At 40.6% G+C, this 71,604-nt stretch overlaps 3 protein-coding genes across 4 annotated transcripts; 1 reads left to right on the forward strand and 2 right to left on the reverse strand.

The window, feature by feature from the left end:
* Positions 1–1,586: 1,586 nt before the first annotated feature.
* Positions 1,587–13,454, reverse strand: CSTF1 (cleavage stimulation factor subunit 1). 2 transcript variants are annotated; one of them, XM_081322167.1, is made up of 6 exons: positions 12,959–13,454; positions 10,084–10,279; positions 8,697–8,974; positions 7,389–7,586; positions 6,074–6,464; positions 1,587–2,270 (listed from the first exon to the last, which is right to left on the reverse strand). In XM_081322167.1, the coding sequence occupies exons 1-6, from the start codon at positions 13,151–13,153 to the stop codon at positions 2,011–2,013; spliced, it is 1,518 nt and encodes a 505-aa protein (XP_081178293.1). In that variant the 5' UTR covers positions 13,154–13,454; the 3' UTR covers positions 1,587–2,010. The 2 variants fall into 2 exon arrangements, with proteins under 2 accessions (XP_081178293.1, XP_081178294.1); XM_081322168.1 differs by lacking the exon at positions 12,959–13,454 and adding an exon at positions 11,152–11,733 and having other exon boundaries at positions 10,084–10,321.
* Positions 13,455–17,599: 4,145 nt separating this feature from the next.
* On the forward strand, positions 17,600–29,582 carry AURKA (aurora kinase A). Its single transcript, XM_081325664.1, has 9 exons — positions 17,600–17,604; positions 18,892–18,944; positions 19,607–19,862; positions 23,794–23,899; positions 24,384–24,575; positions 25,351–25,489; positions 27,036–27,184; positions 28,247–28,421; positions 28,772–29,582. Exons 2-9 carry the CDS (start codon positions 18,894–18,896, stop codon positions 28,955–28,957), a joined length of 1,254 nt encoding a protein of 417 aa, XP_081181790.1. The 5' UTR covers positions 17,600–17,604; positions 18,892–18,893; the 3' UTR covers positions 28,958–29,582.
* Positions 29,583–29,631: 49 nt separating this feature from the next.
* Positions 29,632–43,240, reverse strand: FAM210B (family with sequence similarity 210 member B). Its single transcript, XM_081325665.1, has 3 exons — positions 42,762–43,240; positions 33,902–34,074; positions 29,632–31,992 (listed from the first exon to the last, which is right to left on the reverse strand). Exons 1-3 carry the CDS (start codon positions 43,209–43,211, stop codon positions 31,776–31,778), a joined length of 840 nt encoding a protein of 279 aa, XP_081181791.1. The 5' UTR covers positions 43,212–43,240; the 3' UTR covers positions 29,632–31,775.
* Positions 43,241–71,604: the final 28,364 nt, after the last annotated feature.

Consider the following 71,604-nt stretch of genomic DNA (forward strand, 5'->3'; position numbering starts at 1 on the left):
AAATGGCTGTCCAGTCTCTTCTTAAAAACCTCCAGTGTTGGAGCATTCACCACCTCTGGAGGCAGGTTGTTCCACTGGTTTATTGTTCTAACTGTCAGGAAGTTTCTCCTTAGTTCTAGGTTGCTTCTCTCCTTGAATAAGATGCCCCTAAACGGGCCTCAGTTTGGACACTATTGCCATTGCTCGGTCCCTTGCTTCAACTATGTCCAATTTAGAATGCTCTCCAGTGGGGGGGGGGGGAAAAGCATCTACAGGATTATTGCTTCTTCTTGTTGCAGTGTTTGTACATTAGCTTAATCCTGGTTTACTCAACACTTTTCCTGGTTTTCAGGAAATGATGAAATACAGGTAGTCCTTGACTTACAATCACAATTGAGTCCAACATTTCTGTTGTTAAATGAGTTTTGCCCCATTTTATGACCTTTCTTGCCACAGCTGTTAAGAGAATCGCTGCAGTTTAGTAGCATGCTTGCTAAGTGAATCTGGGTTTCACATGACTGTGGGACACAGCAACGGTCGTAACTACAAACCCGTTGCCAAGCATCTGATCACGATTATGGGGGATGCTGCAAAGGTGGTAAACATGAAAAATGGTCACAAGTCACATTTTTCAGTGCTGTTGCATCTTTGAATGGTCATTAAATGAACTGTTGTAAGTCGAGGACAACCTGCGTTTGAATAGCCCAAGCTAAAATATGGCTGGCTTGTGGTTCAAATTCATGTGAACACAACCATCTGAAGGTAGACAACCTCCAACTCCCATTAGAACAAGACAGCAATCATTAATGTGACAGTTCTAATCCCAAGTGTGAGAACTGTAACCCCAAGTATCCGTAGATCTGACAGTCCCTTCCTCTTTTTGAATTGTTTACACAACATTCAGCAGGCTTACTTCCTGTTAGAAATAAGTCTATTTTAATGCGTCTCAGGAATAAAATTACTTTTGTCAAGACCGTTTTAAAAACAAGGCTTTGGGAAGTCGAGAGGAGTATTGGTGCAGCATCACTGCTCATTTTCAAATTTTCTATTTTGCACTAAGCCAACTGTATAATTTAGCACCTTGTGTGAACTTAGCCATTGTGGTTTATAAAATGTTTATTGTTCAACTGTATTATTTGCAGCTTACTAAACTATGTCCTAAGGTACTCTTGAGCAAAATTTCATCCCATACAAACATTATTTATCAGTTGACACAAGGAAAATTCCTTGACTCTAAATGTTCCTATGTGAAAATTCAGTCTGGAAAATAAACTATATTGGCTGAGTATTTAAGAGTATGATTGAACAGCTGATCTGTAAATGGGGATGAGGATGAACTTATTTTAATACATTTTTAATAATCTGTATTATTTTTCCTAGCATATTATCCATTTCAAGTCGTAGAACAGATTAAATTACAATTTGCAGTTTGTCTGTTATGTATAGCTTAGTGATGAAATTTCACCTTCAAACCAAACTTAGTTCAGAGAAGGCACGTGATTAACCAAAACTTCTTAGATGTATTTTGTAGTCATAACATGTGTTCCTTATTTGGGATTATGATGCAGAAACAGGAAATGGTTAATACTAAGAAAACAAAGACACACTGCTGTAAAAATCAGTTTTAATAAGAGAACTGTAGGCTAGCAGAGGTTAAATCATCTAAAGAATAACAAAACATTAAAGTACAGTACAAAATTACAAGTCAGAACTAGGCAATTACTTGTATATCCAAGGAAATCAAGAATATGAAATGTTTTGTTAAAAACATAAAATCAAAAGACCAATTTTAAGTAGTAAAAATGGGCAGACTTGTACACTTAAGAAAAAAATTAAACCTTATGGGGTTTTTTTTAAAAAAAATATATAAAAAAAATAAGACCCTAACTTTAAAAATACCCTTAAGGTATTGGGCTTGTTTCTTTCTTACAGGTGATTCATTTTCAAACTTAAATAAATCATAATAAAAACAGACTTATTTGTAAAAAGAAAATGGAATAAAATTGGCGCAAATGTTTCAGAACTGCTGTTTTAATCTGTGGTTGATCTTCGGTACCAAAATCGAGCTCTATAGTCATCACTGCAAGTCATAAACCCAGGATTTGTAGGTGAATGGACAATGCAGCGAACAATGCTGTTATGCCCCAAGGAAAGGAGGTTTCTTCGTTCTGCTGTTCGTGAATCCCAGCAGCAAAGGCTAATGGTTCTTTCATCTGGAAGGAGGACATAGTCTTCAGTGTGATTAAAAACAGCCTGTGTCCTATGAACCTGGCGTCCACTCAGGCCAGCTCCTGTAGGTTTAACAGCATATTGTATATAATTAATTATATGGCATTCACTCACATATTCCATCCTTTGCTGGGTGGATTCAATATTTTTAAGTATTAAAGCCCAACAATAAGAATGTCAAATCTCCTATCATGGGCAACATATTCATTAGTAAGGTCAGCAAGAATATTCACAGAAAAGAAAATCCTCAGCATTTCCCAAAGTCCAGACTAGTTCACATTGTTTAGTGTAGTGTATTTGCTCCTCCAAATTCACAGGACTTGAAAATAGGACTTTATTTCTCACATGACCATCTCTGACTCCAGAAGCTTAACAGAATCAGGCCTGGATGGTATCTGATTGGAAGAATTTACTAAATACTAAAGTCAGTGGTGGGATTCAGCCAGTTTGCACCACTTCAGCAGAACCAGTAGCTAATTTTGTTGTTGCCCAGGTCCAGAACAGACTTCCAGAAGCAGAATCCACACAGAGAACCGGTTGTTCACATATTTGAATCCCACCACTGACTAAAGAGCCTCGTGTTGCGGGTAAAGAAGGAGAGTGCAAAAGTTGGGTTGAAACTTAACATTAAGAAAACCAAGATCATGGCATCCGGCCCTCTCAATTCCTGGCAAATAGATGGGGAAGAAATGGAGGTAGTGACAGATTTTATTTTCCTGGGCTCCAAGATCACTGCAGATGGGGACTGTAGCCCAGAAATTAAAAGACGCTTGCTCCTGGGGAGGAAAAGCCATGGCAAATCTAGACAGCACATTAAAAAGCAGAGACATCACCCTGTCAACAAAAGTGCGTATAGTCAAGGCTATGGTCTTCCCAGTTGCAATGTATGGCTGTGAAAGTTGGACCATAAAAAAGGCTGAGCGCCAAAGAATTGAGGCCTTTGAACTCTGGTGCTGGAGAAGACTCCTGCGAGTCCCTTGGACTGCAAGACGATCAAACCGATCAGTCCTAGAGGAGATCAACCCTGACTGCTCTTTAGAAGGCCAGATCCTGAAGCTAAAACTCAAATAGTTTGGCCACCTAATGAGAAGGAAGGCCTCACTGGAGAAGAGCCTAATGCTGGGAAAGATTGAGGGCAATAGAAGAAAGGGACAACAGAGAAAGAGGTGGCTGGATGGAGTCACTGAAGCAGTAGGTGTGAGCTTAAATGGACTCCAGAAGATGGTAGAGGACAGGAAGGCCTGGAGGAACGTTGTCCATAGGGTTGCGATGGGCCGGACATGACTTCGCAGCTAACAACAACAACACTGACTAAAGTTGTAGGCCAGACTGGGAGACTGACATAATAATCAAGAAAGCAATGGTAAGCAACTTATCTATTGCTGCCATGAAAACTACCTTGACATATCAAATGAAGTTATCAGCAGTCAAGCTCAACTTACCTTTCAAACTTTCTCCCGAGTGTAAAAGGATGTGAATTTCCTCTACTATAATCATTTATCACAAACAATGAAGAACTGCTATAATTTCAAGCCAGCTATTATTTCAAGAGTAGAATGAAGCTCGGCCATTGAAGGTATAGCTTAACTCCCCAAAGATTAATATAAGGGTGTAAGAGAGATAACATATTGACTTACCGGTAGTTTTTTTTAATAATAGCCAGAATCTGGGTTTTCTTTTTACTGATTAAGGAAATTGGTATTGTTAAGGAAAGACTATATGCTATCTTTCATCTATATCTGATTTTTAAAAAAGAAAAAAAAAATAGATTGCTATGGTTATTTGTAAAAAAAACACCTGTGAAATCCATGAATATATATACCGGTAATATGAGATCGGAAAGAGAGAGAGCAGTATATATTCCCCAAACGTACAATACTAATGCCTACAAATACTTTTTAAGGATTGGGGGGACAGTGGTTTCCACTCAATTCATGCCAATGTGTACTGTGGTGGCCTTAGACCCAGTTTAGCCCTAGTGAGAGTGGATTTAGAATGGGGTAGTGTAGTTTTTGTTATGCATCTTGTGTTAGGCAGCTGGCTTTTCTGCATCAGTTGTAATTACAGCATGTGTGGTAATGAAAGTTCTCCACGTTTATTTGTTAAAGAAGTACAATACACACAGCAATTCAGCACGTTAAGTTTTGGCTGCACCCTGCTGGCTTGATATATTATAAACTGAAACATGAAACAGGATCATTTCAGAAGATGGATCTGTTTAAATGTTTTGTGATTACTCTTTTAGGAGTTTTACACTGCTTAAAAATATTTCACACTGAAGGTGAAGGGGGAAACAAAACACGGAGAGAAATGCCAAGTTTACATTTTGTGCTGCATTTGATGACAGACTCTATGAAGAAGCAACCTCATTTTAATACCAAGTATTACTTGAAACACATGTGTTAATGCAGGACCCTGCTCAGGAATTTCTCTTAAAAACATCTCCTATCTACAGAAATAGCAATTCAGAAGTACAAAGTATGCTCCTAGCAGGTAGCAAATTATACTCTGATTTTTCCTAATCTCCTAATTAAGTTATGATTTACTTAATTATTGTACATATACATATATGTACATATATCCGGGTGAGATTCAAGGTGCTGGTGATGACCTATAAAGCCCTAAATGGCTTGGGTCTGGATTATTTGAGGGAACACCTGCTGCCGGCATCAACTTCCCATTGTCCTGTGCGCTCCCGCAGGGAGGGCCTTCTTAGGGTACCGCCGGTGAAGGACTGCTGGCGGGTGACTCCCAGAGAGAGGGCCTTCTCTGTGGGTGCGCCTGCCCTTTGGAACCAACTTCCTATGGAACTTAGGACTGCCCCCAACCTCCGTTCGTTCCGCTGGGACCTTAAAACTTGGCTCTTTGAGCTGTCTGGCCTAGACTGAGGGGTTTTTAATTGGGTTTTAAAGTTTTAATTTTTGGGCTTAAATTTAATTACTTGTTTTAAATTTATTTTAACTTTTGTATTGTATGGTTTTAATTGTCCTGTAAACCGCCCTGAGTCCTACGGGAATAGGGCAGTATAGAAGTCAAAATTTCAAGGTTGACTTAGCCTTCCATCCTTCTGAGGTAGGTAAAATGAGGACCCAGATTGTTGGGGGCAATAAGCTGACTTTGTAATAATGCCGCTTGGGGCCCCTCGAAAGCCCTAATAAGCAGGCATATACATAGAATGAAGGCTATTGCTAAGCACATTGATTTGTGCTTCTTAGATTGTAAGCCGCCCTGAGTCTTCGGAGAAGGGCGGGATATAAATGGGATTAAAATAATATATATATATACATATATATATATATATATATATATATATATATATATATATATATATATATATATATATATATATATACACACACACACACACACACACACACACACACACACACACACACATACTACACACACACACACACATAACAGTACTAACTCACACAATTATAGAACAGGAAAACTGTATGAAGTCAGTTATAAAATACTTTTTAGACTTTAGGTCATTCAGTTACTTAGGATAAACAAAGAAAATACATACTTTCTTCTGAGGTAAAACAAAGTGTTCCAGATTCACAGAGTAATTTACACCAGGAGTGTCAGATGCATCACGCACAGGCAACACTCACCCCGGCGCCGCAAAGGAAAAAACCGTCGCGATATGTCACATGATGTGATCAAATTTGACACCTGTGACTTACACTTATCAGGCAAGTGAAAAACTGTGATTACCTAACAGGTTTTGTATTGTGCATTGCTGAAACCCATGTATGCCCATGAATACACGTAGCTTAACGCAGCTACCTACAGGATTCACTACAAAAGCCAAAGCAGAGAAAGTCAGATTATATTGTTCAGATTAGTTTTCACCCACCTGTATATTTGACTAGTGTCCTTCCTGTGGATATCTCCCACAGTTTAGCCACAGAATCCTTTCCACTTGAGAGTATGTACTTGGAGTTCTTAGAGAAAATGGCAGAACAGACTTCAGCGCCATCATGTGCCTTCTCAAAAGTGGTGATACAACGATTTGAAACTCCATCCCACAATTTGATGCATCCATCTTTGCTGCCTGTTACATACATGTTAGCACTTGCATTGTAATTAACTGAGCATATAGCATCTGTATGTTGATCTTGAGGATTGCAAGATACAAAGCACTGGAAAGTATTAACATCATAGAGCCTCAGGGTAGGATGCTGTGTCCCAACAAGTATGAAATCCCCAGAAGGATGGAAAGATATAGAGCGCAGCATTTCTGCTTCCTGTTTAATTGGAAATCAAACAATTAGCATTAGAGTGTACTATCCTGTAACTGTAACGTATCTAGATATCAACCACTATTTGGTATTTTTTTTTAATCCCATTTATATCCCGCCCTTCTCCAAAGACTCAGGGCGGCTTACAATCTAAGAAGCACAAATCAACATGCTTAGCAATAGCCTTCATTCTATGTATATGCCTGCTTATTAGGGCTTTCGCCCCCCCCCCCAGCGGCATTTTTACAAAGTCAGCTTATTGCCCCCAACAATCTGGGTCCTCATTTTTACAAAGTCAGCTTATTGCCCCCAACAATCTGGGTCCTCATTTTTACAAAGTCAGCTTATTGCCCCCAACAATCTGGGTCCTCATTTTATATCAAATATAAAATGAATTCATATCCAGAGGACATTGCTATCTGAACAAGTCAGGCAAAATATAAGGCAGAGTGTGAACAAGTACAAGTATACATTTGATAAGAGATTTGGGGGGGGGAAGGAGGGAGGGGGGAGAGAAACTTATTTTTCTTCCCTAAAAATGCACTATTATTTTTTTTTAAAAATGTAAGATTTTAAATAAAAGGGTATGATTATAGAAAACACACATTTTCCCACCAGGCAGCTTGGGATGATAATGATGAGCTTTCAATAGAAAAAAAAGTTTGAGAGAAAAACATTAATACAGTCTTTGCCAACTATCTCATTGTTTTGTACTCATTCATTTTCAATGTTCCAAGTATTTAAAATAAACTACAGAGAAAAATAACTTACTATGCTTGACCCATAATTTAAGAACTAAAAAACTGTCTGAAAAGCTACATCAAGTATGATTTAAATCCTTCTACCTAAAAGTTATATTCAGTAACACCAGCAAGACAAATCTTTTCTTCTGATGATATTTCTTAGAAATGTGTGATAAGAGAACCTGACCTGAATATATTTGAAAGCTCTCTTGGCAGATGGTTTTGAATAGTCAAATAATTTCAGAGTGTAGTCTCTTGATCCAGATGCAAGGATTTGTTCATTTGGATGAAAAGCTAAACAGGTGACCTCATCTACATGATCGTAAAGAGTCCTAATAACTGGATGGTTCTCCATGTTCTGCTGAGCTGTTTCATTCATCATAACCTGTAAAAATTAAAAGTACAGCATTTAAATATATATAAAATAAAAATACATGTAAATACACAGCTAATTTCCTTTGCAGAGTTTAAAGAACAAACAACACAGTGGATCACCACCTTTTCACAACTGTTAATTCTCTTTCAGACAGACCCTATTATTTAAAGTAAGCTAATACAAACCCGTTGAGAGAAAAAAAAATTGAAATATACAAACTCTCACATGGCAGATTGTGGCCATGCAAGCATTTTTCAAAATCTTGGCAGCCCACTTGGCTTATATGGTAAATAGTATAAAATATGATTTTTTCGCATGTTCAGAAATGTACTTTGTCTAGAACGTTTTTCAATAATACACATAGATTTTTTTTTCTAAAGAAATTATTTTGGGCAAAATTTTCTGCTATTCCCAGAGCATAAACCATAATATTTATCAAATTAATCACGGCTCATCCATTCTTTTTTGAAAGTGTTATTGAAGCATTTTACTATTGCCTTCTTCCAGAGTACCTTTCAATTTTCCAGTCAAGCCAACATTCCTGGAATTTCCAGATCTAAATACCATGAAGGCCAATCCTGCTTCGATTCTGAAATCAGCCAAGAACCATTAGATGCTACCATTTGTATAAGTTCAGAGCATATTTTTAACTAATTTGAAAACCAGTTTTGTAGATAAAAGATCTCCAAAAAAATTTGTACAAAGAATTTTCTGTGAAGAACAAAATTGGATGGCAGTAAGGTAAAATGAACAGGGGAATGGATAGGGAAAAATAAGAAATAAAGCTCTGTTTAGACATTACAAAAAGGATTTAAATTCAGAAAATGAACGACGGGAGCTTAATCCTTCCCACAACCCCAGCAAAAGTGAATATCCAAAGACCATCCACAACCACATCTGCAATTATTTGTACTTCCTGCTAGTTTTTCTATAAACTTATAGACCTTCATTGAAATCTAAGGAAAATATATGTATTTTTAAATTTTTAAATAACTAGAGCCTGAATTCTGAAGGTTGCCGAACAGTCTTTCCATGTAGCATTCAGTATCTCTTTATGAGAACAGCTGATCAAAAAAGAGCTGAAGCAACAATATGGACTCATATTACTTCAATATTTACCTCAATGGGCATAGCACTTTTTGCTAACATTCTTTCGGTATCAAGTATTTTTATTGATGCATCAGCTGATCCTGTAGCAATTAACTGTCCATCTCTGCTATATGTAGCTACACGACATGGTCCTTTGTGAGATGTGACATAACATGTCTCATATTCAGATGCTTCTGGGGACATAGTCTGTACATCTGCATCAAACTCCAAGTCAATTCCTGTTCCAGGAGCTACTGTATCAGAGCGTCCAATTGCATACTGAACTGCACTATCATCATTTTCCATTCCTGGAAGAGAGAATGCACCGAATTTTATTTTTAAATATAAACCAAAGTTGGTTCAATAATGTACCACGTGGCTGTACAAGAAGCAAATGCAATTTTAGACTGCATCAAAATAACTGTAGATTACAAATTACAGGAAGCTTATAAAATGTATAGTAAGTGTAAAGTTAATGCATAGAATTTTAATATCTATAGATAAGCTGAACAGAGAATGCTTATCAAATAAAAATGATTATTTCTTCTAGCACTGATTTGATTCAAACATAAAACTAAGTATTGCTTTAGAATATATGAGCACAACTTGCTTTGTGTGCTCTTTCCTTCCCACAATTCAATTACTTCCTTCTCTTTATTGTGTAAATCATAGTACATTATTCATTTCCATGCAAATCAAAATTTTAAACCAACAAAAAAAAAGTCTGGGAATCTGCAAAACAGTGGGGAAAAGGAAGGTAAAGGAGGGACCTTTATAGTGATACCAATGTATAGTTTGACATTACAGCTAGACTGGCAACCATTTAAAGTCAGAAGGCTAGAAATACTTCAGAAAAAGTTCTAAAAGTCAATTAGAATTACATCATTACTGGACAATGGGCTGGAATATTGCTCAACGTTGTTTTAGAAGACAGAACCAAAGTCTGGTGGCCTGAGTGACAGTCTCTTGCTTAAATTAATAGTGGGTTTTATGATTCCTAGCTGCTATGGGTTTTCACTTTTTGCATTGCTTTATCTATTTTATTGTAAGCTGTCCAGAATCACATGAGATGGTTGGTTCAATCGATCAATCAATCAATGAATCAATCAAATAAGCAAGCTAGCGGTGCAGAGATTTAGATTCATGTGAATTCAAAGTGTATATGTAGAACCATTGGGAAGTATCTTAAGTAGCTGCATCTTTTTCTGGACTTTTATAGTTGTCACCTACAGCCGAATTACATTTTGCCCTTTGATTCCGAATTTCTGCACAGCTATAATATTTAATTAATGGTATGTGGGAGAGGTCATATTAAAATAATGGTTTTAGTGTGGAAAGAACTATAATCAAGTTTAGCATCACATAAAATGATATTACTGTAACAGCTTATTTTTTGTTTACTGATGTTTCAACTTACCTAGTTTAATAAGATGCAACAGTTGTTCAGAGGGTGCACAGACAGACTGTGGCTTTACTTCATTTATCAGACCATTAGCAATATTGATATATCCATCATATAACAGCTGACTAATAATAAGCCTGTAAAGTTGTTGCCGGTCTTTAAGGCTTACTTTTGGTCTATACATTGTGAACAAGGGTTGCCTTCCAGGTATCTAAAACAAAAATAATATTGTTTACATGTATGACAATTTTTTCTAAAAAAAATATGTACTTTTCTGTTTTTCAGAAAAAAATCCCCAAACAGAATGATAAAATACTGGTGACAAACGAACTAGGTGACAAAAAAACCCATAATATCATAAAAATATTTTTATATGAACAAGTCCTGGTATAAAATATATGGGTAGTAGATAGTGACAGAATATTAGGAAGGAGTAGGAAAGACTGATTTTTCTAACCACAGAGAAGGCAAGACTGCAACCACAGAGAAACTCCCCCCACCTTTTACCCCACATTTCCCCAGATGATTTAAGCAGGGAATCTCACCTACTGTAGGAAATGTAGTAGGCCTTTAGACCTTACCTGCAAGCTATTTGCACTCAAGTCTAATAATAAACTGCTATTTGGTGTGCTGTGCTATTGCCTGAATAGAAAGGCTGCAGAGTTTTCATGAGGGAACACCTGCTGCCGGCATCAAATGCCCTTCGCCCAGTGCGCTCCCACAGGGAGGGTCTGCTCAGGGTCCCACCGGTAAGAGATTGCCGGCGGGTGACACCCAGGGATAGGGCCTTCTCAGTGGGGGCGCCTGCCCTCTGGAACCAGCTGCCAGTGGAGCTGAGGACTGCCCCCGACCTCCGATCATTCCGCCGGGGCCTGAAGACCTGGCTCTTTGAGCTCTCGGGCCCAGGCTGAGGGGAAATTTATTTTAATTGGGGTTTTTAATTTGTACAGGGTTGGTTTAATCTTTTTTAAATTGGTTTTTTAACTTTTGTATGGTTGATTTTTAACTCCCTGTAAACCGCCCTGAGTCCTCAGGGAAAGGGCGGTATATAAATGCAATAAATAATAATAATAATAACTGTACAGGTAGTTCTTGACTTACGATCATAAATGAGCCCCAAATTTCTGTTGTTAAGTGAGGCATTTGTTAAGTGATTTTCACACCATTTTAAGACCTTTCTTGCCATAGTTGTGTTGGAAGAAAAGTCTTCATCATGGTTCCATCCAAGCCGGGGATAAACAACATAGAGACTGCTTTAGGAAGAAGGTTACAGTTTATTACAGAGGAAAGCCAGACAGAAAGATGGATCCAGCAGAAAAGGAGGGCTGACCACATGTAAGGGGTAGGTTTTTATACCATCTGGATCCTTTTGTTTAGAGTTGCTTCCTGTTCCTGTTTGAGGCTATTTCCTGTGTCATGAACTTTTGGCCTTTGTCTGAGTGTGCCCTTCTGGCATTCTGATGGTGATGGGTTAATCCTATTATGTCCAAAGGTCATGTCCTGCTTCCCTGGGGCTGGGGTATGTAGATTTTAGGTGTCTTTGTCTTCTTAATGTTCTAGTCCCGTGGTGGTGAATCTATGACACGCGTTCCACAGGTGGCACGCAGAGCCCTCTCTGTGGGCACGCACGCTGTCGCCCCAGTCCTACAGCTGGGTTTTATAAAACCTTTTTGCTTTAGGCCTCCACTGCTGTGTAAAAAAAATAGGTTCAATCAATCAATTTCAACTTTTCACGGGGAAAAAAAAAGATCTCGCAAAGTTGGAATTGATTGAACTTTTTAGTCCCACCCAGTCTGCCATTACCACCGCAGCCACACCCACCCAATGGGCCACACCCACCCAATTGGCCACACCCAACCCAATGGGCCATGCCCACCTGGCACCTGATGATACATAAGTGGGTTTTGGGTTGCAGTTTGGGCACTAAAAGGTTTGCCATCACTGTTCTAGCTACAACCTTCCTGATGGTTTACATTTCCATTTCTGCTTAGGAGAAGGAGACCTGGGACTATTAAGAAATCTGGGCATGCTTTCCTGGTTCTTCAATATTTTTTTAGGAAACATTTTTCTGTCCTTTTTCATATTTCCTTCTCTGGGGAGCTGACTTCCCACAGTTGTTAAGCAAATCGCCACAGTTGATAAGTTAGTAACACGGTTGTTAAGTGAACCTGGCTTCCCCATTCGTTTTGCTTGTTAAAAGGTTGCAAAAGGTGTTCACGTGACCTTAGGACACAGCAACCCTCATAGGTCTGAGTCAGTTGCCAAGCCTCTGAATTTTGATCACATGATCACGGGGAATGTTACAAGGGTCGCAAGGGTGGGAAAACGGTCGCCAATCACTTTTTTTCCCAGTTGTAACTTTGAACGGGTCACTAAACGAACTGTTCGCAAGTCGAGGACTACCTATATACCTTAGGTCTCCTTCAACCAACCGTACAGTAATTAAATCCTGGCCTAGATAAGTAATACACAGCAAAGGGTGGATGCAGTTCCCTTTAGGCGGGATTGGAGATCTTTAAATCAAAACCTTTTCCCATGTTTTTCATTGTAGGCCAGGGGTTTTCAAACCTGGCCCTCTTATGACTTGTGGACTTCAACTCCCAGAATTCCTCAGCCAGCCTCGCTGGCTGAGGAATTCTGGGAGTTGAAGTCCACAAGTCATAAGAGGGCCAAGGTTTGAAGGGTGCGTCTTAGAATCTCCCCACGATTGGAGCAACCAACTACACGTCGCCAAGCCCTTCGCGCTCAACCTTTTAGCCGAGCCACGGCTTTATCCCTACGGGGATAGGTCGAGAAGCTTGTCCGTCTCAGGAAAGGCACCGCCTTCTCCCGCCTTCCATGTGGGAGAAGCGAATGGCCGAGGCGGGAAACCACCAGACCCGACACTTACGAGCCCGTCCTTCGTCCGCGATCGATCTCCGCTCAGGAGGGCTGCTGGAGGCCCGACGGCGTCAAGGGGCGACTGGCCGGGCAGGTGAAGCGGAGCGGGCGGCGGCGGTTGTGGTGGTGGCGGCGGCGGCGGCAGCAGCAGTCTGGCCCGAGGACCGCTCCGTCGAACAGGCTGCTGCATCGAGCCTCCACACATCGATTGAAGCCGCGGCTGGCAAGAAGGGAAAGCTAATCAATCCAACGAAGGAGCCAGAGATTGCCCTGCGTAAAATGCGCAAGTTCGGATTCTTGAAATCAAAGAGCCCGGCTGAACTTGGATTTTTCTGACCGTAGCTGAAACGGAGCCCGGGAATCCAAGAAGGAGAAAGGAGCAAAGGGGACGAGGGCTTCCTAGTAGCCTGTCAAAACTGATACCCTCCGCTTTGCTTTGCTTTTTTTTTTTTTAAAAAAAAGGGAAACTTTTTAGTTTAACTCAGCGGTAGGCAACCTCGGCTCTTTTATGACTCATGGACTTCAACTCCCAGAATTCCTGAGCCAGCCAAGCTGGCTCAGGAATTCTGGGAGTTGAAGTCCATGAGTCATAAAAGAGCCGAGGTTGCCTCAAACCCCTGGTTTAACTTCAGGGACTGTAATTTAATCATAGTTTTAACGGATTTTAATTTGTATGTTATGCATTTTAATTTTCCCTGAGTCCGATGGGAATAGGGCGGTATATAAATTTAAATAATAAAATAAATAAATAAATAAATAAATAAATAAACTGGGCCGTGATGAGAGCCGTTGGAACTGGCAGAAACTTGACGTTCCGCATCGCTCCCTCCCGCCTGGAGAACCCACAAGACTTGCCACCAAAAAAAACAAAAACAAAGCAATGCCCTTAATAAAATGTTGAGGAGCAGTATCCAAAAGACGAAAAAAAAAAAAAAAAGTTGGATCCACGATTTTTACCTGGATTCAGTTCAGGGCACACGTCTGCACAACCAGTCAGCCATGTTTTTAATATTTTATCATTGGGGCTTTAATTTAATTTTTTTAACATTTGTATTATTGTCCTAGAGGAGATCAACCCTGACTGTTGTTTAGAAGGCCAGATCCTGAAGCTAAAACTCAAATACTTTGGTCACCTAATGAAAAGGAAGGACTCACTGGAGAAGAGCCTAATGCTGGGAAAGATTGAGGGCAAGAGAAGAAGGGGACGACGGAGAATGAGGTGGCTGGATGGAGTCACTGAAGCAATAGGCGTGAGCTTAAATGGACTCCAGAAGATGGTAGAGGACAGGAAGGCCTGGAGGAACGTTGTCCATGGGGTCGCGATGGGTCGGACACGACTTCGCAGCTAACAACAACAATTATTGTCTTTTATTGTTGTTAGCCGCCCTGAGTCCTTCAGGAGATAGGGCGGCATATAAGTCCCAAAAATAAACAAACAAACAAATAAATAAATAAATTACAAACACAAGTTCAAAACTTTTGGCACCACGGGTCCAAATTGTCAGGGTTTGAGGTGGGCTTCATGTAAAAAATCAAATCAAATCATGGTACTGTTCATGGACAACCTGATCCCTACCAAAGGGTTATATCAAATAATTATTTCCTTTTCAATTCGATATTTAATTCAGGATACAAGCCTGAAATCTGTCACATTACAGGTAACCCTCGACTTACGACCACAGCTGAGTCCAAAATTTATGTTGCCAGCTGAGATAGTTCTTGAGTGAATTTTGCAGCATTTCACAATCTTACTTGTTACAATTGTCATGTCAGTCACTGAGGTTGCTAAATTAAAAATATGGTTAAGTGAATCTGACTTCCCCATTGACTTTGCTTGTCAGAAAGTCGCAAAAGGGATCACATGACCCCAGGACATGGCAACCATCAAATATGAGTCAGCTGCCATGTGTCTGAATTTTGATCATGTGACCATAGGGGTGCTGTAATGTTCGTGTGAAAAACGGTCATGTCACTTTTTTCAGTGCCCTTGTAACTTCAAAGGGTCACTAAATGAACTGTTGTAAGTTGAGGACTACTTTGTTCAGTAATAAAATATGACATGCACTGTTCTGTATTTTGCTAAGTGAGTTTTGTATCCCTCAAACCAGATTCATGTTACTTGAACTGGGCAGCTATATGAATGAAACAAATATTGTAAAGAGCAGCTATATGAATGAAATAAATATTGTAAAGGTCTTTTGGAGGTTTTATTTCCAGCCAAGGTGCTGGCAATTCTCTGTCCAATACATCTGATAGACACCAGCTTTGGGCTTACTGTACTTTATGAAATACTATGATTCTGTGTAATATTTATAATGTGGAATGAAACTTAAAGGCTGAGGAATAGATTCCCTCCTCTTAAATAAGGTACTAATTTAAGAAAGTTCCAGATTCCTAGAAATTCTTACTCAGCAGAAGAATCCAATCAGTTTAATTTGAATTTGAGAGAAAAATGAAAACTTAAGTCTAGCTGTGAATCTCCAGTTCTCTACCTATTTAAATGTAGATAAATTCAAGGAGGTCAATCCAGTTTTACAACCTTAGAAAATTTGAGCAATGTGAATGGGTCAGGCTTAATGTTCGCGACATAGCCTCTGTTAAACAGCACACCTTTCAATATAATTTGCTGAGAAAAAAAAGACCATATTATAAATACTACTTGCTTAAAGGTTTTCAGGGGTATCTGTAGAATAACAATAGTGTGGACTATTATCAGCCTTTAGTTTGACCATTGATCTTCCCTTTTTTATGCATCATTCCTGAGGTACAGTTAGCCCTCACCCTATTGGTTTTCTGAAAAGCCCTAAAAATACGGTTTGTCAGCAGACCTGGGGAATACAAATTGAGATGGAGTGGATCAAGTGGCTGATTTGATTGTATTGTTGCTGCCATGAGGGTGGGATGGGTTTTTTTAATGGGCATTTATTATATAGTGGATTTTTTAAAAATTGTGTAGGCTTCCTAGAGCTGCCTATGTGTAAATTGGGCGGCTATATAAATTTGTTTTATAAATAAATCTAGCAGGTTTTTTCTTATTCAATCTTCAGTATCTTCAATATTTATGGTATTTACACATCAGCATGCCCAATTACACTAATCCAAAAGAACAACGCTACTTACATCGGCTTCAAGAAATGGTAAGCGCATTGGCCGCAGTTCACCAGTGGGCGAGTCCATGCCAGTCATGCCCCATGGAAGCTGCCGCCTGTCACATGGCGGAGTGATACGACGACTTGACATTCTTTCTGAGAGAATAATATATCATATAATAGTCACACTTTGGAAATCTGTTCCTTACAGTCCTCATAAACTGCACATCAATCTACACTTTCAGCATGTTGCCTTTACAGAGGACTGGAGAATAATTTTTTTTTTTAAAGTTCATGGGTACTTCTTTTAAAAATTGTTTGTTTTAGAGAACAGTGAAGAACTGCTAACTTGACATGACAAAACAATGCCAGTAGTCACTGTACTGGAGGTACTTATTTTGAAAAATCCAACAAAGTTCAATTTCTCCCCTTCTCTTCTTGCTTTTGGAGGGAAAGTTCCTCGGCCGCAAAATGACTCTTGCTTGACTCAGAAATTATACAATCCCATTGTACGTTAGTGTTCAAAGAAAGAGGGGAAAAAAATCTTCATGCAGACCCTTCCTATTCCTTAACTTGTAAAACTCATTAGGATTATAAAATGCAGGAAAATCACAAGCATCCTTTTAAAAAAATCAGTGTGTTATAAAATGCCACACTGAACTCTTATGCCTTTACTCTTGCTGCACCTTGTGGAGATCACACATTGTCCATAAAAGCACAACGGTCCCTGACAATTGCAAAACTGGTGACAAATTCCAAAAGAGACCTCCAGCAACAATCATGCCTGATCTAATTCATCCATGGCTTGTTTGGCTCTTCTTATGCTCAAAGGCAGACCAATTTTATTAAGTAGTAAGGCGAAGCTACTGTTGTTCTGCCTATAATTAAAGGTCTGCACCCGATTAATGATGTCGATCCATCATACGCATCCAACCTGTCCTAATCATGCCTTGTGTCAATGGCTGAAATGTAACCCGCAGCAGCTTTCAAGGGGGTCCAACTCATGTAAAGGAATTGCCTCATTCAGACTTGGCGGCAGAGGCTTTCGTCTAAAACTGTGTCCGAGAGTGGGAAGGTAAGCAAGCCAAGCCTCTCCTTCTATCCTGGCCAGACGGACGCGCCACCGTTAGAAGCCGGTTGCCGTTGCTTGAGAAACTGCGCAATTTGCGTTGAGGAGAAGCGAGGCCAAACGCCCCCGGCGGCGCGATGACAAACCTCATGCGCCTGTTTCATTAACTAGCGTAGTGTACGCCTCTAACGTGCACATGCCCGATACGGTTACGCTCCTTCTTCGCTCCGCCTTTCTAAGTAGCTAAAGCGGTTGGGCGAGCCTTGCTCGGAAGGGGAAATCTGTGCTTGAAACACTCAGCTGAAACGGTTAGGAGTGCGGGTGTGGTCGACGGAGTTAGCCAATGACCGGTCGAGAGTCTGGGAGTCGAGGGGAAAGACTCGCCAATCAGAAGGCGCAGGCGGTTTAAAGGGCGTTGAAGGAGGCGGGCGGGCGTTTGAATTCAAACGGCGGTGGAGTCTGTCAGGTGGAGCGTGTAGTGGAGTGTGGAGCGTGGAGGTGAGGTGGCCTTTGAGAAGGGCGGCTGGTGGATGGTGGGGCTGTCGGGAGTTAAGTGCTGGTGGAGATAAGCTTTTTCCTAAGCACTGGCGCCCACCCGTTTGGTGGTTTCCATGAGCGTTATCATAGAATAGGTGTCGTGGCCGGGGAGGATGGGAGTTGTATTCGAACCGGTATAGTGACTAGTATTTTGGAACATCGTGGGACTGATTAATAACTGGTTTCGTTATTAAACCAAGGTGAAAGGTATGGCGAGGACTAGATGATGTTCTAAAACAGCCCTATAAATGACTTGCCAGTGATTTTGTTAAAAAGTTGCTTCCGTTGGAATAAGTCTCTTTTCAATTCCTTTAAAATGCTACCCAAGACTTGGTTTTCTTTTTTTCTTTTTTTTTGCCTGCCCTTTGATCTTACCTGCTGTCTAGCCTGCTTTTAACCTTAAAGGCAGAGGCTCCGACCATTATTTAAACTTTCTTGCCAGACTCTCATTTGCCAGGAAGAAAACTAGTAATATTCCTTATTGCATTAGGTACTATAGTTATCGAGACACCTTCGTTTCTGAGCAAATGGGCATACTTCCACCAGAATCTGGATTGCAGTTATCCGCCATGTTAATTTTCTAAGAATGCCTCTGAAGTCTTTGTGGACTCTAGAGGCATTCTTGGGGCAAAATGGGGTTTTATTTTGCAGCAAAATTCCTTTTAAAAAATGCTGAGTTCCAACTGAGAGATAATTAGTTAATTGGCACCATATTGTGGTTCCATGATTTAAAATATCTGTGAGAACAAACGTGGGTCCTGAAAAGTATGTTTAATGAAAATTATGAAACCATTCAGACAAACCAACATGAGCTTAGGCTTGTTTTTCAAATCTTTGGAAATTTTATGTCTCCATCTATTCTTGTTCCAGATGAAAACCTAAAAATTAACCTTAAGTCAGGTATATACATTACCATGGATAAGCATCTGCCTTTGTAACTTCAGAGAGAGCACAGTTATAAAGCCTTTTTAGCCATTCAATTTGTTATTGAAATGCTTTTATAACTAAAACTGAATTTCTTTGCCTGTGTGATGTATATTGTATTGTGCATTACATAGATAAATTAATGTGTTACTTCCTTGAGGTCAGAGTTCATGCAGTATGATGACTTAATTTTTCCAAGGATTACTAATATGAATAGGTTGAAGATATTGAAGTGATAGTCTTAAATAGCATAATGGAAAGCGAGTGACAAAAAGTTTTTATGTATACATGATGAATGTCTGGATTTTTTGTTCTTCAATACAGTAATGGACAAAACGAGCAAAGAAAACCAAAATGGACACCTACATAACAGCAAGGTAAAGTGACCCCTTGTGTGTATTAGGTGGTGTAATTCTTGCCTTTTTAGATCTCACCATTGCACTGCCCCTCACAGTCAAGTTTGGATTATTGTCAATGGGCTTGTATTTACAATCCATTGCAGTATCCTATGGTTGTGTGATAGCCATTGGTTAAGTTGGATTTGCACTTACAGCCATGTTATTAACTTACTGACCATGTCATTTGCTTAATTACCACAGAAGCTGGACTTTTGTCCTTCATAAAAATGGTTGTAAAATCTGGTCTGGTCACATGGTCTGACCCAAATAATTTATGACCGAAATTCTGGTCATAATTGTAGCTGTAAGTTGAAGACTACTTGTAGTAAACTTTTGCAATTTAAACCTGGGGTCTTCCAACCCCTAGCCGTGGACCAGCACTGGGATACAGGTAGCACACAAAACCATGCCCCCCTCTGGTCTGCAGAAAAACTCTATGGAACCAGTCCCTGGTGTCCAAAAGGCTGGAGGCCACTGATTTAAACTATGAACTTCCAAATACTATAGGGCACCAGGGTGTCCTATAGTGGTCTTATGCCGAAAAAAACAATCTTAAGAATTTTTGCAACTTCTGTTTTTCTTTAGGTGCCTGAAACAGTATTCAAAGTTGGTTTTTATTTTTTATTTTTTTAAAAAATCAGGTAGATGGTCCAAAGAGAATTCCTATGTCCCAAAATTGGGCAGGGAGGATTAGAACTCAATCGCAGCATATTCTGACTGCTTCAAATGTGCCCCAGAGAGTGCCTATTCAATCCCAGGCACAGAAACCTGCTGTTACCCATCCAAAATGTTCCAACCACCTAAGTCAGCAGCGACCAACATCTGCAGTTCCACCAACATCCAGGAATTTAGGTCCAAAGAAAGCTGGTATAATCTCTCAGCAGCCTTCTGCATCTGGTAAGTACTACTATTTCAGTTATTTCTAACTTTATAATAGTACTACTACTAGAAATCTATTGATGATTATGATACAAGTAGTTCTTGAGTTAAGACCACTAGTTCAGTGACTGTTAGTAGATGAATGAAGGGACTTGGAATTGGTCACTGAAATTATTGACATTGCAATGCCCTCATGGTCACGTGATCATTATCTATGCATTTGGTGACATATTTCAACTTGCAAATGGTTCCCAAGCACTCCACAATCATGGGATCTCTTTTGCAACCTTTCCTGCTGGCTTCCTTAGAAATCCAATGGGGAAACCAGCATGGAAGGTCACAACTCACTGGAATAAGTCTCTCTGGAATAAATGCTGTTCCCCAGCAATTCTGCACTTGTGCCATATTGTCCATTCACATTGTTCCTGAGCTACATAGTGCCTTAACACTCCTTGCATCCTTGTTCACTTCCCCATACTCTTTACCACCTGACAGCAGGCACTTGCCTGCCAGTCATCCTGGGACATTTAACTTCCTGCTGGCTTTCCCAGTGACTGTTTCAAGGAAGCCAGCAGGAAGTTGCCTCACCTAAAGCCTGTGGCATTCATTTAATGACAGCAACTGGGTCTTCAAGGAATTGTTTTACTAAGCAATGAGATTATGCTTTGCGACTATATCACTTTGCAATGGAAATTGTCCTAAATCAAGGACCATCTATAATAATGAGCAAAAAAAGCTTTAAAATAGTATTGGAAAATATAGTGAATTGCCATATATTTTCAACCTAAAATCTTCCACAGAAACGTGATTGGTTAGTAAGTATTGGTACAGGTAGTCCTCAACTGTCTAAGGTACAGACTAGAAAGTGTTTAGGGACCTTTCAAAGTTACAACATTGCTGAAAAATACCTGGTCCTCATACTTAAAACTGTTGCAGTGTCCTTGCAGTCATGTAATCAAAATTTGGTCACTTGTAAGCAGCACACATTTACAATGGTCTCAGCATCCAAGGGTCATTTAATCAACATTTGCAATCTTCCCAGCTGGCTTCCAACAAGCAAAGTCAATGGAGAAAGCTGAATTTGCTTGATGACGATATGATTCACTTAACAAACACAATATTTAAATAAATGCTTAACCATGAAGTTAAGTAGTCTTAGCTGCTTTCTCTTTATTAAACATTTGTGAGGAAGAAATATGAACATAGTAAATAGTGCTTTCTCGATAATGTATCTACTCATTGCAATATTCATTTCTAAATGTGGATATTTGTATTTGCAAAATCATTAGTTAAAAGATTGTTAAAACTGCATGAATCATGCAGATCAAATCAATGTAAGAAGATCTTTGCATGTGAGATGAATGGAAGGTTAGAGATTATTTTTGGGATTACTTAGGGGAATCAATATTCCTCCAGTTGGTGCTGAAAAACTTCCAGAGTATCACAAAATTTTGGCTAGGAGCATGTTTGAAATTGGCATTTTCTCACTTAGAGGCAGAAAATGTTACATAAAACGTCATTCATAACAGACATAAATACTGAAAGGAGAAAAACCTATCCAAAAAAGTAAGAAAGCTCAAGTACGTTCATGTGTAATACAATCCTGCCCTTTCTTCCTCATCCAATGATAGCCCTTGGACACACACACACACAGAGAGAGAGATTGCCTTTACTTGATTTAATGCACGGGATACTATGTTCTAAATATAGAGTACTTTCTTCATATAGTTGCAAGAAAAAGTATGTGAACCCTTTGGGATTACGTGGAGTTTTGCATGAATTGGCCATAAAATGCGCTCTAAACGTCATGTAAGTCACAACAATAGAAAAACACAGTCTGCTTAAAATAATACTACACAAACATTAGCTGTTGTCATGTTTTAATTGAACATAAGATGGAAACATTCACAGTGCAGGGTGGAAAAAGTATGTGAACCTTTAGACTTAATAACTGGTTGACCCTCCTTTGGCAGCAATAACCTCATCCAAACGTTTCCAGTAGTTGCAGATCAGACCTGCACAACGATCTGGAGTAATTTTGGACCACTCCTCTTCACAAAACTGTTTCAGTGTAGCAATATTCTTGGGATGTCTGGTGTGAATTGCTCTCTTAAGGTCATGCCACAGCATTTCAATTGGGTTGAGGTCAGGACTCTGACTGGGCCACTCCAGAAGGCGTATTCTGTTCTGTTGAAGCCATTGTTTTGTTGAATTACTTGTATGCTTTGGGTCATTGTCCTGTTGCATCACCCATCCTCTGCGGAGCTTCAGTTGGCGGACAGATGGTCATATGTTTTCCTGCAAAATGTCCTGATAAACTCTGGAATTCATTTTCCCATCAATGACAACAATCGTCCAGGCCCTGAGGCAGCAAAGCAGCCCCAAACCATGATGCTCCCTCCGCCATGTTTTACAGTGGGGATGAGGTTTTGATGTTGGTGTGCTGTGCCTTTTTTTCTCCACACATAGTGGAGAAAAACAACTCAATTTTGGTTTCATCTGTCCACAGTATATTTTGCCAGTAGTGCTGTGGAACATCCAGGTGCTCTTTTGCAAACTTCAAACGTGCTGCAATATTTTTTTTGGACAGCAATGGCTTCCTCCATGGTGTCCTCCCATGTACTCCATTCTTGTTTAATGTTTTTCTTATTGTAGATGTGTCAACAAAAATGTTAGCATGTGCCAGAGATTTCTGTAGGTCTTTAGCTGACACTCTAGGATTCTTCTTGACCTCATTAAGCATTATGCACTGTGCTCTTGCAGTCATTTTTACAGGATGACCACGCCTAGGGAGAATAGCAACAGTGCTAAACTTTCTCCATTTGTAGACAGTCTGTCTTACCGTGGACACATGAACATCAAGGCTTTTGGAGATGCTTTTGTAACCCTTTCCAGCTTCATGCAAGTCAACAATTCTTGATCGTAGGTCTTCTGAGAGCTCTTTTCTGCGAGGCATGGTTCACATCAGACAGTGCTTCTTGAGACGAGTAAACCCAAAACAGGTGTGTGTTTTTAAAGGGCAGGATGGCTGTCAGCAACACATCCAATATCATCACATTGGTTGGAGTCAAGGTTGGCTCACTCCTGGCTCCAATTAGCTCTTGGAGAAGTCATTAGGCTAGGGGTTCACATACTTTTTCCACCCTGCACTGTGAATGTTTCCATCTTATGTTCAATTAAAACATGACAACAGCTAATGTTTGTGTAGTATTATTTTAAGCAGACTGTGTTTTTCTATTGTTGTGACTTACATGACGTTTAGAGCGCATTTTATGGCCAATTCATGCAAAACTCCACGTAATCCCAAAGGGTTCACATACTTTTTCTTGCAACTGTATATCTAGAGCAGATAGAATATCTTAGATATGACTGGCTGGCTAGCAAGAAACACTTAATTCTAAGTAATGGTGTGTCTACTCTGAGCTATTTTGATTATGGTGCTACATAATTTCTAAAGATAAGTAGAATACTGTACAGATAAAATTGCAAGGCAAGTGTTAATTAAATAAAGGTGTGTGTGTATGTATAGCGAATCCTCATTTAACAACTACCTCAGTTACCATTTGCAAATATAGTGGTGAAAAAACAATAGTAAAAGGTAGCAAAAAAATTTCTGACCAAAATGCACACTTATGACTAAATTTCTGTGCCTAACAAGGCATGCCAGAGTTTAATGCTGGGTTGGTGCACAAGAGAACTTTATTTGAACGAGACAGCAACAACCAGCGATTTTCAGTATCTTCTCGGTCACAAGATTTTGCTTAGCAACTATGTTCCTAGAATGGATTATTGTGGCTAAACACAGATATCCTACATCTTTAATTTTTGCACCATCTATAAAGCGTACACTCCTCCAAACCTGCCACAAAGGGGAACAATTTAAAAGAAACTGCTCAATTTTTTAACTTCAGAGCTTGCTTTTAGAAAATTTAACTTTTCCTATGCACAGAAAAAAAGGCTGAAACTGAAGCGGTGTCAGCTGCAACAACTGAGGCCAAAGGAGCTTCAGGCTCAAAATGTGAGAGCAAAGAGGGATCAAAAAGTGAAACTAAAAGGTAAGATTTTATTTTGTTTCTCTGGGTGGTTATATACAAAGGTATGTACGCTTCTTATTGAGAGATTCAGATGGATCCAAGCCTGTTAGCCTTATGTAAAGGACTGAAGGCTTAGCTGTTTTCCCAGTTATGAGTCAGCTGGTTAGATACCCTTGTTAATGTGTACGTATATTTTTTTTCTTGTGAGGGGTTATTATCCTTGGGATTTTATGTTGTAGGTTTTTTGTGTTATTTTTCAAGTCAGAACATTTGCACACCTATAAACATTTATGTAAATGCAGTCTTACTGAGAATGGTCTTCAAAGAAAGCATTTTCTTCTACATTCCTCAGGAAACTAAAGTGCTTTTGCCTATCCCACTGTGCCTCTAACCTATCTCCACAAAAGTTTGTTCTTTTTAAGGATATCCTATACAAACTGCTAAGTTTAAGGAGAGAACAAAATGTTCTTATTTCGTATTCTAATGCTTTTTTTTAAAAAAATAGAAAACAGTGGTTCCTTGATGACTTTGAAATCGGCCGTCCTTTGGGAAAAGGAAAATTTGGAAATGTGTACCTGGCTCGGGAGAAACAAAGCAAATTCATTTTGGCACTGAAGGTCTTATTTAAATCGCAGTTGGAAAAAGCAGGTGTAGAACATCAGCTGCGGCGAGAAGTAGAAATACAGTCTCATCTTTGGTAAGGTTGAATAAAAATACAGATGGGTAGCCTGGAGGCCATATACAGTAAACCAGGCTTACATTGCCAAAATAGGATAGTAAAAGAGTAAACATTGAGTAGTACAATTATTGTTCAGAATTAAAGGTAAAAGTGAGAGGTGGAGACCTCTGGGAAGGGATTCTAATTCTCCATTTTCTCTTAACACAGAGATGGCTTTGGAGAGAGGTCTTTGATCCATTTATCAGGTTTTGAGGGTAGGAATGAAAGGAGGCCAACTGCTCTCATTCTTAAACCATCTCAAAGCCTGTAAATCAGTGGTCCCCAACCTGTCTGGCTTTGCAGACTGGTGGGGGGTGGGAGTGGGCATGGTTCTGTGTAAGTAGCAGGCATGCGCGCAGCTCCATTTATGCGAGTGGTAGGCACTTGCACATGCATGAAAGTGCCTGCTGCTTGCACAAATGGAGCTGCATGCACGTATTTACCTGCTACTTGCACAGCCTAGTTCTGAATGGGTTGTGGGCCCAGTACCAGGTTGCGGACCCCGGCTTTAAATTACCCTTAAAAGTGACCATTTTTGGCCAATGAGAAAGTGATGAGAATAGTTTTCCAGATGTTTCTGTTCTTGTCAAAACTTTTTCAAATAACTGAAAAAACTTGAACCAACTTTTTCTGGTAACGTTGAAGAGTTTGCTTGGCTTCAGCCTCTCATGTTTATTGCTTGTATATAACGAGGGAATTACATGTTTAGCTTATTAATAGCAACTCTTTAAAAATCCATATGCCTGTTTTGTAGGCATCCCAATGTTCTCAGGCTTTATGGTTATTTCCATGATGCAACAAGAGTATACTTAATGCTGGAACATGCACCTCGTGGAGAAGTGTACAAAGAACTTCAGAAGCTTAAAAAGTTTGATGAGCAACGAACGGCTACGGTACGTTTTGCAAATGGCAATGCATGCTTTTTCTCCCTTTGGAAATGGATGCTCTAGTCTAGCGATTTGAATATATACTGAATAGCTTTGGTTTAGAGATAGGTTTAAAAGATATTCATTTTGAAATTTTCATGTAGGTAGAAAAGTTCATAGCTTCTACCACTGAAACAGGAGGCCAAGTGGGAGATCTTCACTGAAGCTTTTTTTGCAGATGAAGGCAAATATACGTGTCTCAGGATAATATTGCAGGATTCATTTGGAGTTGGTTACGGACCAGAGAATTATTCTTCGAAGTTTTCAGACTTGTGCTGGAGCCCATCCTCGGGGAATGTTTGCCTGTTTTGTTTAAAACTTCTGAAATTAACAGAGAAAACAACTTATTTAAAAAGCTCAGCTTTCACAGAAGAGAATGGAGGTTCAAAATAAAATGGCTATTCATTGTATCTAAATTATGGTGAATCCATAACCCAAGTGTTTTGGCTTAGATGTCGACTGCCAATGGCTGTTAATTCAGGATTTTTGTGCCATAGTATATTTTGTATTTTTTTTCTTACTTAAAATGATATCTGAGAAACTTTACAGGCTCATTTTTGAGCTGATTTAATTCGCCCTCTGCATTTCCAATGTAAAGCCTCATTATTTTCATGTAACGATGGGAGTACTATGATTTTGTTGCAAATTTTTCCATTGGTCATCTGATTTGTATATATGCAAAGGGAGTACTGTTTTTCTTGTCCTTTATGGCAGGAGTCACCAATCTCCGGTTGGTGGACCAGTACTGGGCCCCGGCATGCCAGCAACTGGTCCACACAAACAAGCAAAGCCCCATCCGTGGAATGCAGGCAGCACACAAAACCAGGCATCCTCAGGTCCGTGGAAAAACCTCTCCACGGAACCGGTCCCTGGTGCCCAAATGATTGGGGATCTCTGCTTTATGGCATGGCTAGGGATTTTTTTCTTAATGAAAGATCTTTGACAGGGTTTCTAAAAATGTATTTGTTTTTAAAATGCTCTTTAGGCTTTGGAACACTGAAAATGGAAATACAGCTTTGGAGATTTGCAGTTTTTGGAAAGTCTTAAATAGCAAAAGAAAAAAGAAAGAAACAACTGGTCTACAAAGAACTTGAGTTAATGGGTGGTTCCCATCCATCATGTGAAAGTAGCAATGAATGGGGGAGTGGAATAATGCCAACTTGAGAAAGACTATTGACCCATTTTCAGTAGTTTAAGGGAGATCAAATATTACATTTTCAGACGATTCCAGAAGTACATGCCTTTTATCATTGATAAAACATGAAATTATGGTGATGCTTTAGGTATTTAACTACTAAGAGATCCATAACGGTTAAGGAAAACTTCACATTTCATAGTAGAGACTTGTTATTTAGCCCAATAATGTAGTAATTTTCCTGTTCTTTTTGACAATTTTTTTTATCATTGTGCCTATAGTAATATAAGATGAATAAATGCTCATTGGCCATATCTGCTTAAATTACATTATTTGAAATTATTAAGCCTTATTTGCAAATGTTGGTTTCTTCTACAGTATATGACTGAACTCGCAGATGCATTATTATATTGTCATTCAAAAAGAGTAATTCATAGGGACATCAAACCTGAAAATCTTTTGCTGGGTTCAAATGGAGAGCTCAAGATTGCTGACTTTGGATGGTCTGTGCACGCCCCATCTTCTAGGTAGGAGACTTTTTAATACTCAAGTTTGAGTGTAGAATTGGCTTAGAATTATTTGAATATACAATGTACTTTTATAGAAGTAGTAAAATTTACAAAAATAGCTAAATTCTTTCTGATTGTTTCAGTTGAGGAGGATATAACTTAATTTGAAAAGATGTTTAAAGTAGTAGGGTTCGTACTGTAATGCTGGCAGCCATGTTTTACAGGTGAATACCAAAGTAAATTGGCAAGAGTCACTTTGGTGTAATGGTTAAGGCATCATGCTAGAAACCACGAAATCAAGTTTGAGTGCTACCTTAAGCATGAAAATGCAGCAGTGTGACTTTGAGTCACTTTTACTCTCAGCCCAAACTCACAAGGTGGTTGTTGTGGGAATAATAGGAGGAATAAATATGAACATTCACTGCCTTGGGTTATTTATAAAAATAATAAAGGGGTTAAAAAAAAACCTTCATTCCTATGCCATTCTGTTCCTTTCCCAACTGAAACTATTTAGGGGCTTTAGAATTTCAGAGTTGTTACTGTGTGGAGCATCTTAGAATGTACATTTTTGAAATTATATTATGTAAAATGTAACAAAGAAAACCATTTAATGCTTAAATATATAAGAAAGCAGACCACTTTAACCCAGAATTCAAACCAAAATATCATACCAACTATCCTAGCTAGTTATGAATGATAAATCAATAGCAAGTTAGTTATGAATGCAATAAATGAAAAAAATATTCATAATGTCCTAGAATCCAAGAAGGTAGGTGGGAAATGAGGGCCAGTAAAAAAGAACTAAGGGTAATGATATGTAGAAGTGTGAGCAATGGAGGACTTATTGTTCTTCAAAACAACTTTGGATTTGAGTTTAAGATAGGAATGTTTCTTGTGACATCCAAAAATGTCAAGTACTTTGGGATAGAGATGGCAGAAAGATTTAGGGTTAGGTAACATTCATAAACAAAATGTCTTAAAACATGGTAGTAATAAGCAGAGTAGCTTATGAGTATTAGTAGTATCTGTCGTGTTTTTTTAAATAACATGGTTTGTTGACAGCTCTATACTTTATCCTAGGAGGTCAACAATATGTGGCACCCTTGATTACCTGTCACCTGAAATGATTGAAGGGAGGACTCATGATGAAACGGTGGACCTGTGGAGTCTTGGTGTCTTATGTTATGAATTTTTAGTAGGAAAGCCTCCTTTTGAAGCAGAAACATATCAGGAAACATATAGAGCCATTTCAAGGGTGAGTTGAATTTATCTGGCTTCATGTACCCTATATTATTTTTGTTTTCTTACAATCCATGGCTCGCTCTATGAGTAACCTTTCAGATTTTGAGGTGTCTAAAACTGCTTTAACAATTCCCTGATGTTATTCAGGGATTAGAATTTTGTACTTAACTAACATATTAGTACCTTTTTGTCAGCTGGCAAATTCAGGTTCAATTCCTGCACTAGTTCCCAGTAACGATTATTTGGATGGTGCCTTACATTGATATGCTACTGCCAAACTAAATGTTATTTTCCACCTGGACTCTACAATGGGAAGAACTGAATGCAGTGCTTTGTGTGTAACTAATTTTCTTTGGTTTAAAGGTGGAGTACAGATTTCCTCCTTTTGTAACAGAGGGAGCACGGGATCTGATTTCAAAGCTCTTGAAGCATGACCCAAAGCACAGATTACCACTGGAAGATGTACTTAAACATCCATGGGTTACATCAAACTCTACTAAGTCTCCCAAGCCTAACACTGAGGAAACCAATGTTGCTAATAAAACTTAAGTCATAGCATAATAAGCATTGCTGACTGCATTTCCAAAGTAGCAGGGATGGCAGCAACTGTAATACATCTGATGTAAGAAGCATAGAATTTGTTTCAAAAAGAAGTCAGTTTTCTGCACATTGAACTGTTGTATGAACACTATGAAGTCTGAGCTGCAGTTTGAACAGGCATGCTGCAATGCTTGTAGTTCCATTCAAAGCAATTTGTGAATATCTGGAACATACTTGAACTCTGCATGTGATTCAAAGCTTCTGGGGCACATCTTGTTCAGGATTTTCTCAGTTCCTATATTGTTGATCCTCCTTGCTGCTTGATAGCCACATGAAGTTGTTGGAACAGTGCAATAACACCCTAAGGTTAACCTGTGCAGCGATGTGACATGGATAATGTCTGCTTCTGTAAATAAGAGCTAATTGTGCTGTTATTGTCCTGTCTTCAGTTAGGAAATACTTTGAAGACTAAAGACTTTATAAATCATAATTCAGTGCTTTAAGACAGCTTGTTCTTGGATACCTAACTGCTTATTCAGTGGGGGTCAGAGATATCCTTCCTAGGATAACCTTGACAGTGAGCAATTGTACATTTTAAATTCTTACAAGAAAAAAATGCATAGACTATTTTTAATTTTTAAATGTATTTGTTGAAGCATTAGTAAAACTTTATTACAAAAACATGGTTCTGCAGCACTTTTATTTGCATCTAGTGGTACTTAAATTTTAGAATTTACATTTATCCAAACATATAACACATTTCACTTCAAACTACCTGTAAAGTTCAGGTAAACTGAATGTTTTATCCTGAAAATACAAGTCCTTGTACTTTTCAATCACTTGGCATGTAGTGATTCCGGGCAATTCTCAAAGTTACTCTGGGATTTTGATGAAAATTGGCACCAGGATTGCCGAATCTAACTAATGCAGTGACAAAGTGTAATTTTGTGTGACAGCATCATTTTGTGATGGCAATCCCACCACACCCTGTTGATGTAAACCCAGGACTGTGGGTTATTAAGCAGGGAGATGTGGGGATGTATAATTTTTGTAGCCTTAGGAAACTTCTGACTAATAGTTACAAATCAAAGAGCAGCCATTTTGCAGTAGGAAAAATATAAATACTATAAATAGGCACAATATCATTAAAAAAAACATTCCACATCAAAGCACACCAAACTCAAGAAAAATGGTGAACTGTAGTTTCTAACTGCCATATTTTCAAATTGCCCTATTATGTATGCTAATACTATTGCCCACTGTCATTATATTACGCAACCATTTCAGTGTTTGGAAATCCCCCCCCCCCCCAGGCAGGAAATGTCTGATACAAGTACTCTGACTTATAGCTGGTCACTTACTATTTGAAGTCACTACAGACCCTGAAAAAGGGACTTACGGCTCAGGTTCAAAATTCTGATACGCTCCCCCCTTGCAGCGACATAACCTCATATTTGGCACTCAGAAACTGGCCCATATTTATTGCTGTTTGCAGCATCTTGCAGCTATGTAAGTGATTTACAATGTTTTTGCTGAAAACCAGAATTTCCAGTTTCCAGAAAAAAAACCCAGAACAAACAATGGGTTCATTTAACAACTGCAGATTTGCTTAATGACTGTAAAAAAAAAGTGGAAAAATCAGGTTCAGTCATGTTATGACATGCTTTAGAACTATCATGACTTACAACCAAAATCGTGGGCTCAAAGTCAAGGACTACCAGTAGTTCGTGTCAACCAAAAAGCAGTTGCTGCAATGTTATCTTGTAATACAAGAAATATAATTCCTTAGAATCAAGTATTGTACTTATCCATGTACATATTTGCATTTCTACTCATTTAAAATTCCTTTAACTTTTATTTACAAAATCACTGCACATGAAACAAAATTTAGTGGTATAACACATAATTGGCATCCTAAACTGAATTAGCTTATTTAAAAGATGAATTTGCAGAGAATGTGGAAGACTTAGAATCAGAACTGAAAAGACCATTTAGTCTACAGCAGGAGTCCCCAACCTATGGTCTGCGGCCAGGTACCGGTCCGCAGGAATAGCTGACAAGCCCCACCGCACTCACGGTAGCACCGCCACGCGGGCACTAGCAATCCCATTCGCACATGTTTGGGGACGCTAGCACCACTCCCAGGCTTACAAGGGTGCTAGCGGCCCATTTGTGCATGCATGCGGGTGTTAGCACACATGCCGTGAGTGTGCGTAGCCTGTTTGCGCATGCTAGTGCTGCCATCGTGCATGCGCCTGTGCGCACATTTCCCTGCTGCTCCCTTTCCTTCTGGGCCGCCAAGCCAGAATGTTTGAGGACCTCTAGTCTACAGAGTTTATAGTTGTATTCAGTTCAAGAATAAAAAATCTGCCTGAAAGCATCCAGAAAAAGGAAATCTGAAATTAGCTTCATTGTCAAATTGCTGTCTAAGTCTTCAACTTGAACCTGCCTTCTTGTAATTTATGCCTGTTCTTCAATCTCCTCCACTGTAAGGACAATCCTGAATAGGCCCATTGTTTAAAAAGCCTTCCTGCTCCATACAGACAGCGCTGGGTTAAAGGATCTAGTGGTGTGATCTGACATGTTTATCAGCCTATCCGATTAATAATTCTTCAGGGCCTCGGTAAGCAAACAAATGTATCAGCAACATAGACAGTAGTCCTTTTGAAGTAGCTACTGATTTCTGACAAAGCACATTCCCACCCTTTTGAAGAAAAGAGATTTTGCGGGGGGGGGGGGGTCCGAAACAGCAAGCCAAAGTGCATTAGCTATCAAATATTTCTAGGAAGAAACAAGAAAACATCCTTTTTAATTCCAGGGAATAATTTCATGGGTTTGGATCTGGAGGCTTGAAAAATCCTATCTTCCGAAAATAGCGAACGAGAAAGGGCACTGAGACTACAGTGATGCTGATCCGGACAGGAGCAAACAGTTTATGAATAGCGTAGGCCAATACAAAAGTGCTTGTTCCAGCAGCTAGCTTGGATCGCACAAGGGCTTCATCAAATCCCAGCTTGAAGAGAACAGTGGTCATGTCCACTCCGCTAAAAGGGAGAAGAGGCGGGAGAAACAGACAACATGTTAACAGCACGAAAGTGAATGATTTGGTTTTTTTTTATAAAAAAAATAATAATAATCATACAGGTGCTCCTCGTTACAATAATTTGTTTAGTGATTGAAGTTTACAATGAAACTTGAAAAAAGGGACTTAGAAGGGATACTTGCACTTACGACTGCAACCCATAGTCCTGTAATCAAAATTCGGGTACTTGGCAACCAGACATGTATTTATAAAGGTTGCAGCATTCCGGGATCATATGATCACCATTTATGACCTTCCTGCCTGGCTTCGACCAGCAAAGGGAATGGAGGAAGCCGGATTCACTTAATGACTTTTTGATTCACTTAACAACTGCAGTAATTCGCCTAATAACCGTGGCAAAAAAAGATCATAAAATCAGACATGACTCATTGTAAAACTACTTTGCTTAGCAATAAAAAATCTGTAAGTTGAGGACTACCTGTAAAGGAAATCTTGGCTGTCTTCCTGATCAGAATTGAAAGGGACCTTGGAGGTCTTTTAGTCCAGGCCCCTGCTCAAGTAGGAGATCCTATACCATTTCAGACAAGTGACTGTCCAGTTTCAAAATCCTCCATTGATGAAACACTATACAAGTATCCAGTGTATTCCTCGGGCCTGGAGAAGCCTATTCCATGGTTCAGAAGACTAGAGATGAGTCAGTGAACCTCTCCTCTATTTTCATGCACCTATAAACTTGGGGAAATAAGCCTGTTCTGCCTCTGACTGAACTGTGGAATGTGGTGTCCTAGTTTGTTAAATAACTTGAATGAAAAGAAAACTGGTGCTATGGAGTAGGGTTGTGCCAAGCTTCAAAGAGCTGAGCTAGTCACTCAAACTATCTAGAAGTGTTTTCTCAATCTCAGCAATTGGGGCATTCTGGGAGTTGTAGTCCACACATCTTAAAATTTCTGAGATTGGAAACTGCTCTAGAGCCTCCTGTGAATCACCTACTAGAGCAAGGCAAGGGCTGCAGAGCTATGTATTGTATTTGCACTCCTAATTATCATTAAGGGACGCGGTGGCTCAGTGGGTTAGGACACTGAGCTTGTCGATCAGAAGATCGGCAGTTTGGCGGGTCGAATCCCGAGTTCCGCGTAGCAGAGTGAGCACCTGTTACTCGTCCCAGCTTCTGCCAACCTAGCAGTTCGAAAGCACGTAAAAATGCAAGTAGAAAAATAGGGACCACTACTGTGGGAAGGTAACAGCGTTCCGTGCGCCTTTGGCGTCTAGTCATGCCGGCCACATGACCACGGAGACGTCCTCGGACAAGCGCTGGCTCTCTTCGGCTTTGAAACGGAGATGAGCACCAGCCCCTAGAGTCGTAAACGACTAGCACGCATGTGCGGGGGAACCTTTACCTTTAACTTTAATTATCATTACTCATTTGAATTTATTAGCTACCCAACCCCAATGTCTCTGCCCAAGGCAGAAGTTGGGTGATTCTGGGTGGACAAAACTGGCTTGAGTTAAAAGTCCTCCAAATTGGGTGGTTCTGGCTTGTACTATAGGCACTACAAAGGCTGTCCAATCCGGTAGTAGTTAGGGATGGAAGAGAAAACTGAGGAGTCTCAATACCTGAAGTAATTTGGAGCTGCCCAAATTCCAGCAGGCCTAAGTTCAATATTTAAAGGAATTGGGAAACACAGGTTCAAGTCCATCCACAACCATGGAAACTCACTAGATGTTTTGGCATGGCCTAACTCTAACAGATGGTATGGAGAAAAATCAGTTTGTGTGGCACCCTAATATCCTGAAGATAAATTCAGCTTAACAGTTTTTAAATGAAAAAAAAGACCTCTCATTTTCTTTTTGTAAATGTGGGAAGATCAAACTTCCAGTACACCAATAACAGCAACAATAATAATGCTTACCTTGACACAACCAGATAAAACATTCCCAGAGATATCAAAGAAATCCCAATATGAAATGTTACTCCAACAGCTCCATATTCCTTAAAAATTTTCTTCAACTGATGTGATTTATTTGGTTTCTTCCCATTTTCCTGACTGGGATCTGTGAGATTTTCTGAGGATGTACCTGGAGTCTGAATAGTGGAGGTAAGTAAGAGAGAGAGAAGACTTGATTGTTATTACTATACAAATAAGCCATTTTATTTCTAGAGTAACACTTTTGTTTTAGAGTAACGCTTTTAGTTTAGAACATACTTATTCCTTCATTTGGGTCCTTAATTTATGGAGCAGTTTATTCAAATGTATTACAAACCCCTGATAGGTAACAGTTGCACCTTCAGTCTGTCTAGACTATACAGCATTCCTGTTTGTCATATACCAGCTGTTAAAACTGAGCTGACATAAATGGTCATTATTTATCAGCACCTATCGCCAAATATCAACCAGTATTACAAGTGGTCCTCATTTATAGTGACTGCCTTGTTTAGCAACTGTTTGCAGCTACAATGATTATGAAAAGTAACTTGACCACCAGTCCTTGCACTTATAACATTTGCAGGTCTATAAAGTAAAAGAAAACTGAAATAAGATCATAAGCACACTTAGCAAGCAATTTGGTTATTGACCAAGTTGCCATTCCCCATTATGGTCACTAAATGAGATCTACGTGTATTTGGAATTAGTGGCTGAAAGCATGAGTAGCCATGGTTAGAGGGTGGGGATATACTTCTATTATGTTTTCTCCTTGTTAAGGATGCTGTTTTCTCTTGAGGTTTTTCCTTCATTTTTGTGTACAATCTATTTCAGAGCTAACTCTTCAAAATGATGGAAATTCCACCAATTGGGGGGCAATGACCTTCAGAAAGATTGCTATGAAAGGATACAAAGAGAGATTTAAGGTCATAGAAAGCAAAACTTTGCCTACTCCAACTGAGATCTTTAAAGAGTTGTTGGTGTTCCTGACGTCAAAGTCATTTATCACCAGTTTAACTCATTGCTGTGTTGACTGGAAGTTAATTTGTTTTATTCCATTTTTATAGTTCTGTAACTCATCTGTAAGAACTGTACAGGTAGTCCTCGACCTATGACCACAATTAAGCCCAAATTTTATTTTGCTAAGCAAGACATTTGTTAAGTGAGTTTTGCCCCATTTAATGACTTTTCTTGCCACAGTTGTTAAGTGAATCACTGCAATCACAGTTGTTAAAATTAGAAACCCAGTTGTTAAGTGAATCTGGTTTCCCACTTGACTTTGCTTCTCAGGTCACAAAAGTTGATCACATGACCCTGGGACACTGTAACATTCGTAAATATGAGTCAGTTGCCAAGCATCTGAATTTTGATTGCATGACCATGTGGATGCTGCAACGGTTGTACGTGTGAAAAACAGTCCTAAGACACTTTTTCCAGTGCTGTTGTAACTTTGAACAGTCACTGAATGAACTGTTGTAAGTTGAGGACTACCTCTACATATGTATATTGTTATGTACCTTTGCAAACGTATTTCCTCTGTACATGTAAAGCACAAAAAAGGGGAATATTAGTATGCATGGTTCCAATCTTCTTTCCTGATTATTCAAAAGCTGATTGCAAGTAGACAGCTATGAACCTGTCTAGGTCTAGATCAAAACAATGTTTTCCCCCCCCAAGATTTTGTAAATGCTGGGAGAAGAAAGGAACTTCTATACCGCTGCAGGCAATGTGCACAGTAATGCACCTATCTGCTTGTCAGCGCTTAGAGGATGCCGATGTAAAATATCTGGGATCAAAGCTTTGGCTTTCCTGCTCCTGCTGTGTAATGCAGTATCTTTATGTTCGCCACAAAACATGGCAGATTGCAGAAAGGAAATGGTTGGCAATTGCTTGCCGACAACACTTTTTGCTAGGCCGGCAGCAGAAATAAAACCTTACATGGATTTCACAACAGCTCACTGGGGTCAGAGAGACAGCAAAGATAGCATTTATCCTAGCTTTTTAATGAAAAGTTTGCAAATCACCCAAGCTGCTTTTTTTTACATTAACAAGAAGTTACAAATTTTAATAAATTTCCCAAAGGTCATGCCTACATTGCAAAATCAACTAAATTATCTCAATAGAAAATTGTCTGTGTGTGTGTGTGTGTGTGTGTGTATGTATGTTTTAAGAAAACAGAGAGGCATTAAGAGCAAACCTGGTGTTTACTGTCCCCCATCCAACAGTTATTCCATAGACTTTAACTTTTTTAAAAGCCTGGGAGAGATATTTAAGCCATTATTATGGATTGTAAAGAAATACGTTTTAAGAAATATTTTAAATGTGTTTCACAGCAGGTTTGAAAACTATTGTTTTGCATTACTTATCTTAATACAGTATTTTTAATTATTTTTTAAATCCTCTGATATTCATATGTTATAGAAAGTGATGTTCAAGGCATAGACCTTTTAAAATAATAATCATTTTTTTTTAAAAAATGGTTGCACAGTACCTAGACCTTTCTTGTCTTTCATCACAACTAAAGATTTCTCAGCCATAACAGTCAAGCATCAGGCTGGCTGGAAACATGAAAATGAAAATCTCACACATATGGAGGGCAGCGATTTGGAAAAAGCTGTTAGACCTGCCTGATTGGCACAACTTACAATCCATAAAATAAGTTGGCTAAGCAGAAGAAGTGATAGGCATAACTCTCTTTTAATGATGCGTAAAGACAGGTCTCCCTCTGTGCTATGTAAGGGGCTGCAGATACTGATAATCTAAGACCATCACAAAGCCTTGGTGTACAGAAAGTAATTGAATGTGGACTTTTGAGATTTCCTTCACAAGAAAATTCACTGTTGTGCTGCAGGAAATGATTAACAATTAAATTAGTATGTTTCTAATTAAGATCAGCACAGGATCACTGATTCATTTGCCACTTCATAATAGATTGTTAAGTGTAACTTTAGTGCATTTTATTTTATTTATTTTTATCTCACCTTTATTACTTTATTAGTAACTCAAGGCAGTGAACATACCTAATACTTCTTCCCTCTCTGATTTTCCCAGAACAATCACCCTGTGAGATGGGTTGGACTGAGAGACAGTGACTGGCCCAGTCATGCCTGTTCTACATTCGGTAGAATTAAAAATAGCATGAGATGGAAGGAGCAAGGAAGGCTTAACTACCAACGTCTCAGCAGATGATTTTTCTCCAATCATTACCCCTACAATAAACCTCAATCATGTACTGAAATCAAGATGTTATTAACTAATTTAATTATTACTGTCAAGTTGATATTGACTCATAGTACCCTGTAGATCAGGGGTGTCAAACTGCCGGCCTGTGGGCCAGACGCATCACGACAAAACCTCGCCCACCCCATTGCCAGCAATGGGGAAAAAGCTCCGATACGTCATGCAACGTCATGTGACATCGTGAGTTTGACATGCCTGCTGTAGATAATTGGCCTGAACTATGTTCAATCTTCAGTTAGGTGGCTAATGGTTGCTAAAGAGGAATCCATAACATTGCTTCTTTTCCTCCTTTATCCTTTCTTCAGCCTGATAAAATGTATCTGGTTTTTTCCCCATGATATAACTACAATAAGAAAGTTGTGATTTTAAGCTTCTAATGAAAATTTAGGTTTGATGTCCTCCAATAATGATTTGTTCATCAGGCAGTATATGGTACCCAGGGTAGCTTTTGCCAATATTGCAATTCAACAGTATCCATTTTCTTCCTGTCATATTTCTTTATTGTCAAACTTTCACATGCATTGAGTGCTTATTTTCCATTAAGTTGTTATAAACATTTAGCAGCTACATAGGTAGATTTTCTCCATGTCCCAAACCTAGCTTTTCAGGGCTTCCAATGATGCATCTCTTGCCACTGTGAGTTAATCCACTTTCTGCTCATCCCCATCTTCTCTTTCCTTCCATTCACTTCACTATTATAAAAAAAAGGTCTGAACAAGTCAGAACTTTGTATGCAAAAAGATGTCTCTGAACATTTAAGATCCTAAGTCCTCCATTTGATTTGTTACCTACTTGTAGTTTTATTATTGATTATTGATCCAAGCAAATTGAAGTAAGATGTGTCAGAAAGTTCAGCCTGTCTAGTGGCACCCTTTCCTAATAGGCTTTTGGTAGAAAGCCTTTGGGAAAAGGGAGGGTGCTAGCATTGTTCTAAATTTATTTATTATTTACTGGGTTTATAATCCACTTTTCATTCAGCTGAAGGCAGTATACAGTATGCAGAGTTGCTTCCTCCATTTCCCCCCACTACCTTGTGAGGTAGGTTGAGTGGAGAAGGAGATTGTCCCAAAGTCACCCAGTGAACTTCTGTAGTTGAGACCACCATAGTTGGCATAGGATATCATTTACCCAAAAGCAACCTATCTTCTAGGGCATGGGTGTCAAACCCGTCACGACTTTGTTCACATTGCCGGAGCTGGGGTGGGCACGGCCTCCACAAGACGCAACCGGCCTGTGGGCCGGCAGTTTGACACCCCTGTTCTAGGGGCCCACTGAAACCTTTGCAGGCATTTCTGCAAATAAATGAGGGTTCGGACTAGTGCTTTTCAACAGGCCAGCTTCCTTTTTATGAATTAGGTAGGCCAAGGAACCTGATGGTTCCATATAGGGATATATAGGAGCATGTATTCCTGACAGATAATGTACAGGTTGTGCTTTTCGGAGAGAAGACCAGAAATTTTGCTGTCCAAATATCTAAGAAACTCTTCTTCAGATGTTTAAAATTTGCAACAATCACAGAAAGCAAAACTGAGAAGAAAGTCATTTTGGTCTAGTTGTTAAGGCCCTGATATAGGAAATTAGGCATGAATGCCAGTTGAGCAGAAAACACCCACACACCCACCCACACACCCACACACACAAGAGCAAACACTTGAAGTATCAAGAATACATTTTCTTCAGAAGCTCTCCTCAAAACAGGGACAGTAGTGAAAAGGGGGCAGAGCAATGGTAGAGTTAGTCTCCTTGAATCTTCTCAAGGTCTTAGATGACTCCAACTTTCTGCATTATATCAGGCAATGGAAAGACAATTGTCCAGCTGGAGCCATGCTTGCTAGTTTGGGGTGAATGTTTTTTAAAAAACATTTTCTATATTGTAACAACTTTGCAGAAGCATTTTTTTTTACTGTTTGCTTCCAGATTAGATTCCGAGGGTTCTCCAGACAAGGCCACCCTTTAAGTATTCGAAGGTACTTGTTTCTAAGCCAGTCCTTCCCTAACACAAGCCCAGAAGAGGAAAGGTCAGAACAAGGCAAAGAGCCTGTGATGTTGCTAGCCACAAAGTTAAGTCTGTGCTTTGGGGGAAAAGCTGTAATTCAGTGGCAGAGAATATCTAGGCTTTCTAGAGCAGTAATGGCGAATCTATATGATGACAAACCAGTGCTTATCAATACCCAACAATTATTCTCGAAAGCGGGCCTCATTCATGCCCAATTTTCAGAGGCTGTGGAGGTTATGTGAGAATGGATATGGTCTCCTATGGATCTTCTGGAAACTGCACAAGAATGGGGCATGCTTCCACCTGGTTTTTGGAGGCTGCAGAGGCCATAGGAGAGCATTCTCTGAAGTCTGTGCAACCCAGAGCAGCCTCAAGGAGCCATGGTGGCTCAGTGATTAGAATGCAGTATTGCAAGCTAATTCAGCTCACTGCCAGGAGCTCAATCCTCAGCAGTTCAAGGTTGACTCAGCATTCCATCCTTCTGACGCCCGTAAAATGAGGACCCAGATTGTGGTGGGCAATTAGGCTGACTCTGTAAAATGCTTAGAGAGGGCTGTAAAGCACTATGAAGCAGTAAGTGCTATTGCTCAAGTAGACCGCTGGGCCTGTCAACAGAGACATTAACTGAAGGTAAGCAACGTGTGGCAGAACCTTGGGGAGTGCTGGACTGCAGGGCAAACACACCACTCCAAAAAACCCACATAACTTGGGGAATGGTGTGAGGAGCCTTTTTGAGGAGCTGCGGCGGTACTAGAGCTGATGTTGAGTGCTGGGCCTCTACTTCGGGCCCAGCCTCGGAGCTGTTGCCAAGTGCTGCTGCTCAGCGTGGCTTAGATGTGTGTGTAGAGAATTGTTTCTCTTTTGTTCAGGTTGTTTGTGTGTGTGTGTGTGTCATGCTAGCAGAATCAAGTTAGGCACTTTCTGAATTTTTGATACATCAAGCCAAAAGGTTTGCCACCACTGTCACAGAGCCAGAACTTAAGGTAGCTTGTACAGCAATCCCTCCCCAAACTTAGCCAGTGACTAGACTCAGTGAGCGTCAGTGAAGACTCACTTTGAACTGAATCTCTTCCATCCTAGGCCTGAGCTACTACAGTTTACTATACTGCTTCTCTGTTAGGATAAACCAAGGGTAGGCAACCTTGGCTCTTTGATGACTCGTGAACTTCAACTCCCAGAATTCCTGAGCCAGCACAGCTGGCTCAGGAATTCTAGGAGTTGAAGTCCACGAGACATCAAAGAGCCAAGGCTGCCTACCCCTGGGATACACCAAGGTCTCAGGTTCAAGTGATGGTTTCTACAGTTGAAAGGATAAGAAAATGTTGCTGAGGGTAATCTTGGCCTCATGATCCTGCAAAAAGAAAATGGCTCAGTGAAGCGAGTTCCTTTCTATCACTTCACGTAACAGCCAACGTTTCTTAACAGAGAAGTTTAAAGAGCTGAAAAACTCCCTCATGTAAAATAGCTCTCTCACCAACTTTATTAAACTAATCCCTGGATCTCCTCCAGGAGGTAAATACCAGCCCTGCCTCTTCTATTGCTCCTTCTTTTGCACAAAGGGATTTTAATTAATAAAATTGAATCTGACTTTATACACTAAAATAGTAAATTATAATTAAAGCCCAGGAATTAATCCAGTCTTCTAATAGTGATTTATTGATTTTTTATGCTGTCAAATCTACTTAGATTTCAGCATTAGCTGAAAAAGCCAAAAGCCTACCTGAATGAAAACATTTTCCTCCATGTTTTGATGTTGCTTTCTTGTAGATTGCTTTATTGTATCTATTGCAAGCCACCTTGGATATCATTTCAACAGAAAAGCCGGTGCTTTAAAAAAATAATAATCAGAGGTTGCATCTCAAAATATTTCTTAACCTGGATTTTGAATTACTCCACCATCTGTGTTTACACAATCCAATGAATCATAAATTCAGTGGGTTGATTTGTATGTACAGCATGTCTCCAAAAATGCAAATCAAAGTTGCCACCAAGCTAGTTTATCGTGTTGTGCAAATTATGGATTTTTATTTGATTGTTTAAACATGTTGGATGTAAAGTAAGACAGAAGGCATTTGTTGTTCTTTCTGGAACATATTGTAAAATGACTGCAAAAAATAAGCAAACAAACACAAAAGTCTTATAGTGCAACAGAGCGGAAGCCCAGTTTTGACAACCTTGCCCAACACTGATAAATGTGACTTATAAACCTAAATAAATAAAATGATGAAATTGTAGTTCTACCTCTTTCTGGCAGGCACCAGATAATAGAAAACTGATGTAAACTGGGTTCAAGACAGATAAGTGACATGTCCTCTGCCAACTGTCCCTCCCCCCAGTCTCACCCTTTTATCTTTAGCATGCACACAACAAGACAAACCTCTCCCAAAGGATTGTTGAGCACACTAGGGTGATACAGCAGACTTCTCAACTTCAGACCTACTAAACATTATTAAAGAGAAGGGAGTTAAGTGTTAAATCACCTTTTACTTGTGTCAAAATCTACTAACATAAAAAAGTTGTTTAGAAACCTGTTCTCCAATGCTTTCTGAATGTGCTCAGAAAAATCTTCCTTTTTTACCTTCTGGGCAATTTTCCATCGAAGGTACATAAGTTATGTGTGCTCTTGTTTCGCTAATACAAATAGTCCTTGATGTATGACCACAATTGAGCCCAAAACTTCTGTTGCTAAGCAAGAGAATTGTTAAATGAATTTTCCCCCATTTTATGACCTTTCTTGCCACAATTGTTAAGTGAATCACTGTGGCTGTTAAATTAGTAATTTGGTCGTTAAGCGGATCTTTTTCCTCCCCATTGACTTTGCTTGTCAGAAGGTTGCAAACGGTAATCACATGACTGCAAGACACCATCATAAAATATGAACCAGTTGTCAACATCTGAATTTGGATCACATGACTACGAGGATGCTGCAACAGTGGTGTGAAAAAAACTGTCCTAAGTCACTTTTCCCCCAGAGCGGTTGTAACTTTGAACGGTCACTAAATGAACTGTTGTAAGTCAAGGACTACCTGGAGTCCCTTTTACTGTGATCTGAAGTCACAAAACGCGCCAACCAATTGTTGACCCTTCCGCGTTAAGCCAGCCCAAGTCCCTAAGGATCAGCGACACCCCGATCCCTAAACTACTTAAGGCCACCTACGCACCACTCTCTAGTCCAGGTATCTTCAAACTTGGCCCTTTTATGACTTGTGGACTTCAACTCCCAGAATTCCTCAGCCAGGCACGCTTGGCTGAGGAATTCTGGGAGTTGAAGTCCACAAGTCATAAAAGGGCCAAGTTTGAAGACCCCTGCTCTAGTCTAAAACAGCGTTTCCCAACTTTAGGAACTTGAAGATGCGTGGACTTCAACTCCCAGAATTCCCCAGCCAGCATAGCTGGCTGGGGAATTCTGGGAGTTGAAGTCCACGCATCTTCAAGTTCCTAAGGTTGGGAAACACTGGTCTAAAAAGGGGCCGCTTCGCTCGTACCGGGCGAAGGCAGCACCGTGGGTCACCCTGAAATCCAGCCTTAACGCACTACCGGGACCCCTTTAGGCCAATCCAAGCCGCAAAAGCGCGCATTCCCACGCACACGCGCGGCCCGCCGTTCACCTACTTTGGGAGGTGCGAGGTTGCTGCGGGCTCCGCCGCCAGGAGAGTCGCTCTTCGTTGCGTGCCAGGTCATCTGGGGGAGCAGCTGGCGGGGCTTCGTCGCCGGCGTTTCCAGCTGATGGCACCGCGCATCAGTTCCGATGCGGAAGGGATCGCCACAAGCCCCCGCCGGGAGCCCAAAGCGAATGGGGCGCAGCACCAGTCCCGATTCCCGCAAGAGGCGGCGCAGAAGCCGGAGGCCGCTTCGCTGGTGCCCTCGGCCGGGAAGCTGAGTCTCGACTGCCCAGCTGAGCTGTACCTGGCCCGGCAGGAGCCCCGGCGCTGCGCCACCGGCCCGAACAGCCCCCGATGGGAAGCTGCCGCCAGTGCCAGCAGCAAAGCGCCCGCCGATCGCCTGGAAAGCAACCCTGGGCAAAAACGGAGGAAGAGCGCAAGGCTGGCCTAGCCACCTCATGGCAGCCGGAGGTGCTGACCCGGCGCAGCCCGCCCGGAGAGTCTGAAGCCAGGAAGGCGGCACCCCGGCCCCGAGAGAGAAGGGAAAGAGCCACCCACGGCCCTCCTCCTCCTTAAAGGGCCAGCGCTTCCAGGCCTGACTTGGCGTTCAAAACAATCCACCAAGGAGACGCCGGCCGGGGCGAGTTTTCTTTGCTTCGTTCGCGCTCTTCTCCGCTGCTTGCCCCGCTGCGTTTGCACCTCGGGCTCTTTACCTGAAAGGGGTTTGCTATTTTCCCCCCAAAGGTGTGCTTATTCAGGAGGCAACTGGACGTTCTTAAAAACAACAACACCCAAGACCAGGGGTCTTCAAACTTGGCCTTTTATGACTTGTGGACTTCAACTCCCAGAATTCCTCAGCCAGCTTTGCTGGCTGAGGAATTCTGGGAGTTGAAGTCCACAAGTCATAAAAGGGCCAAGTTTGAAGACCCCTGCCCAAGACCGTCCAGTTGCCTCCTGAAAAAGCACACCTTTGGGGACAACCGTGACTCGGATGACTGAGAATCTCCATAGACATTTTGCCCGATTTTTGCCTTGGCGAACTGGGTGAACGTAGCTAATGGTTGAGGCTTTTGCGTTTTGGTCTCCCAGCCGAGCCTCCTTCTCTATTTATTACGGAGTCGAATGGCAGGTGGCTATTAAGCAAATCCTGGCTAACCATAATAAGTGGACAAACGTGTTCCTTTCCCCCCCCCCCCCTTCGAAAGGGCTCTTCTTGGATTGTGTGTCCCAGTTCAAGAGAGAGAGCCTTGTGTATTTGGGGACCCTGAGAAAGTCCAGGGTCAACACAATCCCGGAGCAATTGACAAGGCTCCAGTTTTCTACTAATTGCATCTCTATTCCTTCCTTCCCTCCTACCAGGCCCTCACTCCAACTATCCTGTGGCTATCCTTTTAATTTCTGGTCACATTGGGATTGTTTGGGAGCAATATGGGAAATTAAAATGGTAACTAAATTTGAAGGCCAGCAGCCAAAGAAAGTTTCCTGGCCAGGTGCAGATAATACAATCACGAAGCTTTCCCCCTCCTAGCCCTAAATATTAAAAACATAAATAATTAACTGTAGATTGGATTGTATTACTATGTATGTGGGCAGTCCTAACTCTAGGGCAATCTGTGGTGGAGTGTAGGCCTTTCCTGGACTCGAGTGTGGCTGACCTTAATCTTTCCAAATTCCCTGCCTTCAGATTTTTATTGTGACACAAGGAAAGATTAAGTGCATTAATAACAAACTAGTTTAACTAATCAACTTTGGTTTGGGAGATGACTCTCAATGTTTTTTGTTTCAGCCTTTTCTATTTTGCCATTCTACTCAAAGGCTGAAAATGGTCGATACAGATAGTCCTTGACTTACAACAGTTCATTTAGTGACCGTTCAAAGTTAGGATGATACTGAAAAAAAAACGATCATTTTTCACACTTAGGACCATTGCAGTATCTCCACGGTCACGTGATCAAAATTTGGATGCTTGGAAACTGACTAATGTTTATGATGATTGCAGATCCCTTTTTGCGACCTTCTGACAAGCAAAGTCAATGGGGGAGCCAGATTCACTTAACAACCAGTTTAATAGTTTAAGAACTGCAGTGATTCACTTAACAACTGTGCCAAGAAAAGTTGTAAAATGGGCCAAATTCAGTTAACAAATGTTTCACTTAGCAATGGAAGTTTTGGGCTCACTTGCGGTCATAAGTCGAGGACTACCTGTATTATGATCCAGCCCAAGGATATCTGAATACAACATCCCATGTATACATCACAGAATTGCTGGGAGTCAGGCAGCGGATACATTTAATTTATAATATAATTTCTGAATCACTCCTACCAGAGGCAATAAAGGCAGAGAATGCAACAAGATATATATGAACTATAAAATGTAAAATAATAAATATTTGTGCCTTTGAGTTATAATCAACTTCTGGCCACTGCCTGCACTAGTCCTTGCTAGTTTTCTTGGCAAGATTTTTTGGAAGTGGTTTGCCCTTCTCTCCTTTTTAGGGCTGAAAGAGAGAGAGAGAGACTGGCTCAAAGGCAGCCAGCTGGCTGCCTTTGTGCTTAAGGCAGGATTAGAACTCATGGTCTTCCAGTTTCTAGTGTGATGCCTTAACCACCATACCATATTGGCTTTTTATGTACTATGTATTTAGATAATACCAAAACATACACAAAATTATACACATAGATAAATGTTCATCTATGTGGATATATCTGTGTATGCGTTTGTACACATATAAAGAGAAAGAAAATGTCACTCAGGGACACTGCAACCAACATAAATACTTGTTGGTTGCCAAGTGCCTGAAATTTTATCATGTGACATCAGGGACACTAGGACAGTTGTAAGGGTGAGGATGGATCATAAGTCACTTTTTTCACCATTATTACTATGAATGGTTGCTAAATGAATATTCACAAGTTGATTACCTGTACCATGTTTTGGAACAAGGAGAGGGAGATGACATCAATAAAGTTTCTGTTCTTCATCATAAAGCTAACCCTAAGTGTTGGAGCTTCAAGGAGCTCCACTACCTTGCTTAACAACAGCAGTTCCATTTCCAATTGAGGGTGTAAGTTGAGAACTGCCTGTATGCTTATTCAATGCTTATGCATTGTCTTTGTTCTTTAAGGATGCCTGAAGAACATGGGCTTCTTAAAATCCATGGAAATCTTTCTGTATCTATGTGGTGGTATCATGAACCTCTTCCTATAATTCTGTTTAGGTTATGTGTGTGTGTGTGTATACTGCACTATCATTTGGTCTCTGATTACTTACTCTTTCTTAGAGACATCTTGTACACCAGGCATCTTTACTAAGAAAGTTCTGTTAATCTACAAGGCTTCCCTACTGCTTCAGGTTATAACAGATTTACAGAGATCAGGACAGTCATTTGTCCATCCAATATGGAGAAACATATGACATCTGTGTGCATTTGGTACATTAAGAGTATAAATGCATCCCAGAACAGAGATTTCCTGAAGAGGGGCTTCAAGGAAGCTTTATATTCATTAAGTGGGAAGTTGAGAGCACTGAATGAAGGCTTTGTGCTTTGGGTATAATTCTAGCTTTCAAAATCCAGATTCTTTATAAAGGACATGGACGAGTTCCAAATATGGTTTCCCTTGCTTGCATCCTCTACATTTTTTTTGTTAAAAGACTTCTCATTAATGCAGATCCCCCAAATTAATGTGCCTCATTAGTAAACATGATTTCCCAGTAATCATGCCCCAGTTTTCAAATTTAGAGCATTATGTACTAGATGGCATTTCAAATCCATTGGTTAAAATGTTAAAATTGGGGTAGAACTGTAACACATTTACAGCAGACTCACACATTATGTTAACATAAAGCAGAGGGTTATGTTTCATTTTAAAACAATGTGTGGTGTGGAACCAGTTACTGTAGTCCTTAAAATGATTTACGAGTTACTAGGAGATATAAATGGGACGCGGTGGCTCAGTGGGTTAGGACGCTGAGCTTGTCGATCAGAAGGTCGGCAGTTTGGCGGGTCGTATCCCGAGTGCCGCGTAACAGAGTGAGCGCCTGTTACTCATCCCAGCTTTTGCCAACCAAACTTTAATTTGGTTTTGCCGATTAGATAGATTTGTTGTTATAGAAATGGCTAGTTACATACTAATGTGTAAAAGTAAAAAAGTTGAGCCTGCAATGTTGTTATCTTATACTGTGCTAAAAAGAGTCGGAAGTCAACGCTTTTTTTCTTTCCTCCCTTGTACCTGATATTTTCTTTCTCCCTCTCTTTAATCCCTTAATATTCCTATTTTTATTTTTATTTGTATTTTATGTATTGGTAAAACAAAAGACATTAAACCTGTAAAATTTAAAAATTAAAAAAAATCAAATAAGTAGGATGGGGAGAGCATGGAGCCAGAGACATATGACAGCAGCGGTCTTGTGATTGAATATTCCATAGTACTGGAGCCAATCATTCTCCTTTAGCATTTGCAGTCCCAGCAAATTCCCAAGACATTTCAGCTGCAAACTGACAATTTCTTAGGCTCAAAAGTTCATCCCTTCATCTTAATGGTGGTTAAGCAGCAGGAAGCTGAATATCATAGATCTGACAAGCTAACTATATGGCATGGGAATGCTAACAGATGAGGGGGCTCTGCAGCTCTACTACAGTGGCTCAGCCTAGCTTACTTATTGCACTCACTGTGGAATAAACAGAATAATAGAGTTGGAAGAGACATTCGGAAACCAACCCTCAAACTCAGAGAATGAACCTTCACCCACATCCTACACCCGAGCTACAGATATTTGCCAATATTAGAACATCTTTGTTGCTCTCCTCTGCGCTCTTTCCAAGGTTTCTGCATCTTTTTTATAGTGTGATGACCAAAACTGGATGTAGTATTCTAAGTATGGCCTTACCAAGGCTTTGCAGGTCTATATATTTATATACTATGACTTAATAGTGTTTATATTTATATACTAAGAGGAACGCGGTGGCTCAGTGGGTTAGGACGCTGAGCCTCTCGATCAGAAGGTTGGCAGTTTGGCGGGTCGTATCCCAAGTGCCGCGTAACAGAGTGAGCGCCTGTTACTCGTCCCAGCTTCTGCCAACCTAGCAGTTCAAAAGCACGTAAAAATGCAAGTAGAAAAATAGGGACCACTACGGTGGGAAGGTAACAGCGTTCCGTGTGCCTTTGGCATCTAGTCATGCCGGCCACATGACCACGGAGATGTCCTCGGACAAGCGCTGGCTCTTCGGCTTTGAAATGGAGATGAGCACCGGCCCCTAGAGTTGGAAACAACTAGGACGCATTTGCGGGGGAACGTTTACCTTTTACCTTAGGAGATATAAACTTGCCAAAGAAGGATGAAGAAAAAACACGCTCAAGTAGCATAACATTGGGGATAAAAAATACAAGCTTTGATAATGAAATTTGTCCTAAGACTAATGCAACTATTTTTGAAAAATAGCGGCCAATGATATAAATACCTTGCCTGTCACAGACAAATTACAGGTAGTCTTCAACTTAACAACCAGTTGCATAATAGACCCCAAAAAAGGCTATTTGTGATCTGGATTTGAATTCCCAATGACTGGTACTCCCTATGTTCACATGACCGCATTTGGAATGCTTGGCAACCATCTTGCATTTATTGCTGTTTGCAGCAACCCACAGTCACATGAGCAGAATTTATGATGTTTTGCTGGAAACCAGCATTTACTTCTGCTTTCTGGCAAAACCTGCCCATAGGAAACACTGAGTTTGTTTTAACAGCAGCAGTGTTTAGTTAATGACCATAGGCATTTGTTTAATTGTTGTCCCAGCAATTTTAGGGGAGGGTTTTTTTTGCTTTTTCCTTCACAATGACTAGTGCAAAAAAAGGTTGTAAAAATGGGGCACAATTATGTGATCACTTTATGATCATCATGACCAAAATTGTGGACTCAACTAGGGTTGTAAGTCAAGAACTACCTGTAAAAAGCTTTAAAGGAGCACCTTTCAAAGAATTCTAGGAATCTTCTCAAAGTTGCCAATATGTTATGCTAATTTTGAGCTGTTCTCTGTGAGTGCCTTAAACCTTGGTTTTCAAATTGTTTTCTGTGAGCAGGCATATTAAGGTTCCTAATGAATTCATTTTCTGACAAAAACCCACCAAACCAAAGTTTTATGTCATAACAGTTTTTTAAATAGCACTTCACAGAAGCTTGGTCTCGCACCTCTTTAACAGCTGAAATACTTGCACAACAAGATGTTCAGGTTACTTCTACCAGATACTGGGGGGGGGGGGGGTAACCCACACCTCATTAAGCTACAGAGACCAGTATCTTACTCTTCAATGAGGTAGCTAAAACCATTCACATTTAATTTCTGTTTAGCTTTTTATGTGGCTTTCTTGTGTCCAGAGATTTTTTTAGACTTGTAAAGCATTTAATGGGCTTAATGCAACCATTCCCAGAAGGAAACATGAAATTTAAAGTTCAGAGTTAGCGTTAAATGTTGTAGTTGACTGGTGAATATTTATTAAGACAACCTTCCTCTGCTTCCCAGAGGTGAAATCATAATAACCCAGTTATTCCCATATGTCTGGAAATTGGAGAGTGAAATCCATAATCTGTAGGGCATGCCCTAATCAGTTGTGGGGAAAGCTGCATGCAGCAGTTGCCATGGCATCTTTGCCGGCTCCATTATCCAGGTTCACCTTTAGTATTAATGGGCAACAATGATTTCACAGAGCTTTCTCTTAACTGTATGGATGGTCACGTATTATTATTAACCCTTTGAGACAGACTAGTCTTGGACGCCAAATTACTAAATACTAAAACACCTTTTATTATAGGATTACAGAAGCAGAATCCTGCAAATTCAAATGAGCTTTCCCCAGAGAGAACCAAGACAAAGCAGCTGCCAATATATATATATATATCCAAATGGGAAGTGGTATGTTATTGACAATTGTATATAGTCAATATCAATGCACCAGATATTTTAACTCAGATCAGCTTTAGAGGATAAAAAATCTACACTGTGCCAAGGGATAATGTCAGGGATCATTTGCCCGTTGACAACACGTCTTGGCTTTGATTTATGAATGTTTGGTTGTTGCGACCTTGGTGTCCCCCTGCCTCTTGCCCAGCATGCAATCGTGTTTCATGTAATGAGAAGGGACTCTTCTATTGCGTATCCTCTGTTGGGGAAAAAAATAGATGTTGAAAATGGAACAGTAGAGAAAATAGAATGGATGAAAGAAGACAACTGGAAATGCTTCATGTGTTATAAAATCAATATTAGAAAGCGGTGGGCACAGAGTTAAAAATACGTTGGAAAGGAAACTGGGGCCCTTCCAAACTGGGTTTGAAAGACACAGGCAGTCACTTGAAGTCGAGGAGAACTTTATTTCTGGGAATATAATTCAAGCATGATCACAGCTGATTGGAGATAGCCGCCCTTAAACCTTTTCCAAGTCCTCTTTCTAAAGGTACTCCTTGCCTTTATCTTATTCTACTGCATCAAAGGGAGTTGGGAATTGGAAGCCAACACCTCTTCTTTCTCCCCACCCCTTTTCCTACACTCTTCCCTTCCCTTTCCCCTCCCTCCCTATTTTCTTTTGTATTTTATATTATACATGAAAAGGAACTCCTTGCCTTTGTTCCATAAAAGCATGCTGTTATGTACATAGGGGGTGTCACACAGTGTTGTGATTCAGGGTCAGCCTGTGGGTTCGGCAGTTGGGTCGGATGACTCAGAGGAGGAGGAGGGGGGTGTTGAAGAGCTTGCTGATGAGAGCCCTCAGCCAGGCCCCTCCCACCTGGTCACGACGGAGACCCAGCTGTGTGAGCCTGACAGCGTGGATGAAGATGACCCACAGCTGGCCCTGTTCAAGGACGCCCGACGCAGGAGGCAGTCAATCAGGAGTAAACAGAGGAAGGCAATGGGGCACCTCGGAAGGAGGCAGAGAGAAGCCACATCCTGAACTGTTTAAAAGGGGAATGCGTGGAAGGGCTGGTTTGCTGAAGGCAACCGCTTGAAAAGCTCCTGTTTCTTGGTTCGTGTCTTGTTTGTTTTTGTATCAATAAATTTGGCAGGCTTAATTCCAGCCTCTTGCCTTCTTGTAAAAGGGGTTGTCCCTGCCTTTTCTGCAGGGCCGGTAGCAGGCTGGTACAGAACACACAGAGATAAGCCACTGACACCACCAGGTGGCAGGGTGCTCTGTCAGGATTGGCAGGGCATCCTTTGACGGGAAATCCGGACATTGGGATTGGTTCGAAGTATACCTGGCTAGGTATATAAAAGGGGCAGTTGCCCTTTGTTAGAGCAAGTCTGTGTTGTAGCAATAAAGAGTACTATGCTGAACCCTGTTGTCCTGAGTCGTCCATCTTGGCCATGCGTTCCAGAATTCACAATCTAACACATGCCTTTCTAAAAACAAACAAACAAGCAAAAAACCACATTTACGGAAGCCAGTTATTGGAGCAGTACCTTTACAGTTCCGGTTTTTTGCTGAGCTAAAGTTTAGCGTTTGTTGATTTGGTTTTGGGGAAAAGCCCTTTCTCTTCTTGCAGTCTCCTCATGAGGAGCAGCTGTCTGGAGCACTTCTGTAATCTCAGATGTATGGGGAAGAATTATTGAAGAGGCGGTCTACTCGTTCCACTGTGGTCCTTGGCTCTGCTTTTCACAAAGCTGTCTTCGGGCTGTCATTTCTTCCCTGGAAGTTGTAAAAGCATCGTTCCTTTTCAAGGGCATTTTACTCCGTGTCTGTTTCTTCTCTGCCAGAGCCGTGGAACAGCTGAGGGTCTACATGGCCTGAAGCACACCAGGCTTTGAAAAGTTCAGGATAGAAAAGAGGTCTCAGCCGTCTTCTATATTTTAAAAAAAATAAACCATGAAATTTACCTGGTCTCAGTTTCCTTCACAATAAGGAGAAACATGACTGTTGATAGTAATTATTTTTACATTTGTAGCAACATGAATAAATTAGGACATGTCATTTTTCATTCTTGGTTTTTTTTTAAGATGATGCATATTTTCCTTTTAATTGATGTGCCAACCAACACCCTAAGCTACACTCTATCAAGAATGTTCTGGTGATTCTGCTAGTCACACACTGGTAAAAATTACTAGTTTTGTTTCTGATGTTTTCTCAGAAACATGTCACGTTCAGTACAGTTTCTCCAAGGAACAAATCCAGGACTGCTATCTAGTTGAGAAGAAATGAATATATTAAAGGAATCAAAGCAGAGGACAGGTGGCTGCAGAAAAGTATAAAACCCAACAGACAGTGTATCTTATTATATTTTCAACTAGCATTTCAGCAAAGAAACCTGGATGAAAAATTGATGGGAGCTTCTGGTCACCTTCAAAGCCTTCAGGCTAGCAATATAAATAATTGAGAAATCACCAGAAGATGAACCAAAAATTTGTTTCAAGGTGCATCTGAGCTGACCCCCACAGTGCAATTAAAAAATAGTTGCCAGAACTCTTGAAATGAGACCACAATTCCTAGGGTTCCCATTAGCAAGGCTATGTGAAGGGGGTGGGTCAAAAGAGTCAAGAGGGGACATATGAACATGTGACAGAAGCCCCACCTCATTTTATGTGTGTGGTGGATATGACACACTTAAAAGAAAGGGTGGCGCTTTTTGATATCCTCTGTGGGGTAAAACAAGAAGTTGCAATTTCAACATATGTAGAAGAATCCAGAATGGGGAACACCATAATGGGTAGTCCTCACTTTAGAACCACAATTGACATCAGAATTTCCAGTTACCAATTTTGATCACATGGCCGTGTGAATGCTGTGACAATTGTAAGGGCAAGGATTGCTTTGAACACAGGTTTTTTTCAGTGCCATTGTAACTTTGAATGTTGGCTAAATGAATGGTTGTAAGTCAAGGACTACCTGTATCAAAAATGCAGTTATTGATGACTAGGGATCCTTCTGGTTCTCGCTCATCCAAAAAGGCAAATACAGGTTGGAATATGCTTTTAATTGCTTTCAGTTTAGAAATGTGAAAACTGGGTGAAGGAACAAAACAAAACAATTGGCAGAAGAAGAGGTGCACAACAATGCTTCAGTGGAACTGTTTATTTTATATATTGTTATGTATGCAGGCACCTGCATAGCAACAGCCACCAGGGGGCGTTGGCCTGAACGGTTTTGGCAGGAAACCCAGTTTCGGCAGGAAACCTAGGGCCAACCCCATTGGCTGTTCGCTTACCTGGCTAGGTATTTAAGGAGGCCAGGTAACCCTCATTCCCCAGTTCGCTACCCCCCTCCAATAAAGAACTGAACTCACACACCGGCTGGCGTCTCTTCCTTGCGTCGGACCCACTACACAATATATATTTTCTTAGTTGGGGAGAAGAACACCAACCTTCCCCCAGTCCCCACCTCTCATTTTCAGAAATCTACTAATGCCAGATATTAACAAAATAACTTATGTCATTCTGATTTGTTGGTCTTAGTGTCTTCTGTTCCTAATATTCTTTTTAGTTCAAATTCTTTGTCTATGCCCCCCTTTAAAAAAAATCATTCTACTAGTCTCGCGAGAACTCTACAGTTACTTTCATTTCCTGATTTGCTTTGTGCTGGTTGATGATGACCATAATAAAGATTGACGATGATAATTAAAGTAACTAAACCTTTCCTTGTCTTTCAGAAATTTAGAAATATCACATCTCTGGGTTCTCATTACTTGATTATCTTTTTTTTTAATACAAACTGAGGCAGAAAGCTAATCAGGCTGGAGGAATTCTGGTGAGTCTCACGCCAAGTGCACCTGGGCTATAGATGCAAAAATAGGACTATCTAATTGCTTTTCATTATTGTTCTTTCAAAATTGAAATGTTGTTGCTGTATTCATCCCTGCTAATAATTACCTGACTCCATATTTGTGTTAACAGAAATGCAAAGTAATAATCATACTGCCTCTGTATAATTGACGCTAGGGTTGACAGACTTAATTCACACATGCATATATTTGTCCAATTCTTTCTAAGAGCATGAATATGAAAACAACAACAACAATAAAGTAAAATAATTGGCTGATCTCTGGAATTGTCGGCCTAGGACAGGGGTCTTCAAACTCAGCCCTTTTATGACTCATGGACTTCAACTTCCAGAATTCCTCAGCCAGGAAGTGCATGAGTCATAAAAGGGCCAAGTATGAAGGCCCCTGGCCTAGGAGGAAGTAAATGGTAGTCTTCACAGCTTTGGTGCCTTGCAGAGGTTGAGTGAAAGGATGTGGTTCCCATTGTAGCCAACAGGTGGCAGGACAGTCTCTGATTTAGGCAAATAGTTGACTGCTGGAAAAATTAGTACAGTACTTATGGTTGCTATTCAGTTCTGCAAACTGCAAACATATTAGAGGATCTTTTTTTAAAAAATGTCTTTAAGAAATTGCATTTGTGTTACAAATATATGCCAAAAGATGTTCAGTCAGTGAAAGGCAATTTTAGTACTAAAAATCAAAGACCACAGTGAAAAATGGGTCTAAAATTAAATATAGACTAAACTAATGGTAACAGGTAGAACAATCAACCTTAAAACTTACAAAGAAGGTATCAAAATAGTGGATGTCTTCTGCCTTTTAGGGTCAACCATCAGTAAAGAAACAAGCAGTCAGGAAATATACGTAGACCAGCATTGGAAAAGATACTTAAATGCTGTGATGTGTCTAACTTACAAGATAGGAATTGTGCAAGCCATGGTATTCCCTGTGACGCTCTGTGGAAGTGGAAGTTGGACTTTGAAGAAGCAAAATGGGGAGAGTATTGACGCATTTGAACTTGGGTATTAATGTTAATCTATGTGGTCACTTGCAGTTGAAAATAACTTGATAGTAATCAATCAATCAATCAGCCAATCAATGGCAATCAACACTTCCTGTTCCACTCAGGATGACACCCCTAAAGGCTTTTATTGTGCCAAGCCATATGCGGACTTTGGGGAGCTTGTGATTAGATTCCAATATCATTGAAACTCAAATACTTGGCCACCTAACGAGGAAGGACTCACTGGAGAAGAGCCTAATGCTGGGAAAGATTGAGGGCAATAGAAGAAAGGGACGACAGAGAATGAGGTGGCTGGATGGAGTCACTGAAGCAGTAGGCATGAGCTTAAATGGACTCCAGAAGTAGAGGACAGGAAGGCCTGGAGGAACATTGTCCATGGGGTCACAATGGGTCGGACATAACTTCGCAACTAACAACAACAAGAAGTCTGGGGAAATAGCTTACAGTAGATATTAGGTTCCATTCTTGTGACACGTTTAGAGTAGCATGTCAAACTTATTCTGCGATTGCCTCAAATAATAATAATAAAAAACTTTTTAGCGAAGCACCTCTTCAAATTTTCATGTTTACAAGTTTGGTTGTTCAATTTTTATCTACTCCAAATAAGAATAAATATCCACAGACTGGTTCCAGGTTGCTTCAGTCAAGCAAGGGGAGTAGGGAAGCTGTGTGTGATGGAGAATTGTACAAATTAGCAGTGAATGAGTGGCAGCCAAATGCTATTTTTAAAGGGCAATAATAGAACACTTTCCACAAAACTTCCATTCTTATTCCCATCTTTCATCTAAGTTCCCCAAGTATGCCAAAAAGAAGTGGCATCACCAGAGGTTAGTCTCATGTGAACATCTGGCTGTTTGGGAGCTAAGTGCAGCCTCTAACACATCAGAAGTTACTCAGTCTTGTTATAATGTTGGCAACTGGTAACAAGAAACAATAAAACTGGGAATCTGGAAAAAAATCAAGTATCATGAGAAAGTTTCAGAAATCGGGAAGAATGATTTTGGTATGGTAATGTTTAAGTCTGATGTTCTTGTTCAAGTTTCAGACCCGCATTTTGGATCTTTATGTAACTTACATATCTGAGTAATGGTTTTTACTTGCAATAACCCCAGGATAGGAGCTCTAGGAAGAAAAAAAAAACACCTAACTTATCTCAGTTCTCCTCATCCTTCCATTTCAGTGCTGAGTCTATACACACATAATGAGTAAATGCAGCCTTCAGTATTCAGAGACACAGCTTCTTATTTACAGCTGTATATGTCCTTCACCTTGGGGACTCTCAGTTCAAAACTCTAGAAGAACAGAATGTATACAATTATCCCAAGGTGAAAAGATGGCTGGAAGGGCCCATGAGGGTGAATTTCCTTTTTCTTTTAAAGAAACCACACTTTAAATTAAAAAAAAAATAGCACCTGAATTTTTATTTGGTCCACGCTTTAATATACAATACAATGGGGCATTGGAAGAAGAAATTGTCTGTTGTATAGTAAGAGGAAGTGATAAGATAATAAAACTGTTTATACTTGTAATGGGCAAATCATTTTGAATATATTTATTTCCTTTATTCTTTTTCTCCCCCCCCCCGCCTTTTCTGCACTTATTGTTTAGGTTCCTGTTTTTAGTTTGTATTAGTTTTCATGTTTGTAACTGTAATTTTTAATAAAACTACTGTTGAAGGAAAAATCTTCATCAGGGTCCAGTCCAAGCCGGGGATGAGCAACATGGCGACTGCTTTAGAAAGAAGGTTGCAGTTTATTGAAGAGGAGAGCCAGACAGAAAGATGTCTTTAGAAGAAAAGAGAGAGCACATGTAGGGAGTAATTGGGGCAAGATGGTTCTTCAGGTATCCTAGTCTCATGCCCAGGAGGGCTGTATAGATATAACAACTTTTTTTTTTAAAAAAAGGCAAAAAATCCAAAGGACAAGAATCTAAATCACTGGGAATAAGATTTATAATGTTTTGCTTTATTTTTTTTAAAGATCCAAAACAAAACAAACAAACAAAAAACTCTTGGTTCTTAAAGAACATTTCTGTATACATGATTCAGCGAAATGAATATAATTACATTTTGGCAATTATTTAAATCCAGACCTTTTCAAGACCTTTGCAAGAAGGTTAAGGCAGCTCTAGGGTATGTCTAGCTGTTAAAAGTCCTTAGCCATAATAAAAATAAAATCTGACAATACATAAAAGGCTGACTGGAGCATAAATGTTTTAAATTAAAAAATCTGCCAGAATAAAAAAAAGGAAAGTAAATAAAACAGTAGTCTGGTAATGCAATAGGAAAAATGGAGATTTATTGAAAAACAAAATGTAGCATATTATAAATGTGATTGCCTTTTGAATTTGAAGCCCTTGTTTCATTTGGTTAGTTTTGGATAGTCTTTTTTTCAATTTATGAAAGAGAATTTGTATCTGAAAATTCGTTCAAAGGAGAAGAACATTTTGCTGAATGTGGAGGAGTTTTAGGGTGTGGGAGGAAGTATAATGGGCAAGCAGCCATAGACATAGATGTATATTTATTGGGCTGCTTTCTTTACAAGCATTTTTGCTGGCTTCCCATTAAATCCAGTAACATTACTGTCACCACAAAAAGGAAAGTCCTCCCCTGGAGAAGCCATTCAAGAATTTCTTGGAGAATATCCTTCTCAGAAAAATTGAAGAAACCATCCATCCAATTCACTTGTTCTTAAAATTTGTAGAGAACATTAAAAAGGCAATTTGTGGTCTGCTCTGGAAGGCCTTGCTTCTCTCCAAGCTTGGTTGTCTGCTTCCAGATGTTTCATTGTCTGACTAGGTAACATCATCAGTGCTAGGCTTACTTAATGAGTACTTGTTTACCTACTTATTTACTTACTCAGTGCTATACTTATGTTTTCCCATCATGCTCCTACTTTTTCCCATCATGCTCCTACTTGCCCTGTTCACCGCCCTGAGTCCTTCAGGAGAAGGGCGGTATATAAATAAAATTATTATTATTATTATTATTATTATTATTATTATTATTATTATTATTATTATTATTATTATTATTATTATTATTATTATTATTATTATTATTATTATACAGTATATAAATGTACTATATTTATAATATAAAGTAGTATATAAATAAGTAAAGGTAAAGGTTCCCCCGCACATGCGTGCTAGTCGTTTCCGACTCTAGGGGCCAGTGCTCATCTCCGTTTCAAAGCCGAAGAGCCAGCGCTTGTCCGAGGACGTCTCCGTGGTCATGTGGCCGGCATGACTAGATGCCAAAGGCGGATGGAACACTGTTACCTTCCCACCGTAGTGGTCCCTATTTTTCTACTTGCATTTTTACGTGCTTTTGAACTGCTAGGTTGGCAGAAGCTGGGACGAGTAACAGGCGCTCACTCTGTTACGCGGCACTTGGGATTCGACCCGCCAAACTGCCAACCTTCTGATCGAGAGGCTCAGTGTCCTAACCCACTGAGCCACCGCGTTCCTCTTAGTATATAAATATAAACACTATTAAGTCATAGTATATAAATATATAGACCTGCAAAGCCTTGGTAAGGCCATACTTAGAATACTACATCCAGTTTTGGTCATCACACTATAAAAAAGATGTAGAAACCTTGGAAAGAGCGCAGAGGAGAGCAACAAAGATGTTCTAATATTTGCAAATATCTATAGCTCGGGTGTAGGATGTGGGTGAAGGTTCATTCTCTGAGTTTGACGGTTGGTTTCCGAATGTCTCTTCCAACTCTATTATTCTGTTTATTCCACAGTGAGTGCCATAAGTAAGCTAGGCTGAGCCATTGTAGTAGAGCTGCAGAGCCCACTCATCTGTTAGCATTCCCATGCCGTATAGTTAGCTTGTCAGATCTATGATATTCAGCTTCCTGCTGCTTAACCACCATTAAGATGAAGGAATGAACTTTTGAGCCTAAGAAATTGTCAGTTTGCAGCTGAAATGTCTTGGGAATTTGCTGGGACTGCAAATGCCAAAGGAGAATGATTGGCTCCAGTACTGTGGAATATTCAATCACAAGACCGCTGCTGTCATATGTCTCTGGCTCCATGCTCTCCCCATCCTACTTATTTGATTTTTTTTTAATTTTTAAATTTTACAGGTTTAATGGCTTTTGTTTTACCAATACATAAAATACAAATAAAAATAAAAATAGGAAAATTAAGGGATTAAAGAGAGGTACAATATATATCAGGTACAAGGGAGGAAAGAAAAAAAGCGTTGACTTCCGACTCTTTTTAGCACAGTATAAGATAACAACATTGCAGGCTCAACTTTTTTACTTTTACACATTAGTATGTAACTAGCCATTTCTATAACAACAAATCTATCTAATCGGCAAAACCAAATTAAAGTTTCATTTTTTTATCACAAGCACAAAATCCAGAACTGCTATCCAAATAAAAACCATAATTAAATATATTCTCCTCTTTGAATAAGACATCAGTTTAACCATTTCTGCTTTATCTTCCTTGCTGTGGAAATAATATATATTTCTATTTGCACTTAATAATCTTTATAAACCATCACTATTCATATTAACAGAATTCACTGTATTCTTTCAGATTCTTTAACCTTAAAGGGATTTTTTTTAATCCAACTTAAAACACTAAACTTTCTTTAAAAACATTTCTAAAATACATTTTTTAAAGTTCCTCTTATTATGCATAAAGTTCACTATTAAATTTAGATCAAGTTGCCTTTATACAATATTTTTTTCTTCTTATATACATCCTTTTTAAAATGCTAAACTTTTCTTTAAACCCGTACATCTTCTTCTTTAACTTTCTCTTAACACAGATACTCTCAAATATACTTTCAATAATATTTTACAAACTTTAGGAATTACCTAAGCATTATATATAAAGGAAAATTATATTTTCAAACTTTGGATTAAGACTTTCTTTCAATTACAAATATCAAACAAATAAAAATCCAACCTAATTCCAATTTACTCATTACGTTGTAGTCACTCCTTCTAGCTTGTCTTCATGAAATAAAATCTCCCCCCCCCCGCCCCCTGGAATATTTGTCAAGTAGTTATAAGCTTCTCTTTTTCTCAGTGATTTCTCAACCTTGTTAATGTCCATGAGGAAAAAGTCCCAAATGTCTCCTTTTAAAAATTGCAGATTTTCTTGGAGTTCTTCTTTCAATTTTGTTAGGACGTTTATATTTAAACCATCATAATAAGAATTGGTGTCATGTTTATTTTCCAAAATTGCAATTGACTCCTCTGCATTGTCAGCTACTTGTGAAATTGCCTTGGGGGGGTTTGGTAACTTTCTACACATATTTGCATCTCTGAAGTGGTTTGATAAGTTTTTTTAAACATCCTTGGATGTTGCTGATCTATGCTGATCTATGAACTGATGGATTTTATGGTTTTCAAATACATCTGTAATAATTTGCTCCTCTGTCTTCTTACCTTTCCCTTTAGTCAAAGAGTAGCGCTTTTTTGTAAGCCACTTAAGAATTGCTGGCCAATCAGGGATCATGAAGATTGGAAAGTTTTAGCCACCCACAGCAAAAGAGACCAAGCTACAAATTACTGAAAATAATAAACTAGAACCACAACTTTCTGGTCTTATATTTCCCCATCATTTTTTTAAAAAACCCAGATAGACCACAATTCCTTATTTTGGCTTGCCTTAGCAGCCTTATTCCTTGTTCTTTAACAAGAAGAAATCCTCAAAATGGCACAAATCTTCAAAAAGGAGTAACAGGCTGTGGCTAAAGAAAGCCTTGTTTTTAACTTAATAAAGATTAATAGTCCTTAAAAATGATTAAAAAATGAAAGGCACAACTTACTGTGCATTTGAAAAATAAATTCCAAAATGATTGATCTATGTTAGGCAGGTGAATTCTTCAACAATGAACTAATTCCAGTCCACCTCCTCCCCTCACAGCTTTCAGCATGCGGGCTGCTTCAAAGCACAGATGCTGAAGCTACTTGCAGTCCTTTGCTGTATTATGGGATCCTGAGGGCTAATTCTAGGACTTTCTGTAACCCAGGAGAGTCATATAAATTAAGGGAAGTGTTGTGGCCCCAACCCCCACACCTGTCCTAACCGAGGAAGAGGACTCTGAGGATGATGGGGAGGAACTGGCAAGGCCTCCTTCTCTGGGGCCCTCCTCTCTGGCAAGGCCTCTGTCTCCATCTGAAGGCTGAGAGGAGCAGCCTGGGAGTAGCCAGGCTGGGAGCCAGGCTGGGACGGAGCTCGAGCAGCTGCAGCAAATACAGTCTAGTGAAGATGACTCATGGCTGGACCCTCGAGAAAGACGCAGGGCCAAGCGTTTGCAGCAACGTAGGATGAGTAGGAGGGCCAGGGAGTAGCTGAGTCATTGAGCCACACCCCATAAGGTACAAAAGGGGGTGTGGCTGCTCTCAGAACTTTGTGATGAACAATTTAATTCAACACTGCTTCTGGTCACATCTGTCGGATTTCTCTACCTGTGTGAACCCTGGTCTGGATTTTGTGACTACGCTTCTTCATCTCTGATTTTGGTTTGTTTGCCTGGATTTTCTTGGACTTACTTGTTGGCAGTTATCTCATGTCAGCAAACATTTGAGATAACTAGCTTATTTTTGGCTGACTGTGGGTAGCTTGCTGCCAAGACTTTATCAGACAGCAATTATATTGTGGTATAAAGACTTAACCCTTTTGATTAGTACCTGCTTGTCTGGTTTTTTTTGTACCTTGAGGGAGGGGGAACAGAACAGGAATGCCAGTTCCATCTGTTGGTAGTTGAAAAAGCAACAGCCCAGGGGAAAACCCTTTAGGGATCCCTCCCTGGGCATGTAATCAGTTGGCCATTTTTTCATCTCCTCATCTGAAAATGTTCTCCAGCAGGGCTGGAACAGCAGTATAAGTAGTCCTTGACTTACAACCATTCATTTAAGGGCTAAAGTTACAGCAGCGCTCAAAAAAAGTAATTTATAACCATTTTTCACACTTGCAACCATTTTAGTATCGCCATGGTCATATGATCAAAATTCAGATGCAAATGAAGGTAAATATAAGCCTCCCAGGATAATGTTTCAGAATCCAATCCGAGTCCATCACTGGGACCAAAGGTTTATTCCTCCAAGTTTTGGGGTTCTCGCTGGAGCCCATTGTCAAGGAACTTCCGTCTCTCTCCAGAATACATGCACTGGTCTGTTCTATGTGTTGCCTGGTTGTATGTGTGCGAAGAATCCAGAGAAACAAATGTTTGGGGAAATATTAAAAAGGCAAAATATATTTCCCCAAAGGAATAATGGAGAAGATCTTAAAAAAAAAGAGACAGAAACCAGCCCCCAGAAATCAGCCCAGTCCCCTAGGCAGAAGCCAGCTTTTAGAAATGCCAATTCAATAATCCTTTCAGAAAGGTTGGAGCCTTCCAGCTACAAACTGAAGAAATTAGGAAGACAAAGACCCCTAAAATCTACATGCCCCACCCAAACTCTAAGACAGGACATAACAGGATTAATCCACCAATACCAAAAGGGCACACCACAGACTCAGGTCAAAGTATATGACACATGAAAACAAAGCCTAAAAGAGGAACAAGAAATAACTTCAAGAGCCCCAGAAGGTATAAAAGCCCACCACTCTCCTCCATGTGGTCAGTTGTTTTTTCAGAGCCATCTTTCTGTCTGGCTCTCCTCTTCAATAAACTACAACCTTCTTTCTAAAGCAGTCTCCATTTTGATTATTCCCGGCTTGGACTGGACCCTGATGAAGATTTTTCTTTCAACATATGTAGCTTTTAGTTGTTAATTAGGAAGTGGATGTCTTAACTATTAAGTTATTGATTGCTGTTTCCTTGTGCTGCTCTGCCCTCCTCCTCAGCTCCTAAGGACCTGATAAGCTGATGGTAAATCAGCACTCTTATTGACTGACAAGGAGCCCGTTTCCCAGGCTTCTATCATTTCAATCACACAAATGATTGAAGTCTGGAAAACAGTCCCCTTATCAGTCAATAAGAGTACTGATTTACCATCAGCTTATCAGGTACTTGGGAGCCCAGGGAAACAACAATCAATGACTTAATAGCCAGCCATCAACATCCTAATTAAGAGCTAACAGCTACCAGCTAGCAGGCACCATATAAATACAATATGTAGAATAGCCCAGTGCATATATTTTTGTAAGCTTGGAAGAATAAACTTTGGTCCCAATGACTGATTCAGACTGTATCCTGCAAAATTTAGATGCTTGGCAACTGGCATGTGTTTATGACATTTGCATTGTCCTGGAGTCATGTGATCATCTTTTGCGATCTTCTGACAAGGAAAGTCAATGTTAAGCCAACTTAACAACTACGTTACTACTTCATTGTTAAGTGCAATGAATCACTTAACAACTGTGGCAAGAATGGTCATAAAGTGGGGCAAAACTCAACAACTTACTTAGCAATGGAAATTTTGGGCTCAATTATGGTCGTAATCAAGGGACGTGGTGGCTCAGTGGGTTAGGACGCTGAGCTTGTCGATCAGAAGGTCGGCAGTTTGGCGGGTCAAATCCCGAGTGCCGCGTAACAGAGTGAGCGCCTGTTACTCGTCCCAGCTTCTGCCAACCTAGCAGTTCGAAAGCACGTAAAAATGCAAGTAGAAAAATAGGGACCACTACGGTGGGAAGGTAACAGCGTTCCGTGCGCCTTTGGCGTCTAGTCATGCCGGCCACATGACCACGGAGACGTCCTCGGACAAGCGCTGGCTCTTCGGCTTTGAAACGGAGATGAGCACCGGCCCCTAGAGTCGGAAACGACTAGCACGCATGTGCGGGGGAACCTTTACCTTTACCTTTATGGTCGTAAACTGAGGACTACCTGTATTGTTTAGATGCCTGTGTCTTGTACTACTGTCGTTGCATGATGAAGCTGCAGCAGAGAAAAGGCATTGATCTAATGGGACTTAAAGACAAGATTATTAATTGGATTTTGAAATGGGCTTTTAGCTGTGCAGATCATATGCAGATTATTGCTATTTTCAAACATTATGGGTGAAGTACTGATTATATTCACAAGGATGCTTATGGAAGATGCAGCAAGAAACCTCATATCTTTTTAAATTATTTCTAGGAGAGAACAAATGTTCTTGTGCCTCCAGGCTGCCCTCAGTATATGAACATTATGATTCCTTGCACTCTTCTTTTTATGATTTCCCCCATAAAATAATATACAGAGGTCAGTAAAATGAGGATCCAGACTGTTGGGGGCTATATGCTGACTCTGTAAACCGCTTAGGGCTGTAAAGCAATGTGAAGCGGTATATAAGTCTAAATGGTATTGCTATCTCAAGCAAGATCTTACTGCATTTAATATAACAACATCCAAACATTAGAGTCCTATGAGGTTCAGCTGATTTTATTTGGGGGAAGTGCATATGTGAGATTGCTCAGAGGTGGTTAGATCCAGAAATGCTTGTTGATGGGCAGTTTCCACACAGATGTGATTGGATTGTAGTTCCCAACACCCTTCATCACTGATTATGTTGGGAAAGGTGAGGGCAATGTCTGCCAAGGTCAGGGAAAAATAACTTTCAACTCCATTGACTCATTGACAAGGCATGGATGTTCACCATTCTTCCTGCCCAGTTGCCCAGCACTCCCAGCCTAATTACATTACACTGGCAGTAAAAAAAAGAGATACAAAAAGTGACCCTTGTTATTACCATAAATAGGGCTTGCATTTTATACCTGGCAGTTGCTGGAATTCTTCTTCAATGTCTTTTTTAGTTCCTCCAATAAATCTACTCAATCTCTGCTTATATGGTTTTTAATCAAGTGTAAGGTAAGAAAAGGCTGATTGTGAGGACTAATGGGAGTTTGGATATCCCTTCCCTGAAGTCATAAATGGCTTAATGCCTGGCTATCTGTGGAATTATCCATGTGTAGAATCATCCATCCTGCCCAATGGCATAAACACAAATCTATAGAAGAACATTTTTAAAGGCATCCTTGAGTACAAATGCCTACTTACCAGGCATGTGAGAAAGGGTCTTTTCTGGCTTCATTTTCAATTTGTGAATGTTTACCCTTTGGCAGTGCTTTTTTTGTAAAAGAAAAAGGTGCCGGAACTCACACATTTCATACAACCCGCCTTGCCTACCCTATAAGGTTCCATCCAAAAAAGGTGCCGGAACTCCGTTCTGAGCGTTCTATGAGAAAAAAAGCCCTGCCCTTTGGGATTCCAAGTGATTCCTTCTGGGGTTTTTTTTTGATGAAGGGTGTCTAAAAAGCAGAATTACATTTTTTAAAATATATTACAAATTTTATCTTTGTAATTATTATACTGTTTGTAAATTGTAAATTTGAGTAATTTGTTGTGTCTTATTTAGGTTTTCCTGTGGTTATTAGTTGTTGCTACTTTTTAAAAACTTACTGTGAAATTATTTATTTATTTGCAGGCAATTTTATGCCACTTTAATTTTTTAAAAATGAATCATATCTAACATGCTCTTTCAAACTTCCTTCCTCCAAAACACTCAAAGAAACCTTTCCATATATCATGAAATGTATCTGTCTTCTATGTGACTGTACTTCGATATGAAGTTTCTGACTATAGAATAGTTTTGTTAGATCTACCATCCTGCCAAGCAATAAAGAAGATTTTGCTACCCATTCAAATAATACCATAAGGCCAAAGTTGGGTTTAGAGGTTCCCTTGTAATTGACTGGGCTACAGCTCCTAGAATTTATGCGCACTAGTTTGCTGGTTCAGTTTTATTCCATTACAAATTGGCCTCCACATATGACCATAACTGAGTCCAAAAGTATTGTTGTAAGTCATGGCAGTTGTTAAATGGGTCACCATGTCACTGTACCCAACATTAGGATCATTTTGGCAGAATCATTAGGCAAACATCATAGTAGATAGATCAGACATGTTAAACACAATCCGGCCCGCGAAGTGGTTTCATGTGGCCCATGAAGCCATCCTGGAAACAGTGAGGGAACGGCCCCCGCTGCCCTGGCCCTGGCCCAGGCCAGCCAGGAGCCAATATACAATTTTGTGGTGGCCATCTATGCTGAAATGCATTCAGTCTTAGCTCCACAAAGCTGTCTGGAAACAGCAAGGGACCATCTCCTGCCACGTCGGCCCCACCCCCCTGGGCATGTCCTGGGGAGGTGTCACCCTTTGTGAGGAATGAAGAAATGCACCATCGCTTAGAAGTGGCCAGCAAATGGCACTCACCTAGTTCATATATCTGGCTTGATGGGCTCTGAAGGAGGGGTTTCGGCAGGCAGTGGGGCGCTCTCCTCACAGTGCCGAGAGGCTGAGCTGGACAGCGTGAATCTGAAAAGAAGTGCGACGCTGCCCATCCCCCAGCCTGCCCAGTTTCGGCAGGTAGCAGGGTGTTCCTCACAGCACCGAGAGGCTGAGCCGGGTGGTGCTAATCCAAAAAGAAGTACGGTGATGCCCAGTCCCCAGCCTGCCTGGTTTCGGCAGGCAGCAGGGCCCTCTCCTCATAGTGCCAAGAGGCTGAGCTGGGTGGCGCGAATCCAAAAACAAGCGTGATGCCACCCAGCTCCCAGCCTGCCCAGTTTCAGCAGGCAACGGGGCGGTCTCCTCACAGTGCCAAGAGCTGAGCCGGGTGGCATGAATCTGATGAGAAGTGCAATGCTGCCTAGCCCCCAGCCCACCCAGTTTCAGCAGGCAGCAAGGTGCAAAGCTGGCGGACTTTGCACCGCCTGGCTCAGCCTCTTGGTGCTGTGAGGAGAGTGCCCCGCTACCTGCCAAAACCGGGCAGGCTGGGGCCTGGGCAGCATTGTGCAGGTAACATTGACTCTCATGCTGCTCATGGCGTCCACTCCCCCAGAGCCCACCAAGCCAGATATGTGAAGTAGGTGAGGGCCATGTGCTGGCCATTTCCAGGTGATGGTGCATTTCTTCATTCCTCACGAAGGATGACACTTCCTCAGCTCCGTTTCTTGCCTGTTTTTCTCCCTCCCTCATCTCAAATATTTTCCCAGCACTCTGTTCAAAGGAAGGAAGGAAGGAAGGAAGGAAGGAAGGAAGGAAGGAAGGAAGGAAGGAAGGAAGGAAGGAAGGAAGGAAGGAAGGAAGGAGAGGGAGGGTCTGAAGGAAGTCCTGCCTTAGTCCTGCCCTGCTGCCCCTTCACATGGAGAGGGAGTGGGCCTCCCTCTAATTTTGCCCTCGTACCCATCATGAGCAACCTGGCTAAGGAGAGCAAGCACAGCAGCAGCAGCCTTGAGGAGAAGGTAAGTGCAGCTGGGTGCCCCCTTGGGGAAGTGGGGCTGGGCTTGGTGCTGTGGGTGCTCAAGGGCCAAGCTAGGCATTTGATCTCTGCTGCCTAGGGCTCCAGGCAGCCCACGCCACCATACGTTTCCCCCCCATGGCCTAAGAGGAACAGTGAGGCTCATCCAGTGTGCCTGGCTTGGCAGTTGCCCTGGTCCCACCCACTTCTGCCAGAGACGCTCAGATCTCTCCCACTCCTGCCCAGGCCCCCACAGGCACCCTTGACACCCAGTAGGCGGCACCCACTCTAGCCACACCCACCCAGTAGGCAGGTTCCCACCCTGGCCACAGTCACCTGGCCCCCTGAGGGCAACTGCAATGCTGATGCAGCCTTCAATGAAATTGAGTTTGACACCCCTGAGATACATAACCTTTATTGTTATTTTTTTTTCTGTGGGCACAATGGCACATATTAAAAATGAAATTTAGTTGCTTGCTCTCAAAGTGTACACATAGATAACACACATTTAAACATACTATATACAACATATGTATAGACCTACACCCTTACATATAAGTAAGATATAAATATTAATCACTTGAATCAACCATCTTGAATACATAATGGAAGAAGGAAGCTTGAGAGTTCACAAGGTTAATGCTGTATGGAATGAAACTATGGCTGAATCTGGATGTTCTGCTTCAGATACCACAAAGCCTCCTCCCAGAAGGTTACAAGGAAAACAGGTCATGAAGAGGATGTGTAATGTCCCAGATAATATTACAGACCCTTCTCAAGCAGTGCTTATACACTATGTCCTGGATGGAAGGGAGGGAACTACCAACGATCGTTTTGGCCATCCTCACCACTCACCTTCCTGTCTGAAGCAGTGATGCTTCTAAACCAGTCTGTGATGCCGTATGACAGGATGCTCTTGATCGTCTCTCTGTAGAAAGTGGTCAGAACAGGGGAAGGAAGATGAGCTTTTCTCATGCGACGCAGAAAATGCAGGCGTTGCTGTGCCTGCTTCACTAGTTTCTCACTGTTGAGTGACCAAGCCAGCCTACTTGTTACCTGCACATCCAGGAATTTGATGCTGGTAACCATCTCCACAGGTGAATCATTAATGCACAGAGAAGTGTGGCTGTGCCTTCCTTTTCTGAAATTGACAATGATCTCTTTGGTTTTTCCAGTGTTTAAAACTAGGCTGTTTTCCTTACACTAGTTCACCAAACCCTCCGCCTCCTAGTCATTAAATTGAACACCACAGTTGTTAAGCAAACACAGCAATTGTTAAGGAAACCCATTGTATCAAAATCACAGTTGAAAATCACGATTGCATGACCACAGGATTCTACAAATGGCCATAAATCATGTGACCACTGGGGAGGACTTTGAAAGGTCACCAAGCAACCGATCCTAGGTAGAAGATGACCCGTAGAACATGTTTGGAAGGCACCGTGTTATCTGTTCCTATGCTGCAAAATTTGCTGGTCTAGATGGAGTCCTACCTATCCATCCATTCTGCTGCCCATTTAATGGGATGTTAAGTGAGCAAAAAAAACAGAACTGTTCTATTCTGAATGCACCAGTCTATTTTGAATTAGGCAACCTCATCTTCGCGTGCTGTACTAATACACCAGTGACTAATGTACCAAGAAAATGCCTTGATGTCTCCGCATGAAGGAGAATTATTCATAATGTAAGTCAATGATATGATGTGATCTAGAGCCAAGCTCAGCTTTGAATTTAGAAATGGTCAGAATGTACCAAAGAAGCTCAGGGTTGAAATGAGGGGTCCTTGGTGCCCTCTGAGCTTGCTTGTTTACTTGCAGACGAATCATCACCCAAACTAGGTAACATCATCAGTGCTAGTATGTGATGATGTTACCTAGTTAGGGCAAGAAAACAATCTCATAGAGCACCAAGGACTCTTCATGTCAGAAAGTGGATGACAGCTCCTATAAGAGCCTTGGTGGAGCAGTGGGCTAATGCCTCCTTAAGTAACACCAGCTGCCTGCAATTATTGCAGGTTCGCATTCCACCAGGCTCAAGGTTGACTCAGCCTTCCATCCTTCCGAGGTAGGTAAAATGAGGACCCAGATTGTTGGGGGCAATAAGCTGACTTTGTAATAATGCCGCTTGTGGGGGGGGCGAAAGCCCTAATAAGCAGGCATATACATAGAATGAAGGCTATTGCTAAGCACATTTGATTTGTACTTAGATTGTAAGCCGCCCTGAGTCTTCGGAGAAGGGTGGGATATAAATGGGATTAAAAAAAAGATATAATATAACGTGTAAAGATACATTACATATTGTGTGTGCTGTTGGAAGATCTGAAAGACCACATTAGGGACAGATCATCATGGAGAAAAATATATGTGGATGTTATGAGTCAACAACAATGTGCTGAGAAATCAATCAATAAAAATAATCAAATCAACACTACAAATAATGTCTGAAAAATTGTAACTGAGCTGACAGCTTAAAAACAGCAACCCAGGGAAGTGTAAGATAAGGTAAGGAGGATCCACTGTCTATAGAAGCTGAAAGTTGTACCACTTTCCCCCCTCCCTTCCAGTGACAACAAGACAACCATTCAATCTCCTGTTGCCATAGATACCATTCTGAAAGGGTCCTGAGAGAGGAGTATTAGAAACAAAAATGAGGAACAGGGTAAGATCATGGGTGACAGTAAGTTGTTGTCAGGGGAAAAATCAACCTAGGACTAAGGGGAAATTTCCTGAGAGTTAGAACAATTAATCAGTGGAACAACTTGCCTCCAGAAGTTGTGGGTGCTCCAACACTGGAGGTTTTTAAGAAGAGTTTGGACAGCCATTTGTCTGGAATGGTATAGGGCATGGATGTCAAACTCACCAAGTCATGTGACATGTCACAACGTATCACGACTCTTTTTGCATTGCCGGCAATGGAGTGGGCACGGCTTCAGTATGATGAAACTGGCCTGCAGGCCGGCAGTTTGACACCCCTGGTATAGAGTTTCTTGCTTGAGGAGGGGGTTGGACTAGAAGACCTCCAAGGTCCTTTCCAACTCTGTTATTCTGATCATTCCTTTAGCTTGCCCAATTATCTAAACATAGCATACAATCCCTTTGGATACGAATCTGGCTCCTTCAGTAAAATATTTATATGGATTCATAGCGCATAGCTTTTACACCATCACTCCTCTGTTCAGCTTAGTTCTCTCTTTCTAGTTTTATTTTTGCAGCAAACCAGAATAATAATTACTTGATTAGAGACAATAGTAAGTTTGAGCAATCAATGAACACTGCCACTAATTCTCAAAGCAGAGATGTGTGCATGGACATCTGTGAGCAACATTTGACTTGTTTGTAATCAAGGTCATTTATTTTAACTGCAATGAATAGATTGTATTACTTTGTTAAAATGAAGCCTTGTATTCCAAAGACATGACCCTTCTTTGATTTTTATACAAGGCAAGATCCTTAATGGTCCTGTTTAAAGTCATATTTAAATGACTTGAACATGCGTGCGAGCAATATGTTGTTCAAACAGTCACAACCATGATAAGGCTGCTATGAAACGCTTTTTAACCTACAAGCAAAGTTTTCTTTGTACTGGGTGAGAAGTCTTCAGAAACTGCTGCTTTCCTTTTGTCTAGGACAGGGGTGTCAAACTGCCAGCCTGCGGGCCGGACTTGTCATCTGGAAGTCGCGCCCAACCCATTGCCAGCAATGGCAAAACAGTCCCGATACATCTCGTGACATCACGTGACATCGCAAGTTTGACATGTCTGGTCTAGGACATTGACGATCATGTGCCATAAATTTGGAAAATAAATTTGTACCTTGGGGAGTGGCTGTGCAACTGTTCAATCAGTGGTGGGATTCAAATATGTGAACAACCAGTTCTCTGTGTGGATGCTGCTTCCAGAAGTCCATTCTGGGCCTGGGCAGCAAAAAATTAGTTACCGGTTCTGTCAAAGTGGTGTGAACTGGCTGAATCCCACCACTGCATTCAACCATTCTGTGCAAACGTGGCCCACAGTTTTAGGCCAGAAGGTCCCATTTTCAATTCTGAGAAAGTTTCAAGGTCCCAACACTAAATGGACCAGCAATGTACTAAAGTGGGCTAAAGGGCCTTTCATCTCAGGTGAGCCAGGACCTCTGGTGGCGACTGAAGCCAGGGCATTCACAGTATTGGTGGCAGTACCGGCAAAAGAGGCTTTAGATCAGGGGATGGGGAATTCTGGGAGTTGAAGTCCACAAGTCTTAAAGTTGCCAGGGTTAGTCACCTCTGCTGAAGAGTGATGAGTAGTCTTGGTACATGAAGACTGGAGGTGTTCCATTCAGGGTGTAAGTAGAGGAATCTTGAGTTTGTTTAGATCAGGGGTGTCAAACTCAATTTCATTGAGGGCCGCATCAGCATTGCAGTTGCCCTCAGGGGGCTGGGTGGGTGTGGCCTGGGTGGGTGTGGCCTGGGTGGGTGTGGCTAGAGTGCGTATGGCCTACTGGGTGGGCGTGGCCAGCTCTACATCGTTCGCATCAAGGGTGCCTATGGGGGCCTGGGCAGGAGTGGGACAGATCTGTGGGTCTCTAGCAGGAGGAGGGTCTCTGGGCCCGGGCCAAGGCAGTGGGGGCCGTTCCCTCACTGTTTCCAGGATGGCTTCGCGGGCCACATGAAACCACTTCGCGGGCCGGATCCGGCCCCTGGGCATTGTGTTTGACATGTCTGGTTTAGATTATGGGAGACATGGGCAGAAAAAGCAGGGTTCTCTTGAGTGACCAAGAGGGAAGTGCTCTTGTTTATTTATTTGATTTCTGTAGCTGCCCAGCTCAACTCAAAGTGACTTGGTTGAAGAAAGTTGGACCACAAATACAAGTAAACAGTTGTTTTCTATGTTACCTGTAAGAAATTTCTATCTTCACT

Source organism: Vipera berus (genome assembly GCF_964194415.1).
Source record: "Vipera berus genome assembly, chromosome: 3".
NCBI classification, from domain to species: Eukaryota; Metazoa; Chordata; class Lepidosauria; order Squamata; family Viperidae; genus Vipera; species Vipera berus.

Coding starts and splice junctions, on each gene's coding strand:
- CSTF1 (XM_081322167.1), bottom strand. CDS start 13,153: ATGTGTGGAGGCTCGATGCAGCAGCCTGTTCGACGGAGCGGTCCTCGG. Junction 10,280..12,958: donor CGCGGACGAAGGACGGGCTC/GTAAGTGTCGGG, acceptor TTTTTGTTTTAG/ATACCTGGAAGGCAACCCTT. Junction 7,587..8,696: donor AAAGTGCTATGCCCATTGAG/GTAAATATTGAA, acceptor TAATTTTTACAG/GTTATGATGAATGAAACAGC.
- FAM210B (XM_081325665.1), bottom strand. CDS start 43,211: ATGAGGTGGCTAGGCCAGCCTTGCGCTCTTCCTCCGTTTTTGCCCAGG. Junction 34,075..42,761: donor GCAACCTCGCACCTCCCAAA/GTAGGTGAACGG, acceptor TCCACTATTCAG/ACTCCAGGTACATCCTCAGA. Junction 31,993..33,901: donor TTTTATCTGGTTGTGTCAAG/GTAAGCATTATT, acceptor TCTCCCTTTTAG/CGGAGTGGACATGACCACTG.
- AURKA (XM_081325664.1), top strand. CDS start 18,894: ATGGACAAAACGAGCAAAGAAAACCAAAATGGACACCTACATAACAGC. Junction 18,945..19,606: donor GACACCTACATAACAGCAAG/GTAAAGTGACCC, acceptor TTAAAAAATCAG/GTAGATGGTCCAAAGAGAAT. Junction 25,490..27,035: donor ATGAGCAACGAACGGCTACG/GTACGTTTTGCA, acceptor TTTCTTCTACAG/TATATGACTGAACTCGCAGA.